General features: G+C 42.0%; 3 protein-coding genes, 1 long non-coding RNA gene and 1 pseudogene across 4 annotated transcripts in view; all 5 read left to right on the top strand.

The window, feature by feature from the left end:
* LOC113615119 (zinc finger protein 256-like) overlaps positions 1–2,799 on the top strand; it is a 3,089-nt pseudogene extending 290 nt beyond the window's left edge.
* A 5,598-nt stretch (positions 2,800–8,397) lies between these two features.
* On the top strand, positions 8,398–14,052 carry LOC113615117 (endogenous retrovirus group K member 13-1 Env polyprotein). The gene is made up of 2 exons (XM_027097186.1): positions 8,398–12,431; positions 12,889–14,052. The coding sequence occupies exon 2, from the start codon at positions 12,946–12,948 to the stop codon at positions 13,885–13,887; it is 942 nt and encodes a 313-aa protein (XP_026952987.1). The 5' UTR covers positions 8,398–12,431; positions 12,889–12,945; the 3' UTR covers positions 13,888–14,052.
* A 2,682-nt stretch (positions 14,053–16,734) lies between these two features.
* Positions 16,735–26,824, top strand: LOC113615123 (zinc finger protein 256-like). Its single transcript, XM_027097191.1, has 3 exons — positions 16,735–16,991; positions 18,250–18,376; positions 24,645–26,824. Exons 1-3 carry the CDS (start codon positions 16,959–16,961, stop codon positions 26,705–26,707), a joined length of 2,223 nt encoding a protein of 740 aa, XP_026952992.1. The 5' UTR covers positions 16,735–16,958; the 3' UTR covers positions 26,708–26,824.
* A 17,449-nt stretch (positions 26,825–44,273) lies between these two features.
* LOC113615132 (uncharacterized) lies at positions 44,274–48,740 on the top strand. Its single transcript, XR_003430918.1, has 3 exons — positions 44,274–44,565; positions 45,202–45,240; positions 48,709–48,740. It is a non-coding gene; the product is annotated as an uncharacterized LOC113615132 (long non-coding RNA).
* A 13,374-nt stretch (positions 48,741–62,114) lies between these two features.
* LOC113615260 (zinc finger protein 211-like) overlaps positions 62,115–71,904 on the top strand; it is a 29,271-nt gene continuing 19,481 nt past the window's right edge. Inside the window, exon 1 of the mRNA XM_027097486.1 lies at positions 62,115–62,364. The gene's annotated coding sequence lies outside the window, so the exon portion shown is untranslated. The remainder of the gene's footprint in view (positions 62,365–71,904) is intronic.

Consider the following 71,904-nt stretch of genomic DNA (forward strand, 5'->3'; position numbering starts at 1 on the left):
GTCACATCATCCGGATTTTCAGACTTGTTTTGATAGGTAAAGACCTTAACTTAGGTTGGTTACAAGATCACTGGCTAGGTGGGGTGTGGCAGTTTGGGCTGTCAGAAGGGACCAGCCATGTAGTGGCTCTGCAGCTGTCAGCTGAGGTCAGGGACACCAAAAATTATAGGGATTCTCAATAGCCAAGTCTGCAATGTGAACTCACATGTACCTTGCCCTGGTGAACCTGGAAGGTGTGACATCAGTACTGTGTTCAGATCATACCAGGAATGTTTCTCATTTAACCAGTATGTTTTTGCCCACACCACAGCCCATATGTACTTCCCTTCCCCACTGTTAAGCCTGTGCTGACTAGTCAGTTTTACTTCACTGTGATATCTACTCTGACTTCCAGCCCAGAGACAAGACCCATGTCTCTGGACTTCAAATCTCAGCCATTACTCTCATATCTCCTCCTCTCCTGCTCTGCAGCTTTGGTCAGCATGTGCTATGAGGTGTCCACACATCCTTAAATTGGCCTTGAACAGCAGCTATTCTACTGCAGTTGGTTTCTGCTGGGTTTGGACATATGCTTCTACACAGTGTCACGTCACTAGCAGAATAGGTCCTGCAGGAATCCTCTGGCATATGAACAAGTTCTAGAATATGCCTCTCTACTTGGTGCTGCACCCTATCCTAATGTCCTTCCCCTGGTGTAGTGTATCATTCTTTTGCCTTAGAGGCACATTCATGCCTACTATCCACTTCCCCAGTGGAATTACAAATCTCCTTTCTGGAAAAGCATCCTGTAGACCCTTTCCTAGACGTGACACATTACCTTTATGATGATGTTGCCCCCTCCCTATGAAGTCAACATGTTTATTTGCGTGTGTTTCACCATCATTTATTTGCATTCATGTTGCTGCTGTGGAGCAAAGGATGCAGAAGCACCCTTTCAACAAAGCATTTCTATAAACATGTCATAGGCCAGGACTCCTAAGGCACCTTTGTTTTCCCAGAAGAACTACTCCAGTGAGACGTGTAGTCTGGTCTTGAGAAGTATTTTTCACTTGGCTGAGCGTGAAGAAACACAACACAGACAGAAAGTGTTCAGGTGTAGAATATGTATGAAACGGTTTCATTTTAGTGCAAACCTAAAACAGCAGAAGCAGCACATGGCAGAGAAATCCTTCAGTAATGCTGTAGTCAGGGCCTTGTTTGTGAAAAGCTGCAAATGCCATGTGTCAAGGAAGCCCTTTACCTGTGAGGAAGTAGGGAAAGATTTTCTGGCCACCTTGGGACATCTCCAGCAACAGATCACTCACACCAGGGAGAAGCCAAACAAGATTGCCCAGCCGTGAGACAACTTTACAAAGCAGAGAAAGTCATTACAGCTGGGGAGAATTCAAGAAAGCCTTCAGCCCGAAACATGCACTTGTTCAGAACCAGGGTGTCCACCCTGGAAGACATTGTTTTGTGTGCAGTGAATGTGGGAAGACATTCAGGTACAAATCCTCATTTGTTGTGCACCAGAGAGTGCATACTGGAGAAAGGCTTCATGTGTGTCGTGAATGTGGAAAATCTTTCAGGCAAACCTCAACCCTCAATCTGCATCGAAGAATTCGTACTGCGGCAAGGGAGTAGAAGTGCAGCAAATGTGGGAAATCCTTTAACCAAAACTTTGTCCTTATTTATCCCTGGAGAAGTCACATTGGAGAAAATTGTTACTTGTGCAGTGAATGTGCACAGTCTTTGAGCCGCAGATCCATCATAGTTCGAGAACGGACATTTCACACTGGAGAAAGGTGTTATGAGTATACTCAATGTGGGATATCTTTTAGACGAAAATTTTACCTCATTGTACACTGGAGAGTTCACACAGGAGAAAGACCTTATGATTGCAGTGAGTGTGGGAACTCTTTTACTAATAGCTTGGTGCTCGTTCTTCACCAGCGGGTACATAAAGGGGAAAGGCCTTTTGCTTGCAGTGAATGTGGGAAATCTTTTACCAGTAGCTCGATACTCATTCTCCACCGGAGAGTTCACACAGGAAAAAGGCCTTATGAGTGCAGTGAGTGTTGGAAATCCTTTAGTCATCAATCTTACCTCACTCAACACTGGAAGATTCATAGTGGAAAAAGGCCTTATGAATGCATTGAATGTGGGAAATCTTTTATGTCTCACCATGGCCTCCATTATCATCAGAGAGTTCACACTGGATCAAGGCCTTATGAATGTAGTGAATGTGGGAAGTCTTTTACCTTTCACTCTGGCCTTCATTATCATCAGAGAGTTCACACAGGAGAAAGGCCTTATGAGTGCAGTGAGTGCAGAAAATGTTTTACCTCTGGCTCTGCCCTGTGTTATTATCAGAAGACTCATGCTGGAGATAGGCCTTATGAGTGCACTGTATGTGGGAAATGTTTTTACTCTTGTTCCACCCTCCATTATCATCACAGAATTCACACAGGAGAAAGGCCTTATGTATGCAGTCAATGTGGGAAATCTTTTTTCTCTAGTTCCAACGTCAGTAATCATCAGAGAATTCACACAGGAGAAAGGCCTTATGTGTGCAGTGAATGTGGGAAATCCTTTATCCAAAGGTGCTCCCTTCTTAAACACCAGAGAGTTCACACGGGAGAAAGGCCTTATGTGTGCAGTGAATGTGGGAAATCCTTCCCCCAAAGATGTCACTTTCTTATACACCAGAGAGTTCACACTGGAGAAAGGCCTTACAAGTGCAGTGAATGTGGGAAATCCTTTTCCACTAGTTACAACCTCAGTAATCATCAGAGAATTCACACAGGAGAAAGGCCTTAATGGAGACATGTACTTTACAGTTTCAGATTAATCTGCCAGGAGAATTTACTTAGTTCTAAGTAAACTTGATGAATGGCACCCCTCCACCAGCCTCTTTTTTTCAGCATTTACTAAGAGTTTATAATTATATGTATGTTTCTCAAAGAGCTGAGAGCTAATCCATTGAAATGTAGTCATCAGGATTAATTAGGCCTCTTTCTCTCAGTCTTTTTGGTGTCTCTCAGTCTCTTTGGATAGGATAGAATCCCAGTTTTCATAATTACTGCCTATCAAATACAGCTGCACTAATCTTGTTTACATTTCCCAACACTTTATAAGGTTTCAGTTCTGTGACTACTGAACTCCCATCTTCCGTTTTCTCATTCTCCCTTTATTTAAAAATTCTTCCTTTATTTAAAAATTTATATACACACATATATATATATATATATCTCACAGGGTTTTTTGTTTTGTTTTTTGGTTGTTTTTTCATTTTTTTTTGCCTGTGCCACACTGCATGCTGGATCTTAGTTCCCCAACCAGGGATTGAACCTATGCCCCCTGCAGTGGAAGCGTGGATTCCTGACTACAGGGCCACCAGGGAAGTCCCTCTCAATCTCCGTTTAAAACACCTGATCACCTCTGCAGAAATTACCATGGAGTTCAACTCTTTCCTGCTGTCAGTAGTTACTGAATAAAACGTGTTTTTCCATTGTTGTTTTTATCATTTCAACTAACATCTGGTTGTGTTTATCTTTGACACCATCAGTCTCAGAAGGGAACAAAGAAACATGCTATTTTAGTATAGTACAGTGGCTGCGTTGTTCAAAGTTGAAGCATGTATGTGAATCGTCTCCAGAGTCTTGAACTATTGGGAGTAGCATAAATGCAGAATTTTATCTCATTGTATTACCAAACCCAGGTTTGGCTGCTCACGGCTGAAAAGCCAATAATGGAGAAGGAAGTGTCAGGAGGGAAAGATGTTTTAATCAGAAAATCTGGTAGTCCGGAGAGAAGGTGGACTCATGACCCGAGACCAACTCTGAAAATTCTGGTCAGCCATGACAGTTTTGTTTTGTTTTTTGGCCACACGTTGCAGCATGTGGGATTTTATTTCATGAGCTGGGGTCGAATCCATGCCCACTGCAGTGAAAGCCTGAAGTCTTGATCACTGGACTGCCAGGGAATTCCCAGCCATGATAGTTTTTAAAAGGAAAAAGGGGAAAGAATCTCAGTGAATCGTCAAAGCAGGAGGTTAGTTTCTGCAAATTTTCCATTGCATTCAGTCTGGCTGACTTCGGATGTTACCCCTGTGGGATCTGCCTGCAGAATTGCTTAGGGATCTGTCAAGGGTAGAGAGCTAGTCATTCTTTACTTAATTCTTTTTAATCTAGGAAAACAATGAACAGGTCAGGCAAGGTATGGTGTGCATTCAGGAGAGCATAAGTCAGGAATTAGTTTAAATTGTTTACTGATCTCATTCCTTTAATTAGGTTCTTTCAAGGTGAGGGGGGACAGAAATGGGCAAATAGGAACAGGGCCAAAGAGCAGCTTTCAATTGACGTGATTATTATTTCCTTTGTGATTGCAGGGACTTTTCTACAGTTGGGAATTTGTATTGTCTGTGTTAGCATTCTCCGTAAAAACAGAAGCAGTAGGATATAGAGATACAGTTCCATATCTGCGAGTTCTGCATCCCAGGATTCAGCCAACCCCAGATGCAGAACCCCGACATCCAGAGAGCCAACTGTGCTGGGCCATCTTATGTAAGGTAATTGAGCATCTGAGGATTCTGATATCCAAGTGATGGAGGCTGGAACCAGGTCCCTGTGGATACATCCCCTGAGAGATGACTATGTTAAGAGGACATTTATTATAGGAATTGGTTATGGAGGCTGAGAAGTCCCACAACCTGCTGTATGCAAACTGGAGAACCAGAAAAACTGCTGGTATCATTTAGTGCAAGACCGAAGGCCTGAGAACCAAGGGCCTGCTGGTGTAAATCCCAGTGTGCAAAGGGTCAAGATCCATGAGATCTCATGTCTGAGGGCAGGGGAAGATGGGCTAGTTCTGCACAGACACTAATGGTGAGTCCAACACATTCACCATGACAGCCTTACCGTAGACTTTCCCATGAGACCAGAGTGCTGCTCTCATCCAGATGAGACAAGCACCATAAGCACTGGCTCATTCTGATGACTATGTGTGTCTCCTTTTCCTTGCTGTCTTCTATTTTGTTCTTTTGGATAACTTTGATGATAAACCCACACCATGGTCTGACGAACACCTGTGCACTGGTGTCTTCAGGCTTCTGGCAATTCATCTGCTTCCTGCTCTTTGACAGTGACACACAAGTTTCTCAGTTCTGTTTTGTCTGTTGGGCAAGGAGAACAGAGGTTCCAAGTGTAGTCTCTGGGTTATAAGTTCATTCTAGAAGATCTCAATATTTACATAATCAACTTTTTATATTTGTAGGCTCACATTTTATGCTGTTTACCCAACTGGGACATTTTGATTCAAAATTGAATAACGATGATGATAACTGCTTCATACTGCATATAGTGTATAGAAACATGAATGGTATTAATAACTATTTTAACATAATTATTTAAATTGTATAGTGTTATTCACTAGAGGTTCAAAGAATTTTATAATATATATAGGAATGTTCAGGGTAGAAAACCACTGCTGATTTGAAATTTATGTTGACGCCTAGAAGATTTAATTTACAAAGCATTGTAGGAAAAAATATGTTTCAATGGAGAGAAAAAGACTTGAGAATACTCTGAGTTGGAAAGGTACATGTGGAGTTCAAAGAACAGAAGGAAGATCTTCTGTTTAGGGTATTGTGTGATGGGGACAGTGGGTAGCAAAGAAGCAGAGAAAGTAGGTATCTGAGGTTATCTCGAGGATTAGAATGAACACAGTTTTTTGTTGGGGAGACGATGGCTTTGTGAGGGATTAGTCAAGTAGGATAAATAATCATAATTGTTTAAGATAAAAGGTGCTAAGTATTGAAATGAATTTATTTTATTAAACTATATTTTAACACCTTTTAATGTTTGTTTCAGTTGGGAGCTTTCTATTTGTTTTAAAAAGTTAGTAGTGATTATGCATTTATGGAATTTAGAGTATTCAATGGGCAGCTTCTGGAAGTTATGTTTTCTTTTTTTTTTTTTGCGTTACGCTGACCTCTCACTGTTGTGGCCTCTCCCATTGCGGAGCACAGGCTCCGTACGCGCAGGCTCAGTGGTCATGGCTCACAGGCCCAGCCACTCCACGGCATGTGGGATCTTCCTGGACCGGGGCACGAACCCGCATCCCCTGCATTGGCAGGTGGACTCTCAACCACTGCACCACCAGGGAAGCCCTGGAAGTTATGTTTTTACAAAAGTCACTTCTAGAAATTACTGTGAGCCATTAGCACGTGCAGGATACTTTCAAATAGTTGAATTCTCTTTGCCTGTTTATCTCACAGCTTTAGTAACTCTATTGCCTTTTATTACCACTAACAGTTATATTAACTTAGTAATATACATATGTTAAAGTCCTAACGCCTAAGTGACTGTATTTGTAGACAGGACCTTTAGGGAGGTAATTAAGGTTAAACGAGGTCATAAGGGTGGGGCCCTAATTCATTAGTACTGGTTTCCTCATAGGAGGAGTAGACACTAGGTGTATGCCCACAGGGACAAATAAGGCCATTTGAGGACCCAGTGAGAAGATGGCCTTCCCAAGCCAAGGAGAGAGGCCTCAGGAGATACCAAACCTGTTGACACATTCCTCTCGGACTCCCAGCCTCCAGAAGTGTGAGAAAATAAATTTCTATTGTTTAAGCCAATCCTTGTATGGTACTTTGTTATGGCAGTTCTAACAGATTAACACAAACATCATTAATGTGTTCTCTTTCCCAAATAAATAGTGAGGCACAACATGCAAAGAGACAGCAGAGACAATTGGTATAATTCTAAAAATGGTACAAAACTATAAATTAGCTTTGGGAGGGAAGGGAATTTAATATGGAGTTTCCTATTTTGCTTCCACTTGTGCTGCAAACCAAAACTTAGCTCCAATTTGCAAAGTCCCCAAAGAAGCCCAGTAGTGAGAGTCAGACTTTAAAACTCAGAATCACTCTTATTTCCTGCAGTGTGTTGTGGGTTACAGCTGTAATGGAGTAACAGGGTCTGACTTACCCTCTTGTTGTCATCAACTGTAAAACTACAAAATACAAGAGAATCCAACACATTCACAGCAACAGCGTTTTCCCTAGACTTTCCCATGAGACCAAAGCACCATTCTCTGGGAAAAAAGCCGTGTTCACCATTCTCATCCTGGTGAATATGCTGTCTCCTTTTACCCTGTTCTCTTCTATTTTATCTTTTTGGATAAGTCTGATTATGAACCCACAACATGGTCTAATGAACACCTCTGCAAAGGTATTTTCAGGCTTACCAAGATCCATCCTTTTGTTATCTTTGGTAGTGACACTCAGCTTTCTGTTTTGCTTTGCCTTCTGGGCAAGGAGAACAAATATTCTAAGTGTAGCTCCTGGGCTATAAATTCTCTCTAGAACACCCTACCATTTATTTAATCAACTTTATATATTTGTAGGCTCACAATTTATATCATTTCATCTTTCAGAATATTTAGATTTGAAATCGAGTAACAGTGACAATAACTGCTTCATATTACATGTAGAGTATAAAAACAGCAAAGATACTCATAATTATTCAAAACCAATTTTCTAAAATGATATACTGTTATTCACCACAGGTCCAGGGAATTTTATGGTAATATAGAGAATATTCAAGATTTAAGAGTGTAGGTTATAACAGCACTTTAAACGTTAAACTATGTTGACACTTAAAAGATTTATTTGAATTTACAAAGCATAGTGGGGAAAATAGATGTTTCATTTGGAGAGAAAAAAACCTGGGAATACTCTGAGTTGTAAAGTCTCATATGGAATTTATGACTGAAGGAAGATCAATGTGTTTTTGTTATAGTGTGTGATGGGAAGAGTGATGAGAAAAGAAGCAGAGGAAGCAGGTGAAGGCTTCTTTTGCCAGGTATCAGAGGATATCTCAGTGATCAGAATGATCTGAACTTTTTGTAGGGAAGATGATGAGTTTGTGAGGGATTAGTCAGGTGGGATAATAATCAGTGTTATATATGATAACAAGTGTAAGTATTCAAGTGAATTTATTAAACTATATTTTTGCATCATTTAATATTTGTTTTAATTGAAAGTTTGTGTTTGTTTGAAATAGTTCTTAGAAGTGATGAATTTATGAGCGTCCCTTGTGGTGCAGTGGTTAAGAATCCACCTGCCAATGCAGGGGACACAGGTTCAAGCCTTGGCCCAGGAAGATCCCACATGCCTCAGAGCAACTAAGCCCATTTGCCACAACTACTTAGCCTGCGCTCTAGAGCTTGCAAACCACAACTACTGAAGCCCACGTGCCACAACTACTGAAGCCTGTGCACCTAGAGCCCATGTTGCACAACAAGAGAAGCTAGTGCAATGAGAAGACTGAGCACTGCAATGAAGAGTAGCTGCTGCTCGCCACAACCAGAGAAAAGCCTGCACACAGCAACGAAGACCCAATGCAGCCAAAAATAAAATAAAATAAAATAAGTAAATTTTAAAAAATAAGTGATGCATTTATGGTATTTAATAGGCATATTTTGGAAATTATGCTTTTATAAAGGCAATTTCAGAAATTACTGTGATCTATTGGCAATTGGAAGATACTTTTAAAAGTTGAATATTCTTTTCCTCTTTATTACCCAGCTTTAGTAAACCACTTGCCTTTTATTACCACTAACATATATTAACAGAATGCTTTTCATAGGTTGAAACCCTAACCTACAATGGGATTGTAGTTGGACATAGGTCATTTATAGAGGTAATTAAGGATAAGTGAGATCATAAGAGTGTGGCTGTATCCCATTAAGACTGGTTTCCTTCTGTTGACAAAAACTCAATTAACAATCAAGTTAAGAAGAAAAAAGTGAATTTTATTCAAGCCAAACTGAGGATTATCACCCAGGAGACAGACTCCCAGAATCTCTGAGATCTGTTCTGCCTTTTAGAAGTTGAAGGCACAATTATTTACATTTTTCAGACAAAGGATTGTACAAAAAAATGACATACTGACATTTTACATAAAGTTCATAGGCCAAGTAAGCATGTACAAAGCGAGCAGTGAGTCACCATGACCCCCAACAGAGTTTGGAAAGAATGCTAATCTTTTAAGAAGTTCCATTGCTAACATCAGAAGAAAGGGGAAAAAAATTGATCTTTACATTCAAGAAAGCATTCCCATCTTTGAGGAGGACTAGTTAGTGTGTGCAGTGGAATAACTGAGGACGTGGAAAGGAGACGTGACCCATGAGCCCCCGCCCCCCAGCAAACTGGGGGCTGGCGAATAAGCCAGAACTGTAAACAGTCCTGAATGCTTTGAGTTCCCCCCCCCCACCGGCAAATCGGGGGCCTTCGAATAAGCATTGAGTGCTTCGGGCACTGATCCATGCGATGTTCTCAGTATAATCAGAATAGTGGGAACACAAGGCAATGTCCTTGTGCTGCTTTTACGCTCAAGGACGAAGCACGGCATGTTTTCAAGAAAGCCCATTATTGCTTGTATAATCAATAAAAACATATGTTGCTGCTTTGGTATTTCTGGAATGTTAAGAAAACAAGTCTTAAAATGTAAACATAGGTAATGCTTAAATAAAAGCTACCACAGCAGGACAGATGGCGCTGTTTTGCCTGAGCGAGCGGCAGCCCTCTACTGCTGTGCTTCGGCACAATTCATCTCGTGTGATGAGTTTACTTTCGGCCCTGTCATAAGAAAAACTACAACATTTGGCGCCCGAACAGGGACCTGAATGTAAGTAATCGCGTGATCGCAGGACCGAAGGGGAAATTGGTCCGCTCAAGAGTAAGCGAAACCTTCGGGAGCAGTAGAGTAACTGTAATGGGGAATTCCCACTCAGTAGACTTTCAATACATTAGACTCCTGAAACAGTTATTACGGAGTTCAGGAGTGAAAGTGAAACCAGAATCTTTTGATGAATTGTTTGCGCTGGTTCGTAAACATTGTTACTGGTTTCAACCTACTGGTCATAACCAGTTAAATTTAAAAGTTTGGAAACAGGTTATGCGAGCCTTAAGAAGAGCTCATCAGCATGGAGACCCTATATCTGTCCGTGTTTGATCTCTTTGTAAATTAATTTCCCTTGTCCTGGAACCATTACAATCTGAAACTGAAAGTGAAAATGGGGCGCGCCCTCAGCGTCCGAATTCTGCTCCCTATCATTCTGCTTTTCGTAAGTCTCCTATAGAGGACCTTCCTCCGCCTCCTCCTCCCCTTGTGTCTGAGACAGGAGAGGATTTTTCAGGTTCCAGTGATGAAGGGGCTTTTTCTGATGGTGATAAAGATCGGGAGCAAGCTAGCAAACAAAATGAGATGCCACTTTCTCAACAGAATGAGATTTCTGATATACTTTCAAAGTTGAAAAATTTGATGACTGAATTGGAAGAAAATAAAAACAATGCTGCCACCCCTTCATATCAGGAGCCATGTCCTACTATTCCTTCAGCTCCTCCTTTAGAATTAGTAGCTTATCCTGTTGGAGCCTCTCGTCAGTTTCGCTTTCCTCTAAAACCTGAATCTAATAGACTATTGTTGGAAGAAGAGATGAATAAGGAAGAAAAGCAATATTCTGAATCATTTTTTGCTTTCCCTATTGTTAGACAAGCTATGCCTGCTAATGATCAATTTCCGAATGGATATGTAAGTGTTGAGTATAACCATCATGATATAAAATTTTTTAAATGCTAAAAGAAGCCATTAATGCGTATGGGATGCATTCTAATTATGTTCAAGGACTTTTGTCTGGGTATGCTACCGAAAACATGTTAATTCCTCATGATTGGGAAGCGATTGCCAAAACTGTTCTTGAACGTGGACAATATATGCAGTTTAAAACTTGGTGGAGAGAGGACGCTGAAAACATGACAAGGTCTAATACAGCCCATAATTCTCCAGAGCCACTTTTAGATGAATTAATAGCAGCAGGCGCATTTAGTGATCTACAAGCTCAAGCTCAATTTGATGATTTACGAATCATTCAAATATGTATGTGTTGTTTACGAGCATGGTTACGAGTGGAACCTCCTGGAAAAACAGCACAATCTTTTACTAAGTTAATGCAAGGGCCTGGTGAGCCTTACACTGATTTCTTGTCCAGACTGCGTGCAGCCATTCAAAGAGCTGTAGCACAAATAGAGGTGCAAGATTTATTATTACAATCTTTGGCCTTTGAGTATGCAAATCCTGAATGCCAGAAGGCATTGCGACCTTTACGGGCTGTAAACGCTCCACTTGAGGAGTATATAAAATCTTGCCATGATATTGGATCTCCTACTTATCATGCCAATTTACTTGCAGCTGCTATAAATGAATAATTACAGACTCTCAGTATGTGGAATTTACAGTTAAAAATATTGAGACCGCTTTTATCCCAAATGATGGATCAGAACTGCACTCTTTATTTTTGCAAATACAACATATAATTAGACTACGTACTGCACCACTTTATATTACTCATATTCGTGCTCATACTCATTAACCCGGCCCATTGGTAGATGGAAATGATTTTATTGATACTTTAGTGGGTACCGTAGAGTTAGCTACAGCAGAACATCACAGATATCATACTAATGCCAGAGGATTGAAAAATAAATTTAATCTTACATGGAAACAAGCAAAAACTATTCTCCGTACATGCCCGCAATGTGCTGCCATTAATCAACCTTGTTTGAATATTGAAGTTAACCCTAAAGGCTTATCTGCTAATGCTATCTGGCAAATGGATGTAACTCAATATCCTGGTTTTGGAAAGTTAAAATATATTCATCATTCTGTATATACCTACTCTCATTTTTCATGGGCACCTCCATTATCTTCTGAAAAAGGTGATGCTGTAATAACTCATTTATGAGAAGCTTTTACTGTTATGGGAGTTCCCGACAGCATAAAAACTGATAATGCTTCTGCATATCACTCTCAAAAATGTCAGACTTTTTTTGCCACACATAATATACGGCATGTTACAGGTATCCCAGGAAATAGTATGGGACAAGCCGTTATTGAACGACAAAACAGCACTTTGAAAGAAATGTTTATAAAACAAAAAGGGGGAGATGAGGTACAAAGTCCTAGGAAAAGAATACATATTGCTTTATTTATTCTTAATTTTTTCAATCATGGAGAAGATGGTTTTAGTGCAGCTGACAGACATTGGACAAAAATAAGTACACAAGAACTTAGACAGCCTGTTTCTATATTAAATGAAAATACTAACACTTGGAAACCTGCCGAGGTTCTTCGTTGGGGCCGGGGATATGCTTTTGTTTCTGAAGGAGCTGAATCTTTTTGGGTGCGGGCTAAAAAGATAAAGCTTCGGGATGGCAACTAAGCGTAGCTTTGATGTGACGGGAATGACGAAGGGATTTGCGGAGATGGATTTGAGCAAGAGAGCATTCCGTGTGCCATTGGATCGAACAAAGAGGGCGTCTCCATTGACCTGGGGGCAAGTGAAAAAGTTTGCAGGCACTGCTGAAAATCTTGTCATTTCACAGGGTAAACCCCTCACTAGCACCAATCTTTTTGTGGCTATGTTGGCAATGTTGTCTGCACAGGTAATAAGCATATCAGCCAATGAGATAAATTGTACTAACCATACTTATTGGACTTATATTCCCAACCCTCCTCTTAATATGGGGGTTACCTGGTGGGATGCCCCAATTCTTGTATATGTAAATGAGTCTGGATGGTTGTCTGGTCCTTTTGATGATAGAGGCCCTTTGAAGCCGGAAGAAGGAAGGATAATAGAGAATTACACGGTGGGTGTTAATGGACCTCCTATTTGTATGTGAAAGGGAGATCATTGCCTTAAAATGAATTATCAGGCATGGTTAAGTGTTGTCAAAAATGAAAACAGATATCATGGGTTATATCTTTTGAGTGCTTATAGTTTTAAAAGTTCTAATTCCACTCTTAATGAGAATGTTTCCACACCTTACTTGCCTCATGCCAGGTGCCTCTTGTGGATCGATTATCGGATTGGGTCCATTGGACTCGATGCCGAGGAGAAATGGCTCGGGTTCTTGTTAATACTTCTTGGGGAAGCGTCATTGATTGGAGACATTTTGGCTCCGCCAGAGGAAAAAGGGGTCTGAAGAATTTACACTGGCATAGAGAGGATAACACTATTTATAGCAATACTATTAATGATACCATAGTATGGCATGCTGGAGGGTTTTCTCCAGGTCCTCATTTAAATGGATATCCTATACAAAAGGACTTGTGGAAGCTTATGACAGCTTTGAAAAAGATTAATGCCTGGGTAGGACATATGGTTAACAAATCTGAAAATCATAGTTTGACTTTTCATAAAAATGTTACTTGGTATACTCGTAGTTGTGTGAAATTACCTTATATATTGTTAAAGGGACCAGCTGTATGGAATGAGACTCAAGGTATTATAATGTGTAAAAATTGCTCTCTGTATACCTGCATTAACTCTAGTATATCTTTTAACATATCTACTGAAAGTTTGTATATCTTACGAGCTCGGACAGGTCTTTGGCTTCCTGTCAATCTTGGAAGGGAATGGCAAGAATCTCTTCCTATGGCTGTTTTGCAATATTTAGCTGATGCATTAAAAAGAAGTAAAAGATTTGTAGGAATGTTGATTGCAGCTGTCATGGGTATTATAGCCATAACAGCTACTACTGCAGTAGCTGGAGTTGCTTTAGAACAATCTATTCAGACTGTTGATTATATAACTGATTGGCATAAAAATTCTGAAATGCTTTGGTCCTCTCAACGACAAATTGATTCGGAAATCCATTCGGAAATAGCAGACTTACAAGCTGTGGTTATGTTGGGAGACCAACTTGTAAATTTACAAAGACAAATGAAGCTACGTTGTGACTGGAATCAAAGTGCCTTTTGTGTCACTTCGGTTCCATATAATCAGTCTGCATTCCCCGGGGCAAAAATAAAAAGGCATTTATTACATCACAAAAATTGACAGAAGAAATTGTGAATTTACAAGGGAAAATTCAACAAACTTTTCAGAAGAGATTACAACGACTTAATTCACAAGAAGTATGGACTGGAATTATACAAGGACTTAATAATCTAAATCCCAAGTCTAAATTACATGCTTTATTTGGTTCTACTGCAGGATTGCTAATGCTCATTATAATAATAATCATATGTTTAATTGTAGTCCGAGGACGAGTGAAAGCTACCCGCCATGCAACATCGCAACAAGCTGCCGTGTTCTCCTTGATGTTGCACAAGCTGCAAAACAAAAAGGGGGAAATGTAGTGGAATAACTGAGGACATGGAAAGGAGACGTGACCCATGAACCCCCACCCCCCACCCCCAGCAAACTGGGGGCTGGCGAATAAGCCAGAACTTCAAGCAGTCCTGATTGCTTTGAGCCCCACCCCCGGCAAGCCGGGGGCATATGAATAAGCCAGAACTGTAAACAGTCCTGAATGCTTTGAGCCCCCCCTCCCCGGTAAACCGGGGGCCTGCGAATAAGCATTGAGTGCTTTGGGCACTGATCCATGCGATGTCCTCAGTATAATCATAATGGTGGGAACACAAGGCAATGTCCTTGTGCTGCTTTTGCGCACAAGGACGAAGCACGGCATGTTTTCAAGAAAGCCCAATATCACTTGTATAATCAATAAAAACATATGTTGCTGCTTTGGTATTTCTGGAATGTTAAGAAAACAAGCCTTAAAATGTAAACATAGATAATGCTTAAATAAAAGCTACCACAGCAGGACAGATGGCGCTGTTTTGCCTGAGCGAGCGGCAGCCCTCTACTGCTGTGCTTCGGCACAATTCATCTCGTGTGATGAGTTTACTTTCGGTCCTGTCATAAGAAAAACTACAACAGTGTGTAATGCAGATGCACACTGCACATTAAGGAGGCAGGGAGGCCAAAACAGAAAATTTTATGTTTAAATTTTCTTGTCCTTCCTTAAAATGTAAATTTTATTTCATCACTTATAAGAAGAGGGATAGACACCAGGAGTATGATCACAGGGAGAAAAGGCCATGTGAGGACACAGCACGAAGTGGACTACCCAAAGGCCAAAACAGAGGCCTCAGGAAAAATTAAAACTGTTGACACCTTCCTCTTAGACTTCCAGCATCCAGAGCTGCGAGAAAATAAATTTCTGTTATTTAAGCCACCCAGTCCAAACTGTTACTGAACCAGTTTCATGTGACCTACGCACAACAAGCCAAACGCTGAGACACTGTGGTTTGCAGCAGAGAAACTGTTTATTCACAAGGGAGCCAAGCAAGGAAAAGGAAGGGCAAATCTCAAATTCATCTCCCCAAAGGCAAGGGGCTAGGAATATTTATGGGATAAAGCTTGGCAGGGGTGAGGGTGGGGATTGAAGATACGGAAAAGGTGCAATAATTGTTATTCTGCACAAGTAAAAGTAAGCTACAGACTTCTTCATGAGATAAATGTTCAGAAAATGGCAGGCTTAGCATGTTCTGAGGGTGGGCTTTTGGCCCTCTGACATCAAAAACCATCTAGCTGGGGACTTCCCTTGTGGCACAGTGGTTAAGAATCCGCCTGCTAAAGCAGGGGCACTGGTTTGAGCCCTGGTGTGGGGAGATCCCACATGCAGCGGAGCAACTAGGCCTGTGTGCCACAACTACTGCCTGCACTCTAGAGTCTGTGAGCCGCAACTACTGAGCCCATATGCCACAACTACTGAAGCCCATGCACCTAGAGCCCAAGCTCTGCAACAAGAGAAGCCATGGCAATGAGGAGCCCGCGCACCGCATCGAAGAGTAGCCCCTGCTCTGCTCGCAGCAACTAGAGAAAGCACGTATGCAGCAACGAAGACCCAACACAGCCAAAAATAAATAAATTAATTAACTAAAAAAGAAAGTCACCTAGCCAACACTTGCATATACCCAGTTGGAGAGTCAGTGGTCTTAGCAGTTTTAACCAACTTGAGCTCAAACTGGACACAGGTGACCCCAATTTCCTAAAAAGCAACTTGGCAAAGATCTTATTGTTTAGGCTATTTGATGCTTGGGAGTACGTGCACGTTTTTGTAAAAGCAAAGTGAGGTTGATCAGTGAAGGCAGGTTACAATTTATTTTTTATTAATAGCTTATGACTACCCTCGGTTTCAATAGTATTCAAATGTTATGGCAACCCTAGCAGACTAACACAATTCTCATTCAATATTTTCTTGTCACCAAATAAATAAATGAGCTCAACACCCAAAAAAATATAGTTAGGCCTAACTATATTTACAACACCACTCCTGCCATCACAGTAAAATCGGCCATGAGAAGATTGAAGGAATTGAAGGACCAGTAGAAACAGCACCAGTTGAAACGCTGCTACCCTTTAATAAATGGGTTAATTTTTGTAACAAAATTTAAATATGTGTGTGTGTGTGTGTGTGTGTGTGTGTGTGTATGTAGTTAGGGGACACAATAGTTAACAATTCTAAAAAGGCCACAAAATTAAAAATTAGCTTTTATACAATTTAGGACATTTAGTTTGGCAGTTCCTATTTTACTTCCACTTCTGTTAATCCTGTTGATTTTTGTTTCCACTTCTGAAAATGACAGATAATACAAGCAAGGGAGCCGTTTTTTATGGGAACCAGCAGAGGCTGAGCTCCTGCTGGTCCGCCTGCTTCAGGGGGCTGCAAAACTAACGCTCGGGTTGAACAGTATCAACTCGCTTCGCTGCGGTCCCCAGAAGGCCCCTGGCCGAGAGGCCGCAGTTACAAACCCACGACCAATCAGGGTGAGGAGTTCCCGCGCGTGCGCATCGTGTCGGGGCGGGACTTCCGGCGACCTCCTTTCGGCGGTCATTTTCGCTTCCTCCTGGTCGGTTCGGCCTCGGAGTGTTGTGTCAGGTTCTAGGTGACGGGACCGAGAAAGTCCGAGGGGAGGGTCTGTCCCCGCTACTCAGGGGTGCGTCTGAGGCTCGGCGACGCAGCACGGGCTGCCCTGCGCCAGACCCGGGAAAGTGACCACCGTGCCCGCGTCTCACCTCCTCTGTCGCAGCTCCCGGCCCCGCTCCGCCCAGGGAGTCCGATGGCGGTGGCGGCCCTGAGGGACCCGCCTGAGGTAAACACTCGTCCTCCGGCCCCTCACCGCCCTCACTGCACTAAACACTAAAGCCCCGAGTGCGGGACGCCTGCTCATGTGCCCGCAGCCCAGGTGGCGATGTCCAGGACGGTGAGGCGGCCTTGGGTGGGGCGTGGGCGAGGGTGACAGGCGGAGGGACCGGCAGGTGCAAAGGCTTGGAAGTCGGACTGAGCCAGGAGGATTCGGGAAACCTGGGGTGCATCTTATGACTGCAGTAAAGAGAGTGTGAGGTGGAATCACGCCTAGACCGGCAGAGAGAGAGGTTGTTCCTTTATTCTGAGGGACCTGGGAGTCACAGAGGGCTATGAACGGACGAGGAACAGTGTATGTGAGGGCTTTAAAAGTTTTCAAAGAGCTGCTCAGAGAAGAGAACGAACGGATTGGAATGGGGGTGACAAAGAGAGTCCTCCTCCAAGGTCACAGGATCTGATGAGAGGCAGCATTGGTTAGTCAGTCAGCCCGAGGTCACTAGGTTCCAGGGCTGGGTGGGGATACAAGGGAGTCCTGCACACATGGAGCCCAGCCATGGTTGCCTTCCTTTTTCGCCCAGGTTCTGAAGGTTGAAGAGGCACTTATGGAACCTATGTAAGGCAGGAGAGGGTGTCCCAGTCCCTCACTGGTTCTGGGTGGCTAATACTGAAACAGAGATCAGAAGCAAGGCAGGCAGGGCTTTCCCTGGCTATGGGCTCCCTCAGAGAACTGGGATTGTACCAGATCATATTTGATTTTGTTAAGCACTCTGTGGATGCCACGTTCCAAGTACCTGGGTGAGTCCAGAGAGGTGCCTGTGATGTGGGGCAGGGAGGTGGTAGAGCTGTGGGAGTGCAACTGTGAGGTCTGAAGATGTGAAAGAGGTTTGGTCAACTGAATGACGTGCACATCAAGGGGAAGTGTGAGCTGAGGGCCCACAGGACCTGGTGTTGGGGATTAAGGGTAAAGATGAGCCCATGTTTTGCTGTGTCTTGGAGGCACAATGTGGGAGACCTCAGGGGAATTACTTCGGGGGAGGGATGGGGCCCTGTAGGCCAGGCCCAGCGTTTAGATGGCGTTTATCCCCCCGGCCACCGCCTTTTGTGGCTGAGGGTTGAACACAGTGAGGAGAGATCAGGCATCATTGGCACGAGGCCTGACGTGGGGAGCTCTGATGGAGGATGACCATGGAATACATGTGTGAGGAGATGAATTGTGGGTCCTCAGAGAGAGAATGTTTATGTTTCATCTATCTCATTCATGACAGGTTGGTGTGACCTTTGAGGACATTGCCCTGTACTTCTCCTGGGAGGAATGGAAGCTCCTTGATGAGGCTCAGAGACGCCTGTACCATGATGTGATGCTGGAGAACTTTGCACTTATATCTTCACTGGGTAAGAGCCTCACCCTCCCCAGTGACCTGGGCTAGGCTCTGTATCCTTCCTCACCCTCTCTTCTCCAAGGTGTACTCTGTCCTTCTCACATATGGACCTTGGGCACTGTTTGTTTCCCCAGCTTTCTGGGTAGTTGCTGTGATAGGTAGGGCTGGGTTGTTTGCACTGCCCTCTTCTCTCCCCATAGCCCCAATACAGTCTGTACTTAACCCTCGTAGGGATGGATTTGAGGTCAGCAGTCTTGCAGTTAGGCTAATACTTGCCCTTTCCCTGGTCAGGTGGTGTATCCACGTCCATGGCACTTCTGTGTCCCAGGTTTTGTTCCTTTTTAACATCTGACATTTCGTTCTGCCTCCATATGCCAGGAATTGAAGGTATTGTCATGACCATTACTTACTTGGACCATGGGCTATTTTCCAAGGCTGTCCTTCATGGTTTTACTTGTAGTGTTTAGATCTCTTTTCTTTTCTCCAGCTTATTGGGGTATAATTGACAAATAATACTGTATGTATTTAAAGTGTACAGGGAGTTCCCTTGTGGTCTAGTGGTTAGGATTCAGCACTTTCACTGCCGTGGCCTGGCTTCAGTTCCTGGTAGGAGAACTGAGATCCCACAAGCCGCGCGTTGTGGCCAAAGAATAAAAAAAAAGGTAAAACGTAAAAGTAAGTACACAGTGTCATGATTATATATATACACACACACATTGTGAAATGATTACTACAATCAAGTTAATTAACACATCCAGTACCTCACATATTATATTTACATTTCCTGTGTGTGTGAGAACCCTTAAGATCTACTTTCTTAGCACATTTGAAGTATACCATACAGCATTATTAAGTATAGGCTCCATGCTGTATTAGATCCTCAGAGCTTTTTCATCTTATAACTGACCAACATCTCCCCATTTCCCCTAGACCTGAGCCCCTGGCCTTCTACTCTTTGTTGCTATGGGTTCAACTTTTTTTTTTTTTTCAAGATTCCATATATAAGTTTTAGCATACAGTATTTATCTTTCTCTGGCTTATTTCACTTTGCATTATGCCCTCCAGGTTCATCAGTGTTGTCACAAATGCATGATTTCCCTTTTTATGGCTGAATAATACCCCACTGCATATAAATACCAGGCTTTATTTACCCACTCATCTGTAGACAGGTACAGGCATATTGCAGATTTTGTTCCAGACCACCACAGTAAAGTGAGTATCACAATAAAGCAAGTCACACAGACTTTTGGTTTCCCAGTGCATATGAATGTTATATTTACATTGTACAGTAGCCTGTTAGTGTGCAGTAGCCTTATGTCTAAATAAACAACGTGTATAACTTAGTTAAAAAATACTTTATTGCTAAAATAATGTTAACCATCATCTGAGTTGTATCTTTTTGTTGATGGAGGTTCCTGCCTTGATTTTGACTAATCAAGGTGCTGACTGATCAAGTTACTGAAGGCTTCGGTGGCTTTGGTAATTTCTTTAAATAATATAACAATGAAGGTTGCCACACTGATGGACTCTTCTTTCATGAATGACTTCTCTGTAGCTTGCGATGCTGTTTGATAGCATTTTAAAACACAGTAGAACTTCTTTCAAAATTGGAGTCAATCTTCTCAAACCCTACTGTTGTTGCTTTATGAACTAAGTTTATGTAATATTTTAAAGCATTTGTCATCATTTCAACAACCTGCACAACATCTTCACCAGGAGTACATTCCATCTCAAGAAACCACTTTCTTTTCTCACCCATAAGAAACAATTCTTCATCTGTTAAATTTTTCTCCTGAGATTACAGCAATTCAGTGATCTTCCAGCTCTACTTCTAATTCTCTTGCTTTTTCCACAACATCTGCAGTTACTTCCTCCACTGAAGTCCTGAACCCCTCAAAGTCATCCAGAGAGTTGGAATCAAGTTTTTCCCAACTCCTGTTAATGTTGATATTTTGACCTCTTCCCATGATTCACAGCTGTTCTTAATGGCATCTAGATTGGTGAATCCTTTCCAGGAGGTTTTCAATGTACTTTGCCCCGATCCATTAGAGGAATTACTATCTATGGCAGCTGTAGCCTTATGAAATGTATTTCTTAAGACTTGACAGTGTAAACTACTTGATCCATGGGCTACAGAATGGATGTTGTAGTAGTAGACATGAAAACAACATTAATTTTATATATCTCCATCAGAGCTCTTGGGTGACCAGCTGCATTGTCAGTGAGCAGTAATATTTTGAAAACAATCTTTTTTCAGAGCAGTAGGTCTCAACAGTAGTCTTAAAATATTCAGTAAACCATGTTATGAGGAGACGTGCTGACATCCAGGCTTTGTTGTTCCATTTATAAAATATATGCAGAGTAGATTTAGCAGAATTGTTAAGGGCCTAAGATTTTCAGAATGATAAATGAGCACTGGCTTCAACTTCTAGTCACCAGCCTCATTACCCCTAATAAGAGAATCAGCCTGTCCTTTGAAGCTTTGAAGCCAGGCATTGACTTCTCCTCTCTAACTGTGAAAGTCCTAGATGTCATCTTCTTCCAACATAAGACTGTTTCATCTACATTAAAAATGTTTAGTGTAGCCACGTTCATTAATTATCTTAGCTAGATCATCTGGATAACTTTGGTATAGCTTCTACATCGGCACTTGCTGCTTCACTGTGTGCTTTTTTTTCACCTTGTACTTTTATTTTCTGGAGACGGCGTCTTTCCTTAAATCTCATGAACCAACCTACAGTAGCTTCAGACTTTTTTTTTTTTTGGCAGCTTCTCACCTCTCTCAGCCATCACAGAATTGGAGAGAGTTAGGGCCTGACTCCCGATTAGGCTTTGGCTTAAGGGAATGTGTGGCTGGCTTGATGTTGAATACAGATCACTAAAACTTTCTCCATATCAACAATAAGGCTCTTTTGCTTTCTTATTTGTGTGTTCACTAGAGTACCACTTTTAATTTACTTCAAGAACTTTTCCTTTGTATTTATTGATACAACTTGGTTAATACTGTTTGGTCCAAGAAGCCTGTCTTTCAGCCTATCTTGGCTTTTGACTTGCCTTCCTCACTAAGCTTAATCATTTCCAGCTTTTGATTTAAAGTGAAAGATGTGTGATCCTTCCTTTTACTTGAGCACTTAGAGGCTATTGTAGGGTTATTAATTAGCTTCACTTCAATATTGTTACATCTCAGGTAAGAGGGAGGCTTGGGAACAGGGAGAGAGATGGATTGGCCAGTTGGTAGAGCAGCCAGAACACGTATAATGTTTATCTATTAAGTTTCCTGTCTTATATGGATACAGTTTGTGGCACCCCAAAACAAAGATCACTGATCACAGATCACCATAACAAATGTAATAATAATGAAAAAGTTTCAAATATCTCAAAAAATACCAAAATGTGATGCACAGACACAAAGTGAGCAAATGCTGTTAGAAAACTGGTGCAAATAGGCTTGCTTGACACAGGGTTACTGGAAACCTTCAATTTGTAAAAAATTGTGTTATCTTTGAAGCAGAATAAAACAAGGTATGGCTGTACTTAGGTTGTTTCTAAACCTGGGCTATTGTGAATAATGCTGACATGAACATGGGGGTGCAAATACCTCTTTGAGATATGGATTTTGTTTTCTCTGGATATACACATAGAATTGGGATTTTTGGACCATATAGTAGTTCTTTTTTCAATTTTTAAGAAATTCCATACAGTTTTCCCTAATGGCTGTACCAATTTACAGTCCTACCAACAATGTAGAAGGCTTTCCTTTTCTTCACATCCTCGCGAACACCTATCTCTTGTCTTTTTTTTTTTTTTTTTTTTTGCGGTACGCGGGCCTCTCACTGTTGTGGCCTCTCCCATTGTGGAGCACAGGCTCTGGACGAACAGGCTCAGTGGCCACGGTTCACGGGCCCAGCCACTCCGTGGCACGTGGGATCCTCCCGGACCAGGGCACGAACCCGTGTCCCCTGCATCGGCAGGTGGACTCTGAACCACTGCGCCACCAGGGAAGCCCATCTCTTGTCTTTTTGATAGTAGTATTCCAAACAGGTGTGAGGTGATACCTCATTGTGGTTTGGATTTGCATTTCCCTGATGTTAGTGATGTTGAGCACCTTTTCATGTACCTGATGACCATTTGTATGTCTTTGGATAAATATCTATTCAGGTCCTTTGCCCATTTTTAATTGGATTCTTTTGTTTTTTATTGTTGAATTGTATGAGTTCTTATATTTTCTAGATATTAACCCCTTATCAGATAAACCCTTTACAAGTATTTTCTCCTTTTCCTTAGGTTGTGTTTTCATTTTGTTTCCCTTGTTGTTCAGGTTTTTGGCTTGATATACTCCCACTTGTTTATTTTTACTTTCATTGCTTGTGCTATTGGTGTCATCCAAAAAAATCATTGCCAACACCAGTGTAAAGGAGATTTTTCTCTGCGTTTTCTCCTAAATGTTTTACAATTTTAGTCTTACATTTAAATTTTTTAATCCAATTCAAGTTAATTTTTGTGAATGGTGTAAGATAAGGGTCTAGTTTTCTTTTTTTTTTTGTATGTGGATATCCAGTGTTCCCATCACCAATTATGGAGGAGACTGTCCTTTATCCATTGTGTGTTCTTGAGGTGCCTATCAAAGATGAGTTATATAAGTGTGCCTTTATTTCTGGGCTCTCTATTCTGTTCCATTGGTCTATGTGTCTGTTTTTATACCAGTGTCATCATGTGCTAATTACCATAGCTTTGTAATATTTTGAAATCAGGAAGTGTGATGCCTCTAGCTTTGTCCTTCTTTCTCAAGATTGCTTTGACTATTTGGGAGTTTTTGTGCTGCCATACAAATTTTAGGATTGTTTACTCTATTTCTTTGGAAAATGTCATTGGACTTTTGATATGGATTGTTTTCAGTCTGTAAGTTGCTCTTGGTAAAATTAACAGTATTCTTCCAATTTAAGAACACTGGATGATGTCTTTCCATTTATTTGTGTTTTCTTCAGTTTTTTCCATCGTTGTCTTATAGTTTTCAGAACACAGATATTTCATTGTTAGTTTATAGAAATGCAACTGCTTTTTGCAGATTGATTTTGTATCCTGCAGCTTTACTGATATTGTTTAATGGTTCTAACAGATTTGGGTGGGAGGAGTCCCTGTGGTTTTCTATATAAGAGCATATCTTCTGCAAACACAGACAGTTTTACTTATTTTGTGATTTTGATGACTTTTTTTTTTCTTTCTGATAACTATGTGTTCTGGCTAGGCCTTCCAGAACTGTGTTGAATAGAAATGTGGACAGTGGGCATTTTTGGCTTGTTCTGGATTTCAGAGGAAAGGCTTTTAGTTTTTAAACTTTGAGTATAATATTAGTGTGGGCTTATTGTGTATGGGTTTATCGTATTGAGATACATTCCTTCTATACCTAATTTGTTGAGAGTTTTTAACATGAAACTATCCTCAATTTGTTTAGTGCTTTTTCTGCATTTTTTGAGACATTCATATGATTTTTATCCTTCATTCTGTTAATATGGTAAGTCATGTTTTTTGACTTGTATATGAGGAACTATCCTTGCATCCCAGGGATAAATCATACTTGATAATGATAATAATGTAAGATTCTTCTTCTGCAGTAAAAACACCAAGTCTTAACCACTGGATGACTGCCAGGGAGTTACCTAAATTTTTTTTTTTATTATTCAATAGTGTAAGATTCTTGAACGTGTTGTTGAGTATTTATTAGGAATTTCTCATTCTATGGTCACCAAGGAGTTTGGCCCGTAATTTTCCTTTCTTGTAGTTTGCATATCTTGCTTTTGTATCAGGGTAATGCTAGCCTCAGAAATTGAGTTTTGAAATGTTTCTTCTTAAGTGTTTTGGAAGAGTTGAGGAAGGATTGACATTAATTCTTCTTAAAATCTTTGGTAGAATTCACCAGTGAATCTATCTCATCCTGGACTTTTCTTTGTTGGGAGATTTTTTTTTTATTAATGATTCAGGTTCCTTACTTGTTGTTGGTCTATTCATATTTTTTATTTCTTCATGACTCATTGTTGGTAGGTTGTCTGTTTCAAAGAATTTATCCGTTTCTTCTAGTTTATCCAGTTTGTTGGTATTTAGTTGTTCATAGTAGTTTCTTATGACCTTTTTATAAGTAGCCACTTCCCCAATGGAATTTCAAATCTCTTGTGTGGAACAGCATCCCACTGACTCATTCTTAGATGTGACACATCCATTTATGATGATGTTGCCTCCTTCCTATAAAGTTAACATGTACTTCACCAGCATTTATTTGCATTCAGGTTGCTGCTGTGGAGCAGAGGATGCAGAAGCACCCTTTCAACAAAGCATTTCTATAAGCATGTCACAGGCCAGGACTCACAGGGAAGGCTCATTTTCCCAGAAGAGCCACCCCTGTAAGAAGTGTAGTCTGATCTTGAGAGGTGTTTTTCACTTGGCTGAGCATGAAGAAACACAACACAGCCAGAAAGTGTTCGGGTGTAGAATATGTATGAAACGATTTCATTTTAGTGCAAACCTCCAGAAACACCAGAAACAGCATATGGCAGAGAAATCCTTCAGAAATGCTGTAGTCAGGGCCTTGTTTGTGAAAAGCTGCAAATGCCATGTGTCAAGGAAGCCCTTTACCTGTGAGGAAGTAGGGAAAGATTTTCTGGCCACCTTGGGACATCTCCAGCAACAGATCACTCACACCAGGGAGAAGCCAAACAAGATTGCCCAGCGTGAGGCAACTTTACAAAGCAGAGAAAGTCATTACAGCTGGGGAGAATTCAAGAAAGCCTTCAGCCCGAAACATGCACTTGTTCAGAACCAGGGTGTCCACCCTGGAAGACATTGTTTTGTGTGCAGTGAATGTGGGAAGACATTCAGGTACAAATCCTCATTTGTTGTGCACCAGAGAGTGCATACTGGAGAAAGGCTTCGTGTGTGTCGTGAATGTGGAAAATCTTTCAGGCGAACCTCAACCCTCAATCTGCATCGAAGAATTCATACTGCGGCAAGGCAGTACAAGTGCAGCAAATGTGGGAAATCCTTTAACCAAAACTTTGTCCTTATTTATCCCTGGAGGAGACACATTGGAGAAAATTGTTACTTGTGCAGTGAATGTGCACAGTTTCCTAGCTGTAGATCCATCCTAATTCGACAACGGACAATTCACACTGGAGAAAGGCGTTATGAGTGTACTCAATGTGGGATATCTTTTAGACGAAAATTTTACCTCATCGTACACTGGAGGGTTCACACAGGAGAAAGGCCTTACGATTGCAGTGAGTGTGGGAACTCTTTTACTAATAGCTCGGTGCTCGTCCTACACCAGCGGGTACATAAAGGGGAAAGGCCTTTTGCTTGCAGTGAATGTGGGAAATCTTTTACCAATAGCTCGATACTCATTCTCCACCGGAGAGTTCACACAGGAAAAAGGCCTTATGAGTGCAGTGAGTGTTGGAAATCCTTTAGTCATCAGTCTTACCTCACTCAACACTGGAAGGTTCATAGTGGAAAAAGGCCTTATGAATGCATTGAATGTGGGAAATCTTTTATGTCTCGCCGTGGCCTCCATTATCATCAGAGAGTTCACACTGGATCAAGGCCTTATGAATGTAGTGAATGTGGGAAGTCTTTTACCTCTCACTCTGGCCTTCGTTATCATCAGAGAGTTCACACAGGAGAAAGGCCTTATGAGTGCAGTGAGTGTGGAAAATGTTTTACCTCCAGCTCTGCCCTGTGTTATCATCAGAAGACTCATGCTGGAGATAGGCCTTATGAGTGCACTGTATGTGGGAAATGTTTTTCCTCTGGTTCCACCCTCAGTAATCATCAGAGAGTTCACACTGGAGAAAGGCCTTATGTATGCAGTCAATGTGGGAAATCTTTTTTCTCTAGTTCCAACCTCAGTAATCATCAGAGAATTCACACAGGAGAAAGGCCTTATGTGTGCAGTGAATGTGGGAAATCCTTTATCCAAAGGTGCTCCCTTCTTAAACACCAGAGAGTTCACACGGGAGAAAGGCCTTATGTGTGCAGTGAATGTGGGAAATCCTTCACCCAAAGATGTCACTTTCTTATACACCAGAGAGTTCACACTGGAGAAAGGCCTTACAAGTGCAGTGAATGTGGGAAATCCTTTTCCACTAGTTACAACCTCAGTAATCATCAGAGAATTCACACAGGAGAAAGGCCTTATTTGTGCAGTGAATGTGGGAAATCGTTTATCCAAAGATCTTACCTTCTTATACACCAGAGAGTTCACACAGGAGAAAGGCCTTATAAGTGTAATGAATGTGGGAAATCTTTTACCACTAGGAGGAACCTTCGTTATCATCAGGGAGTTCACACTGGATAAAGGCCTTATAAGTGCAGTGAATGTGGGAAGTCTTATATCTATAGTTCCATCCTCCAGGATCATCAGAGAATTCATGTAATCAAAAGGTCTTATGGGGGCTTCCCTGGTGGCTCAGTGGTTAAGAATCCACCTGCCAATGCAGGGGACATGGGTTCAAACCCTGGTCTGGGAAGATCCCACATGCCGTGAAGCAACTAAGCCTGTGCATCACAACTCTTGAGCCTGTGTCTAGAGCCCAGGAGCCACAACTACTGAAGCCCAGATGCCTAGAGCCCGTGCTCCACAACGAAGAGTAGCCCCCACTCGCTCCAACTAGAGAAAGCCCACACCCAGCAACAAAGACCCAACTCAGCCATAAATTTAAATAAAAGAATAATAAATAAATATTTTTTAAAAGGTCTTATGAATGCACTGTATATGGAAAATCGTTTAGAGCAAATTCTTATCTCACTGAAAACTGTAGAGTTCACAATACAGCAAAGCCTTTATGCATGCAGTGAATGTGATAAATCTTTTTCATCTAGGTCCAGACTTTGTTATCATCAGAGTGTTACGATCAGAACAGGGTCAAGGCTTTATGAGTGCAGTGAATGTGAGAAATCTTTTATCCAAAGATGTCACCTAATACACCAGAGAGTTCACACAGGAGAAAGACTTTATCAGTGTAGTGACTGTGAGAAATCTTTTACTACTAGGTGTGGCCTATGTGATTATCTGAGAGTTCACACTGGAGAAAAGCCTTATGAGTGCAGTGAATGTGGGAAATCTTTTTCATCTAGGTCTGGTTTCCATTAACATCAGAGTTCACACAGGATCAAGGCCAAATGAGTGTAGTGAATGTGGGAAATCTTTTATTTGTAGTTCCATTCTCCATGAACATCAGAGAATTCACACTAACAAAAGGCCTTATGAATGCACTGAAAGTGGGGAGTCCTTTAGAGTAAATTCTTATCTCATTGAACACTGTAGAGGTCATACTGGAGAAAAGACTTATAAATGCAGTGAATATGGGAAGTCCTTTTCGTCTAGGTCCGGCCTCCATTATCATCAGAGCGTTCACACAAGATTGAGGCCATATGAGGGTAGTGAACATGGGAAATCTTTTCCCCAGAGCTCTACAGTCCTTCACCATCAGTGTTCACAGAGGTGAAAGGCCTCAAGTGTCTGGTGAATGTGGGTAAATCCTTTACCTCTAGTTCCACCCTTTATTCATATCAGAGAGTTCACAGGAAAAGCCCTATTTGTGCCAAGAATTTGGGAAATCCTTTCCTAAAGAACTTTCTTGGGGCTTCCCTGGTAGTGCAGTGGTTGAGAGTCCACCTGCCATGCAGGGGACACGGGTTCATACCCCAGTCAGGGAAGATCCCACATGCCATGGAGATGCTAGGCCCGTGAGCCATGGCCACTGAGCTTATGCGTCCGGAGCCTGTGTTCCACAACGGGAGAGGCCACAACAGTGAGAGGCCCGTGTACCGCAAAAAAAAAAAAAAAAAATTTCCTCATTATACATGGTAGAATTTACACTGGAGAAAGGCCTTGAACATGCAAAGAAATGTGCAATTTTCTAGTTCAGGGTAATGACGTTGGGAGAAACTGAGGAGCCACCCATCTGAATTCAATCTCATATGTCCAGTTGTCCACAGGGGGAGATACCCCTTAAGTTTCAGTTACATGGGAAGCATGTGTGGCTATATTGCACTTTGTAATCTGTCCAGGGCTTTTCCCAGATTTATGTCACTGCCCATTTCTGTGGCCATTTTACCCCTATCACCTGGCAGGTCCACACCATGGACATCAGTCACCAGCCCAGTGTGCTCAGGGAAACTGACCTCTGTTCTTCCAAGTGTTGGAGCAAACCAGGAATAATAGCCCAGTCCCTTCGGGGTTGGTGTTCCCCTCTCTCTGACTACGTGTACAAAAGCCTGAAGGAATGTTTGCCCCGAGAACGTCATATGAATTCAGCTGACAATGTGCAGAGAAGGACAACATTTTCCAGGGACATGTTCTCAAATGCTCAGTTTTTCCGTCTAGCAAGTCACCAACCCAAACTGTGTGCCACACATTGTTTTGGTTTGTATAATATAGATGCCTTACTGTTTAAGGCCTACTTTGTTTTTGGAGTTCTTTGTACTGCTAGAGGTTTTTTATAAGGAGATTTGGGCTCCACAGGCATGGGCCTCAGGGAGGATAGTATCATGGCAAAAATTGGCTTGCCATTTTTGGTCAAATTTGCATTGGTGCCGGTGAAGTTGTAGGAGAGAGGGCAGGGCTTTTTGGTCCTCATTTGAAGCCTGGATGCTGTGAGTTTTAGGAGACTCAGACATTACCCTCAAGAGGAGTAAGATGTGACAATCTCAAGTTCTTGGAACAGCATGAATTTTTTCCCCTGTTCACAGGGGATATCACGAGAGATGTCAGCACTGTTGATAGGAATCTCCTCCCTTGGTTTTGCAAAGAGCATGTGCCCTGATGTCCAAAATTCCATGGGTGACAGTCACTGGTTGTAAGACTATAGGGGTCAGGTTTCTAATACAGAAACTGGGTTAGTAGGGAGCAGAGGGGACAGCAGCCAGCTCATTGGAATGTGCCTCTTCTAAAAGTGCATCCACGGATGTCTTTGTGATGATGACCGATGTGCAGGATCAGCGTGTACACAAATCTCAGAACCTTCAGGCATGTTTATCTTGTGTAGCTGAGGTCATTGTCAGAGAAGACAATTGGAAAGTTTTGTGGATTTTTGTAACCTCCCTGCAATGTTCGCCTCAAGGCCGTTGCTGCACAGGCAGAAAAAAGAAAAGTAGAGGAAAGTAGTCCAGGGATGTGGCTCTTGTGAGCCAACCAACATTCCTGTTGACTGAAGTGGAAATATCCTTTATTACTCGCCAGTGTTTGCTGCCACTGAGGCAAGACTGACACCCAGAGGGCGTGACAAAAAGATGGTGGAGTCATTATAGGGCTGTCAAATCTATTTTCCAAAAAAGTGGGGCAAACAGATTTTGTTTATCTTAAAGTGTTTTTTTTAAAGTTTTATTTAGGTGTAATTTACATGTAGTAAAGTACACATATTTAAAGTGAAGTATTTGGTAAATATTGATATACACATAATACCTGTGAAAACATCATCACAGTCATGGTAATGACCATATCTGTCACCATGTATTTGCCTGATGTCCTTTTGCAGTCTCTGTGTCCCTGCCCTTTTCAGCCCTCCAAGCCCCCATTGATTTATTTTCCATTATAATAGATACCTTTATGTTTTCTATAATTTATATGATGGAATCCTTAAATGTTTACTCTCTTTTTTCTGGTTTCTTTTATATTTTATGATTATTTTGTTATATGATGTTATATTTGTTATACAGATGTTATGTAAGTAGTTCATCCCTCCCTTTTATGTTCTTTTGTGGTTCAGTACTCTTATCTTTAGATATACTGCTATTTATCCATTCACTTGTTTATGTACATTTTGGGTATTTCCAGAGTTTGACTGTAGAAAATAAACTGGTGCAAACATTTGTGTACAGTTCTTAATATGGATATTTGTTTCATTTATCTTTTGTTCAAAAAATTAGATTGCAGTGTCTGAATCATGAGGTAGGTGACTATTTAGCTTTTGAAGAAACTAACAAATTCTGACTAAATATTTGTGTTTTTTACATTTTTACCAGCACTGTATGAGGGTTCCATTTTCTCCATATCCTAGCGAATACTTATTTGGTCAGTCGTTTTTAATTTTAACCCTTTTAATAAGTTTGTTACTCTGTCTCACTGTTGTTTTCATTGTATTTCCATAAGAATTCATGATTAGCATTTTTTCAGATGTTTGATCCCTTTTGTCGTTTGCTCTCTTTTGTAAAATATCCATTTTTATCTTCTATTTTATGAACTTTTGCTATATTCTTTCTTTTTTTTTAACAAGTAGGACATTGAAACAACAAAGATGTGTATTGGAGTGTCATCCATTTTCACTTGTTGAATAATGTGACTGTTTTATGGAAGAAATGCTTTCAGTACTGGAAGGGCATGCCCTGAGTTTTTTCAGTTTTTTTGTTATGCACGGTGTAATGGACACATGTTACCATACACTTTTAAGATTAATTTGCCCTGGGAATTCCCTGATGGTCTAGTGGTTAGGACTCTGCTAGGGCCTGGGTTCAATCCCTGGTCAGGGAACTAAGATCCCACAAGCCACTCAGTGCAGCCAAAGGGAAAAGAAGAAAAAGATTAATCTACCCTAATATGTTGTCCATCACTTTGTGAAGTCCAGACAGTGAATAATGACCTTGCTTTGTAGTGTTTGTCCATTTTCCTGCTCCATTATGGGGGTTGGTAGGTTGGAGCAGGACTCTTAGATAGACTAAATGACATCAGGATGAACAGTACGTTCTTTGAGTCTCCAAAGCCCGATATGGAGGGAGCTAGGAGGGCAGGGATCAGACTCTCCAAGCCTGGGTCAGGCAACCTGGGTTTGTAGCCCAGATGTTGGATTCACATCCTGGATCCTGTTGCCTTGACTCACAGATAAATGAGTCACTTACCTTCTCTCCTCCCCCAACCCTCTGTAAACAGGGATAAGGAGCGTCTTGTCGCCTGGCCTTTAGATGAGCTGCAGAGCCAAGGCTCCCATTCCCCGTGAGGTGGGTATGCCTGTGGTGACACACCGAGCCCAGCCACCCTGCGCTCCTCCTGACTAGCGGCCCGAGCTGATGCCGTGGTGCCACCCTCAGGAGGCCAGTGCTGCAGGGCACTGAGGCCTCGCGTGGGTTTCCCACCAGAGAATCTTTAGGTGACTTGTTGGAACTCCTTCAGGTTCAGTTCCTGACGGATGTACAGGCAGTGATGGTATTTAACTTGTTCTTTGTGAGGAGCAATAAAAGGAAGAGACTGGCACTTCCCTGGAGGTCCAGTGGTTAAGACTCCGTGCTTCCACTGTAGGGTGCACGGGTTTGATCTCTGGTCAGGGAACTAAGATCCCACCTGCAGTGCGATGCGGCCAAAAAAAAAAAGAGACCAAACAAAGAGGCAGACAACTCAATATAGGTAGGTGGCAGTTTTAATGGGCAAGGGAACTTATGAGGCTTGTCTTGGGTCTTGTCTTGGCTACAAGTTGTGTGGCTTTCCCCATACACCCACCAAATCTTTCTTTTTATTCTTCCTTTCCTTCCTTCCTCCCTTCCTTTTCTTTCATGCATGCTGTGCCAGGTCTTAGTTGTGGCATGCGGGATCTAGTTCCCTGACCAGGGATCAAACCCGACCCCGTGCATTGGGAACGCAGAGTCTTAGCCACTGGACCACCAGGGAAGTCCCCACTCACCAAATCTTAAAAGTTAGTATGGACGCCCTAACTGGATTCAGCCACATACACTGTCTAGATAGTCTCAACACCACATTTCTGTCTGAAGGCTGTATCCTTGGAGCAGCTTCTAGAAGTGGAGAAGACAAGTGAATGCACATTCCAAGGACAGCAGAGTGACTGAGGGGCCTCCAGTTGCCCAGGTCCAGCCTGGGGATCACCCAGCAGTCACGTCTTCTCAATGACCTCCTCCGACACTACCCACCACCCCGTGACCGGCTCTGCAATCTCCCAAGCTCCCCTCTTCCGCAGCTTGCCCACATCCGTCGGCCATGGCTTTCTGTTGCATGGAGGTGGCTCATTTGGCAGATACCTGGCTGTGCTGAAGGCAGATACCTAAGCAGCAGTAGAGGCACAGGCAAGAAGAAACAGACTGACAGTGTTTCCAAACTCAGTGTCATGTTTTTCCACCAAGAACTCGTGAAAGTTGGCCTCTGTCATCGTGTGACTTCAATATGATGTTAACGGTGCATGCGCCTCTGTAGTTTCTGTAGTTAACGGTGCACACGCCTCCTTGAGTGGTAGTAATAACGTCCACGGCCTTCCTACTTTGGAGGACAGCTTTTCTGTTTAGAGATATTTGAGTTTTCAATAAAGACAGGCTTTGTTGGCTGTCATTTGAGGCTGCCTGGGTGGATTTTCTAAGAGCTGCTATGTGTGCTTTAACACCCTCCAGGCCGATGGAGGCGGATCACACCAGTGGGAAACAGAATGTACCCACCTAGAATTGTGGAGAAGGAGGTTGGCAACTGTTCCTGTGGGGTGGATTCTTCCCTGTGCCCAGGGAAAACCCAGGGTACAGCAACCTGCCACCCAGGTGGAAGCCATGGCCAAAGATTAGTGCCACACAACCATCAGGTCCCATTTAGGGCCACCCAGTGAATACTTGGCCAGTGCAACAAGTCAGTGACAAACTAGTTGCTGTACTTCAATATGATGGAGTGACTGCACAGTTCCAGTGATATCCATCCCCTATCCCTGGCCTCATTATGTTGGTTCTGTTTAGATTTTTCTGTTCCAGCATAGGGCTGTCTGGGTGCTCAGATGTCCATAACCTGGGGTAAGTCACATAAACCCCTCCTATTCTGCACACAGCCACCCATGGCTCTAATAATGTGTTGTTGTTGTTTTAAATGATACTTGCAGTCGGTTTGACAGGCTGCCTGTGTAGTTTGACAGAAAAAGAATACTCTTACCCATTGTTATCCGTCGTGTATGCCAAAGTCCAGGTCTCTGGATCAGTATTGATAATGTCAGATTGTTGACCTGAAACAAATAGACTGTCAGATATTTCTTCAATAAAGATGGGATTAGAGACTTCCCTGGTGGTCCAGTGGTTAAGAATCCGCCTACCAATGCAAGGGACACAGGTTCGATCCTGGTCGGGGAACTAAGATCCCACATGCCACGGGGCAACAAAGCCCGCGCACTCTGAAGCCCCCCCACGCCACAATTAGAGAAGCCCTCATGCTGCAGTGAAGATCCTGCATGCCACAACTGAGACCTGACGCAGCCAAATAAATAAATTAAAAAAAATAAAGATGGGCTTATTTGGGATCAGCAGAGAGTTACAAATCAGGGTCCATAACTATGGCAAGGCACATGCTATTTCCTGCATGGCAAGGGCAGGGGAACACTTTTTTAAAAAAATTATTTCATTTATTTTTGGCTGCATTGTGTCTTTGTTGCTTTGTTGCACATTGTGTGTGGGCTTTCTCTAGTTGCGGCGAGCGGGGGTTACTCTTTATTGCAGTGCGCGGGCTTCTCATTGCAGTGGCTTCTCTTGTTGTGGAGCACGGGCTCTAGGCACACAGGCTTCAGTGGTTGTGGCACCTGGGCTCAGTAGTTGTGGCTTGCGGGCTCTAGAGTGCAGGCTCAGTAGTTGTGGCGCACGGGCTTAGTAGCTCCGCAGCATGTGGGATCTTCTTGGCCAGGGCTCAAACCCGTGTCCCCTGCATTGGCAGGCGGATTCTTAGCCATTGAGCCACGAGGGTAGCCCCGGAACACTTTTATAGACAGGAAAAGGGTGTTGGGAGGGCTGTAGTAAACAAAGAGTCCATGGCATTTCATTGGCTGAGTTTTTACCAGGAGAGGAGTCTTTCTTCTTCCTGTTAGACATTGCAGGGCATGACAGCTCCCCTTTCTGGTCTCCAAACTGTTTAATTAAGGCTTCCGTTTATTGTTTTACATTTACCTGTTTTTTTATAAGTTAATTTTTTTATTGGAGTATAGCTGCTTTATAATGTTGTGTTCATTTCTGCTGTATAGCAAAGTGAATCAGCCATACATATACATATAACCACTCTGTTCTAGACTCCATTCCCATATAGGTCATTATAGAGCACCAAATAGAGTTCCCTGTGCTATACAGTAGGTTCTTATTAGTTAACTTTTATATGTAGTAGTGTGTACACATCAATCCCAATTTCCCAGTTTATCCTCCCCCACCAGCCCTTTCCCCTTTGGTAACCATAAGTTTGTTTTCTACATCTGTGACTCAATTTCTATTTTGTAAATAGGTTCATTTGTACCATTTTCTTAGATCCCACATATAAGTGACATCATATGATATTTTTCTTTCTCTGTCTGACTTACTGCACTCAGTATGACAATCTCTAGTTCCATCCATGTTGCTTCAAATGGCATTTTTTTTCATTCTTTTTTATGGCTGAGTAATATTCCATGGTATATATGTACCACATCTTCTTTATCCATCACCTGTTAGTGATTTAATCTGCTGCTTTAATACTCCATTTTTCCTTTCTACCAACCCTGCTGCTTGCGGGTTACAAGGGAGATAGAACCTCCACTCAATGTCAAGTTCTTTTGCTCAGTCTTGCACATCACGACCTTTGAGATGTGACCCCTGATCACCATCTGTTGGATTAGAATATTCATGCATGTGACTCAGCCCCTCCAATTCCCTGCTAGTGGGCAACTGGTTTCCCTGGCACCAGGAGGCAGCTTGGGTTAAACCCGACACAGTGTCCACACAAACCAAGGTGTATTTAGAACCTTCACTCGCACGGAAGAGGCCAGTGTTATCATTTGCCAGCCACTCCCTTGTCGGCAACTCCATAGACGACCCCAGGCTCCTTTGACAGTTGCCTTGGACGTTGTTTAGAACACTCTGAGAAAGCCCTTCCTTTTTCCTTTCTGTTTCCTCCTGGTTGTCAAGAGAAAGCCTCTGTGTGATGCTGAGTCTCTTATGCCCCCACCCCCGTTACTAATTTCCCTTTTCAGCAGAGGGAGCAGGCCTAACAAGACCCGTGAGCTCCCTGAGATGGTGGAGCATTATTTTAATTTCATGAGTGTGTTCATGGTGAACTTCATTTGTGAGAAGTCAGGCTTGTTTCCCTAATTAACAGAGAAGCAAATATGCTTCTTAGAATACAATCTAAAAAAAAAAGAAAAAGAATACAATCTATTTAAGACGGTGTACATCAGTTTAAAGAGAATAAAATTAGTAACGATTATCACAGCTAAGGTCTCCTTTTCCTTTCAGCTGTCATACTGTAAACAATGACCTTTCTGTGATCTATTTAATACCACATTAATGCTTTTTGGTGGTGATTTCACTCTTGAAAATGGCGCTTAAGTGTAGTGTTTATGTGCTGTGTGGTGTTCCTAACCTAAGCACAAGGCTGTGATGTGCCTTAGAAAGAAAATAAGTGTTAGATCAGCTTTGTTGAGTCATGAGTTACAGAACTGTTGGCTGTGAGTTCAGTGTTCATATGACAACAATACATAACAAGGTGTCTTTGGATAGGAACACGCATGAAACAATGTTATATATTGATCAGTTGGCAAACAAGCTGTGACCCAAGGTTCTTGGGAACCCAAATCTGTATTTCCTCTAAAAGCAATGGTTTTCGATGCAGAAATCAGTAGTGCAAGCTCTTAATTAGTGCAACGAAAAGACTGCTTTTGAGAACATAACTTCCGTGAATAATGGTGGTTTTATAAAACATAGCTACCATTATAACGAGAAGTAACTGCTTTTTCTTTGGCCTCACCACCTGGCATGCGGGATCTTAGTTCCCCGACTAGCAATCGAACCTGCCCCCCCCCGCAGTGAAAACATGGAGTCCTAACCACTGGACCACCAGGGAAGTCCCTGACTGCACTTTAATACTGTTTTTTTTTTTCTTGGCCACACTGCTCAGGTGGTGGGAACCTTAGTTCCCTGACCAGGGATTGAACCTGGGGCCACAGCAGTGAAATCGTGGAGTCCTAACCACTGGACTGCCAAGAGATTCCTGCTAATACACTTATTTTTAAAGCACAGGTGATTCTCACCATTTCTTATTCCTAATCATTATATTGTGTTTTACCATTATGTATGTTCCTGAGGTTTTGACTACCGAATCAGGGAACAAAATACCAAGTTGTGCTTCTGCACATCTCTTTCCAATTCCATGTTGTGTGATGTTGTGACAGCTTGAGATGGGCCCTGGAGGGAGTATTTACATGAGGAATATTGACAAACACTACCAACCCGGGCTTGTTCTATTGATGTTTAGACTTTAGAAAGTGATGAACAATATGTTAATAGAGCAGATTACACTAAAGTGTACGGTGTCTATGGCTGTTACATTATGAATAGCACAAAACATTGAGGATATAGTCTTCAGTTCTCAAAAACAATTGTTATTAAAAAAAATTGTTATAGAATTGTGCCCCATGGCCCAATATATAGTTGAAGCTTTAACCCTAATCCAACTGTATCTGGAGTTAGGGCATTCAAAGAAGTAATTAAGGTTAAATGAGATCATTAGGGTGGGGCTCTAACACAACATAATTACCGTTTTTATAATGAAAGGGAAAGACACTAGGGAGGCAGTCACACAGAGAAAAGCCACGTAAGGACACAGCAAGATGGTGGCCATCTGCAAGCCAAGGAGAGAGGCCTCAGGAGAAACCATCCTCTGTGGCGCCTTGAACTCCATCTTCTAGCTTCCAGACGCAGATCTAGTTTCCTCTGTGTGTAGATGCACAGAGAGAGCGCTCTCTGCTGTCTCTCCCTCTTCTTATAAGGACACTAGTCCTGTCAGATCAGGACTTATTTACCCTGAACTACCTCCTTAAAAGCCCTATCGCCAAATATAGTCAAATTGGGCATTAGGCCTTCAAATAAGAATGGTGGCAGGGGAGAGGAGAGAGATAATTCAGTCTATAACACAGTACAGTACTAAGGTAAAGGCCTTTACCCCATGTGAACATTCTGATGTCTTAGGGGGAATTCCCTGGCCGTCGGTTGTTAGGACTCTGGGCTTCCATTTTAGGGGGCACGGGTTCAATCCCTGGTCAGGGAACTAAGATCCCGCATGCCGTGTGGCACGGTTAAAAAAAAAAAATTGATGTCTTAGGAAACTGGAGTTGGAAGCAAAGGATTTGCTACAATCCCTGCACTCATAGAGCCTTTCTCCAGTGTGAACCCTAGTGTTTAAAACAGATTTAGGCTCTGTTGGGACTTCGCTGGTGGTCTAGTGGGTAAGACTCCGCACTGCCCATGCAGGGGGCCCGGGTTCGATCCCTGGTCGGGAAACTAGATCCCACATACATGCCACAACTATTTGGCACAGCCAAATAAGTAAATATTTTAATTTTTTAAAATAAATTTATTTATTGCTATATGGCTGCGTTGGATCTTTGTTGTTGTGCGTGGGCTTTCTCTAGTTGCAGTGAGCGGGGGCTGCTTTTCGTTGTGGTGTGCAGGCTTCTCATTGTGGTGGCTTCTCTTGTTGCAGAGCACGGGCTCTAGGCACACGGGCTTCAGTAGTTGTGGCATGCGGGCTCAGCAGTTTTGGCTCACCGGCTCTAGAGCACAGGCTCAGTAGTTGTGGCTCACAGGCTTAGTTGCTCCATGGCATGTGGGATCTTCCCAGACCAGGGCTCGATCCTGTGTCCCCCGCATTGGCAGGCGGATTCCTAACCACTGTGACACCAGGGAAGTCCCTAAATAAATATTTTTTTAAATAATAAAATAAAACAGATTTAGGCTGTATACACAAGAAGGGCGAATGCCTTTCATATGAATTTCAAACTTTCTGTGCCTCAGAGGGGACAGTTTGATGGTGGAAAATAGGTTCCCAGTTTTGGACAAGAATAGGTTGCTGTTCATGGGCCTCCTGGGAAAGAGGGCTGGGCTTTGTGGTTCTCTTTTGGGGCCTGGATGCCATGAGTTTTAGAAGACTCAGAGGAGGGGTCAGTGTGACAATCTCAAGTGCTTCTGGGAGCAGCATGAATTTCCCCGCTTGTTCACAGGGCCTAACAGCATTGATGAGGGGAATGTCTTCTTCAGGTCTTGCCAAAAGCCGTGTCCCCTGACGTCCAGAGTTTAACAGGTGATGTTCACTGGTTCTACGATCACAGGGTCATGGGCAACAATAATTGGTACAGCAACAGGGGAATAATAGGGAGTGAAGGAAACTGCAGCCGGTTGGATATAATGAGGAAGATGTGGGTGAAGGTTTTCAAAAGATACAAATGTCCAGTTAGAAAATAAATAATTCCTGAGTTAGTGTTACTAACTCAGCCTTGTGGCTAGAGTTAGTAACACTATATGACCCAAATATAAGACTGGAAACCAGAAAACTCCTAGAAGGGAACATAGGTGGAATACTTTGACATAAATCATAGCAATATTTTTTTTTGGATTTGCCTCCTAAAGCAAAGGAAATTTAAAATAAATAAATAAATAAACAAGTGGGGCCTAATTAAACTTAAAAACTTTTGCACAGCAAGGGAAACCATTGACAAAACAAAAAGAAAACCTACTGAATGGAAGAACATACTTGCAAATGATATGACCATTAAGGGGTTAATATCTAAAATATATAAACAGCTCATACATCCATTTCAACATCAATAAAAGCAAACAGACCGATTAAAAAATGGGCAGAGGACCTGAATATGCATTTTTCCAAAGAAGACATACAGATGGCCAGGAGGCACATGAGAAGATGCTCAACATCACTAATTATTAGACAAATACAAATCAAAACCACAATGAGGTATCACCTCACACAGGTCAGAATGGCCATCATCAAAAAGTCTATAAATAATAAAGGCTAAAGAGGGTGTGGAGAAAAGGGAACCCTCCTATACTGTTGGTGGGAATGCAAATTGGTGCACTATGGAGGTTCCTTAAAAAACTAAAAATAGCACTACCAGATGACCCAGTAATTCTACCCATGGGTATTTATCCAAAAAAAGAAGACACTCATTCAAAAAGATACATGCATCCCTTTGTTCATTGCAGCACTATTTACAATAGCCAAGATATAGAAGCAGCCTAAGTGCCCATCAACAGATGAATGGATAAAGAAGGTGTGGTGCATATGTACAATGGAATACTACTCAGCCACAAAAAAGAGTGAAATAATGCCATTTGCAACAATATGGATGGACTTAGAGGGTATTATGCCAAGACAAAGAAAGACAATATGTATGATACCACTTATATGTGGAATCTAAAATATAAAACTCAGGAATTCCATGGCAGTCTGATGGTTGGGACTTGGTGCTTTCAATGCCAGGGGACCCTTCTTCAATCCCTGGTTGGGGACTAAGACCCCACAAGCCATGTGGTGGAGCCAATAAATAAATAAATAAATAAATAAAATATAAAACTCACCCTCCTCTTGTTTTCCAGAGATAATCTCTCGTCCCCATACAGACAACATCATTGCTCTTACAGGTGAAATGATAATTGCTACCCATCAAGGCAGTGATTGTGGAATCCAAAACCTTAACCTCAGTATTCAGACATCCACTTTCCATATCTGCACATATGTTATCACTGCAGCTACCATCCTGGCAGCAAATGTAAATTTGGGAAGTGACCACTTTTCCCAGGTAAGTATCACATTCTTAGAAGGATAGATCTTATCTCAGAAAATTAAATAATAAATGCTGTATCGAAAAACAATTCAGATTTTTGGATTTGGAACATAAATACTGACAAAGAGAGGCAGAAGGGATGTATTCTGAGGGTCCCGGAGACATGGCCCCACCTCATCCATTTGCTTTAGGGCTGCCTAGTATCTCTCCTCCATGTTTCCTCTCATAACCTGTCTGTACTTTTCTACCTCTTTTCACTGACTAAACACTGAACCTCATAACATCTATTTATAATAGCTTAATTCCACATGAAGTGAAGAGCAAGACTGTTTTACTTGTAATTTTTTGTGGACAAGCAGTGTCTTTTTAGTAATAGTTGGCTGTGCATATTTTAGTCTTTTGGGTGGATGATTTTCAAATGGATCCTTAGGAGAATTTTAGTAACATGTCTGAAGAATGCAAGAGCAAAAACTTCCTGCCCCATTTTGTGAAAGGAAGAATACACCTAAACATGTGAACAAAAGAATGTAAGTTAAAATAGTAAGGTAAGCAGGGATGTAAAGAATCTCTAAATGTTACCATGTATGAAAACATATTTTATATGTGCATAGTATCTTCATTACTATTAATATTATGCTCCCTTCTCTCTAAAAAGATTTCTGGTGACCCTGAATCAATGTAGATTTTTAATGTGTCATCTAGAAATCATGAGATGACTTATTCTAACAAATTTTATTATGATCACTCTCACTCCCTAATGGGTATCTTCCTAATCCTTCTTGTGGAAATCGAAATTTTCTCGAGTCCCTTAGAAAATAAAGACAAATGTCCTAAGGAATCTGTTGTAGCCAATGAATTAATTTGTTTTATGCATCTCGACTGCAATTTTTTTTATCTCCTAGGGATAATAAGGACAATATTCACTCAGATTAGACCAAATACACAAAGCAACTAATTTCAGGCCTTGAACGGTGGATAGCATAGGGTTGTAACCTTGAGGGCTGTAATGAGACTTCAGGTGCAGAGAGCCAGTGAATCCTAACTTTCTCCTCCAGCAGAGGCATCCTCATCACTGGCCTCAGAGGCTGAGTCTCCACTCCTTCCTCCAGCGTTTGATACCCTCTGTGGCACCTGAACAGTGCCAACTCCAATGTCAGGACAACCTCAGAGACCAGTCCAGGACAGAACACAGCCAGGATGATAGGGCTTTTGTTGCTGCCTCCTGGACTTCATGGTGGGCTAGAAGGCCAAATGCAGCCCCGACTTGCATGACCAGATGGATCTGGATCCCAGGTCTTGGGACAGCTTCCTTATGCCCTGGACTTAATACCAACAATATCTTGTACTGGGATTTGGCCTGGGGGACCTGGAATGCTGAAGAACTGGCCTAGGATGGTGCCAGGTGCCTCAACAGAGTTTCCCATAGCCTAGAAGAGGGACCTTGCAGGGAGCAAGGGGAGATCAGTTCTGGCCTGATTCCTGCCCTCCTGTAGCAGCCATGGAACATGCAGACAATGAAATGCAAAATAGGCAATTTGAAGTCTACTAAGTGTGGCAACAAGGAGGCATAAAGTGTGAAATGAGGAAGTAGGCTTAGGATGTCTGAGATATATTACTAAGTGAGAAAAGGAAAGTACAGATCTGTATACAAAATACGTATGACTTTATTTTTCCTGAGCCAACAACTTTTATAGGAAAATATCTGAACACAGACCCACACAGAATGACACACATAAATGCAGACACAATTCTAAAAGGATAATACTATAGTGCAAACCTCAGCTATTCCATTTAGTTTTGCAATCATCTTTACTCTGAATGTCCTCTTTAACTCTTCCTCCAACTGGGATTTGGTCAATTTGGTTTTCAAGAATGAAGAAGGATCACAATTTGGAGACAGACTCTTCAGAGTGACCATTCTTGTCGGGTACTGAGCTTAATTCCATGTCTTCTCAGACATCACTGCTAAAACACCTCGGAGATCTTAACTTTTTTCACCATTCATGGATGTTTCACCAGAACTATTTCTGCTACCATCTTTGAATCACTACTTAATTGTTATTAATAGCTTTCTATAATTTGCATTTTACAGCTGCTTTTCTGAGATAATTTCAATTCCACGTGGAGGTCAGTCCCAGTAATGACTAGAAAAATCATCATTATTTTCCAGCAAAAAGATGAAATCATCTGTTTAAGATACTCCCAATATTTCAATTGTTAAACAAAAGTCAGCTGAGTAAATTTGAAGATCTAATTGGCTTTATTAGGTGATTCATGTATTGGGTAGCATTCTATCTAGCAACTAGAAGGATGCTCTAAGGGGCTGCACAAAATGGAAGGTTTTTATAGGCAGAAGTGGAGTGGGGCAAGGATGTTGCCAAAAAGAAAAGGATTATTTTAAGGCTGAAACATCTTTGGTGGGGAAAGGAATGGCACAGGTTTTGTCATGCTCATTGCCTCTTCTTCCTCAGGGAGAAGATAGAGAGGGCACACAGATTACCTCATTGGTGCTGGCCAAGAAATTCCAAACTGGTTGATTATGATTACATTTTTCAGAAAGGTTGAAACTGCAATTAGGTTAGGTATTAAGTCTAGTTTTGGAATTATGGTCTTTAGCACAAGTGATGTCATTTTGGGCCTGTGGTTTCTCTCTTTAACAAGGTGTTGAGAGCATGTTTTGCTATATGTTCCACATTTGTTTCCTTATTCTCTGTTTGAGATTGATTTCAGATTCCTGAAGGAATTGAATATGTGTCAGGATATGGATTAAGAGGTATTCAGTAGATAAGTGTTTCATAATTGGATACAATTATTAATTATAATGGAGGAGAAATGTTTTATGCAGGAATCACTGATGGAGATCCATCTTTCCACTCCTGCTTCAGGCTGATGAACATCCCTCTTCTATCTTCCAGGTTCTGGCCCTATCTGGAGTTGTTTTTCTCTTGTCCCTGACCAAATGTACATGCACTGTCAAAAAATGAATCTAAAGCTTGAGAGTGCATACCTTTGAACTACAAAACAATAATGTTTATTAGCTTCAGCTTCCAGTGGAGTCATTTTGTTTCTTAATTACTGTATGGAATGATACATGCCTTTAGATTTGTGACCACTGAGAGCATCTCAAATGATATTTTTAGACTCTGGGAACATGCTGGGCTGCTTCACTGAGTCTGAAATAATGTCTCCAAATGAAACTGAGTCCCCCTCAAACGGAGTTCCCTTACAAAGTTTATGATTAATTTCTCTATCCAAAACGTTATTCCCTTTCTTATCCCCTATAACCTCAATCCTGGGCTAACTGAACACTAATCAACCAGAATCAGATGACTAAAATTGCTGTTGTCAATAACATCACCTAGGCACTAAAAATGCTCTTATAGATATCATTAACATACAAACTCAGGTTGTTTATCTAGAGCAAGATTAGCTAACAGACCCCGGAGCCATGGATCACGTGGCCAGAGAATTATAAACCAGAGACATCCTGATTCCCATATCCACGATTAAGAAGTGTCACAGCGCTTCCCTTGTGGCGCAGTGGTTGAGAGTCCGCCTGCCGATGCAGGGGACATGGGTTCATGCCCTGGTCCGGGAGGATCCCACATGCCGCGGAGCGGCTGGGCCCGTGAGCCATGGCCGCTGGGCCTGCGCGTCCGGAGCCTGTGCTCCGCAACGGGAGAGGCCACAACAGTGAGAGGCCCGCGTACCACAAAAAAAAAAAAAGAAGTGTCACAAGATAATTAATCCTGGCCTCTTCTTCTTCCCCTTTAAAAAATATCCCTAACTCAGAGGCTTCCCTGGTGGTCCAGTGGTAAAGACTGTGCGCTTCCAATGCAGGTGCGCTAAAAATGCAGGGGGTGCAAGTTCGATCCCTGGTGGGGGAAGTAAAATCCCACATGCCGGGTGGCATGGCCAAAAGAAACCCCAAACAAACAAAAACACCACCCCTAACTCAAAGACCGCATGGGAGTGGATCTGAGATCTGTCTTCCACTCCATTCCTTGGTGCCCTGCAGTAAATGCTGTTCTTTCCTTAACCACAACCAGGTGGCAGTAGATTGGCTTTGTGAAGCCAGCAGACTAAGTTTCGTTTGGTAACACAAACAGCAGCACTCCCACAGATTTTAGTATGGTCCTTTTGTGAAGAACAAAATCTGTCCTTAGAACTGGAGCCACTGTTTTCCTGTTTTCCAGCACCGCTCATTGTGGAGTTCAGCCTTTTTTTCCTGAAAAGCCTGGTAGGTTCGTGCATCTATGTGAACTACATTACCCAGAATGCTCAACGGAAAAGGGCAGTATGAGTAACCAATGAGTTCTCAGGAAATAGGCAGTTTCCGTTTGAGGCGCAACTTGTAGGGGCGGGACCTCCGGCCTCCTCCTCAAGGTGACCATTTTACTGCCCATTTTAACTGCTATGGGTCGGTTCCGGAGCTCCGTGTTAGAAACGGGGTGACGGAACCGGGAAGGTCCGAGTAGAGGCATAGTCCCCATTGCACAGAGGCGGGTCTGAGGCTCGGCGACGCCGCCCGTGGGCCCCGCACCAGGCCCGGGAGAGGGTCCGCCGTGCCCTGGTCCCACTTCTCCCGCGGCTCCCGGCGCCGCTCCGCTCACAGAGTCCGATGGCGGCGGCGGCGGCGGCGCTTAGGCACCAGCCTCAGGTAAACGGTAGTCCTTCGGGCCCTCACCCCATCAGGCACTAAAGCCCCGAATGCTGGGCACCTGCCCATGTGCCCGCAGGCCAGGCCGCGGTGTCCAGGACGGTGAGGCTGTTATGGGTGGGGCTCTGTTTCCGACAGTGTGATGGCGCGTGGGAGAGGGTGACAGGCGGAGGGACCCGCAGGTGCAAAGGCTTGGAGGTCGGATTGAGCCGGGAGGATTCGGGAAACCTGGGGTCCATCTGATGTCTGCAGGACACAAAGAAGGTGAAGCGGGGTCATACCCGGACTGTCAGGCTGAGGGTTGTATCTTCATTGTGAGGACCTAAGAAGGCATGGAGAATTTTGAACAAAAGGGGAACAGGATTTACATTAGCGTTTTAAATGTTTCCCAAGGCCCTTCAAAGGAAAAACAGATTTGAGGGGAGTGATGAGGACATGGAGGCACTAGGAGGTTGAATCATTGTTCAAGGCCATACTGCTGGTAAAGGGTGATACAGAGCACCGAGTAACAGGGGTCAGACGACCAACCTGAAGTCGTCTGGCTCCAAGGCCAGACAAGGAAGAATACAGGGTGGCATGAGCTTCAACGTTTCTAACCCACAGTTACATTCTTATAAGGCCTGTCTCTTCCCACAGAGTCCGAAGGCTGCAGAAGTACTTATGGAAACAAAACAGGTATGGTAGTGGTGTCCTAGTACCTTACTGGCTCCAACCCTCACTCGGATGCTTTCTGGTTTGTGGTGTCCTGGGACTCTTATGTGCCATTTTCCCAGTCCTTGGGTCTGGGGACCCTAGAGAAACCCCAAGCCCAGGGTTCTAAGTCTATATCAGGGGTGATATGGAGGTGTTCCCATTTCTGGCGACTAGTGTAAACTAGTGTGGAAGGTTAACCCAGGAGCTGCTACCAGGTTATGCAAATACTTAGTCTTAAAACTGAGCTGGGAGTGTTAAGGAACCACAGGTCTCCCTTTCTGGTATGAACAAAGGAAAGGAATATAGGATGACTGCCTGAGAAATGGGGCATCTATTTTGGAGGTATTGGGAGGTTTGGATCAGAGGAGGGAGGTGATATTACCAAGGTCTAAAAAGGCTCCATCTGACTGTAAAGTGGAGAACAGACTGTGGGAGTGAGGGAGGAGCAAGGTGGAGGCTACTGAGGGTTAATGGGCCAGGGCTGTGGTTTAGGAGATGTGGTTGGAGTCTGGATGCATGTTCTAAAAAGGGGCAACTAGGTTTTATAGTATGGATGATGAGAGAGTGAAACAGAGAACTCAGGGATAACCCCAGGGTGTTTGGTCTTGGCAGCTGTAGGGATGGAAGCTCCAACTGAGATGAGGAAGTTGGTAGTAGGAGTAATAATCACTGGGGGTATCAGGAGCTTTGTTTTAACCATGTTAAGAGTCTGAGGTATTTCAGAGACCAGTAAGTGGGGGCATCAGATTGTCAGCTGGACTCACAAGTTGGGAAATCAAAAGAGGGGTTCAAATTGGAGACATTCAAAAAGTGGTAGGTACTATGTGGACCCAACTAAGTGACCTGTGGTCACAGGAGGTATAATCTTCATGTTACGGTCCTAAAGCTGTTCAGGAAGCAGGAAGTGGAGGATAGAGGCTGACTACTTATTCTCTTGCTTGAGTACCTGAGTGATGGTTTTGGGTTTCTTAAGTGCAATTGAGGGAGGTATGTGGCCATAAAGGTAGGGTGTATCAGACATGAGAGCCTGTCAAGTGGCCAAGGCTTCCAAGAGAAGAGTAGATATGAGATGGATGTCAAGGCATAGGAGTGCTTGAGGCAAGATGACATGCAGACCAGAGCTATTTCTTATTCACCACATTATGGACTCACCAAGATTCTGTGAGGACTTTGCTGGGGCCTGGAATGTTTCAATTAGCCTGGTGGATATGGTCAGGGCAAGTATGGTCATTTGTGTTAGTTAATAGGACTGGGGTTGTTGGTGAGTGGGACTGGGCTTTGAATGAGGGTTAGATGGACAGAGAAGGCTGTCATAGCTGAGGGACAGCAAGAGCAGCACAGAAATGCAAGAGGGCCATGGGCATCCAACGTCGACAGGTGGTTCTATGTGGCTTAGTCTTAGGCAAGGAATAGCCATACAGGGAGGGAGGCCTTCATAGAGGGATTAGATGTTTCCACCCCCAGTGGGAGCCATGGGAGGTCTAAGCTAATATTGAATCTTGTTTGAATTTGCCAGGCAACTCTGGGTGCTTTCTGCAAAGTTGTATTTTTAAGGCCTAAAATAAAGGCCCATTATCACGCGCTGCCTTGACATCTAATAAAACCTAGAGTGGCTCAAATGGCCTGAGTGTAAGTTCCCCTCTCGAATTGGTGATCTTGGATAGGGTCTCCCATTTTATCAAGGGGGCTAGAGCAGTTCCTTCTCTTAAGAAAAATTCAACTCACATTGGCGGAAATTCCCTGATGGTACAGTGGTTAGGACTCAGCACTCTCACTGCCGGGGCATGGGTTCGATCCTTGGCTGGGGACCTAAGATCCTGCAAGCTGTGTGGCAGGCCCCCCAAAAAAGAAAGATCAAATTAGCTTTATTCAACAATTCATGCTTTGGGTAGCATCCCATCTGGCCAACAGAAAGGAGCTCCACTGAACTGTAGAAAAGGAAAGGTTTTTAAATGTGGAAAGGGTATGGAAAAGGGAAATTATTAGCAAAGAATGCATTGTCTCAGGCAAGGTTGCCCTCCAGTGGGGAACGAAAGGGGTCTATTGGGTGGATTACCTCACTAGTTCTGACCAGGAAATTCCAGGCTGATTAGTTAAAGGTTACTTTCCTGGAGGTTGAAACCGCAGTTAGGTTAGGTATTGAATATTAAGTCTTGGTTTGCTTATGTGGGGTTTAGCACAGTGACTCTGTTTTCACCTTCCATCTCCTTTTTAACATTGCTAATCTTTTTTGAAGTGGGTTTCAGTTCTCTACTGGCCTGCAGAGTTATTCAGACAAGCCATTTGCATCATCCTCTAGGAAACAGGTTGTACCCCGACCTCTTGATCCTAAAAAACTTCCACAGCACAACCCCTGGTGGGGTTTTTTCTTTATTCCAGTGTACAACATTCATGTGGCCCTGTATGGTATGTGATGTCCTCCTCTCCCAGGCTATATCTCTAATTAATAAACTGTTGTTGATCTCATCTGTCCAGTGTCAGGTGTCATATCTTCTGCATCGCCATAACCCTAGGATAGGAATTCCAGTGGGGTAAAGAGGAGGTGATTAAAACAAAAATAACATATAGAGAGGCCAGGGAGATGCCTGTGCTCTGGGGCAGTGAGGCATGGTGGCCATGGGCATGTGGCTGTGGTGTTGAGGGATGTGCAAGTCATGTGTACTTGGAGAGGGAGTGTGTCTGATGGCCCCGGGGCTCTGGTGTTGAGACTTCTGTGTCTTTGGTTGTATTGGGAATAGCTTGACAGGAGTGGGTGGATGCATCTTCCCCAGGCCCACAGCTTAGACACCTGTTTCTCCATCTGCCACTTGTTGCTGATTGTTGGACTTCATGACCAGTGAGCCCATAAGGAGAAAACAGCACAAGTTGCACCAGGGCCTGGTTTGTCCCCTGAGTTGGGGGGCTTGGGAGAAGGATGGGCATGGGGTAGATGTGTATGGGATGCATTGTGGGTACTCAGAGAAAAGTTGTTTATGGTTTTATCTGTTCACCACCATGAAAAGGCACTGTGACCTTTGAAGATGTGGTTGTGTACTTCTCCTGAGAGGAGTGGAGTCTCCTTTATGAGGTTCAGAGACACCTGTACTGTGATGTGATGCTGGAGAACCTTAAACTTAAAACCTCCCTGGGTAAGGTCCTCACACCCACCTCTGTACTGTGAGGTATTCCCTGCTCTCTCTTTTTTTCCTAGAGCCTGATCTGCCCTTCCTACATCAGAACCACAGAAACTGCTTCCTTCCACAAGTCCTTAAGTAGGTGCTGTGGTTGGTTGGGATAAGGTGTGTGCACTGCCCTCTTCTCTCCTTGAAAAGCCGCAACACCTTCCCTGCAGCCTCACAAAGAATGATTCAGGGTCAGGCATCTACTGGTCACTATAATTGATCCTTTTTTTTTTTTTTTTGCGGTATGCCGGCCTCTCACTATTGTGGCCTCTCCCGTTGAGAAGCACAGGCTCCGGACGCGCAGGCCCAGCGGCCATGGCTCACAGGCCCAGCTGCTCTGTGGCATGTGGGATCTTCCCGGACCGGGGCACCAACCCGTGTCCCCTGCATCGGCAGGCGGACTCTCAACAACTGCGCCACCAGGGAAGCCCAATAGATCCTATTTTGCTTGCCTTCTCCCTGGCCTGGTAACTGTCCAGATCTAAGACACCCCTGTACCCCAGATCCTATTTCTTTCCTCTAGCTGACATTTCCTCATGCCTGCTTATGTCAGGAATTGCCATCACTGACGTGGTTACTAATTACGTGGACCATTATCTTTTCTTGCAAGACTCTCCAAAGTTTTCTGTAATAATTTTCTTTCCTGTGGCCTGTTGTGTGCTGAGTTGTTCTGGCCTAGTACTGGCTGCACTTTTGTAATGTCTTTAAATACTTGCATCACGTGGTTGCCATGTATATTTGCTCATCTTGGGAGTAGGTTAGAGAGCCTTCAGTGGTTCACAAATGGCTATTAATCCAGCCACAACAAGATGGGTCAGGAGGCTGCTGGTTTTGAGTGGCACCTTGGGGAGGGCATGACATCAGGGCTGTGTTCAAATTATAGGAGAAACTCAACTGTGTTTGATTAGTATTTTGTGCCAGTTCTAGTGACCACACCTCATTTCTGGTGTTCCTTCCCCATTCTTGACACTTCGCTGACTTGTCAACTCTACTTGTCACTTCTACTTTTACCTCCCATGCAGGAGTAATCCTCATCTCTCTGGACTGTTACCTGCTTTTCTTACTGCTCCGTCTGCAGTGTTCTCCAACATTGACTTTTACATATTGTGTCATGGATGAGGTGTGCATATATCTTTAAATAGTCCTTGAACACAGGCTACTCTATTGCAGTTGGATATTCTTGGTCCTGGACTTACCCTTCTATTTAGTGGTCATGTGTCACCAGCAAATAAGAGCCTGCTGGAAGTTATTTGCAGAGAAACCAGTTGTAGGCCCTGCTCTCCTCCAGATATCCCATACCACAGTTGTATCCTTCACCTTGTGAGACCTTCCCCATTCTGTGCTCTTTATTCCCTAGTACAGCAAAGTAGCCTGATCCTCAACATACATCACCTCCCTTGTCCTGCAAACAATCCCATGGACTTGTCCTGAGTTTGTTAAACACACTCTTGTGTTCTGGTGGCCCCCTCCAGCCACATACTGTGTTATCTACCATCATCTACAAGAATGCATTATAAAAATATACATGGCTCTGCAGTGTGAAGAGGTAACATGAGGTTTGCAGAAGGCAGCTGGAAGAGCAGAAGACAGAAATACAACTGCCGTATAAATTTTAGGTTTCATAACTATCAAAACACATGTCCCTTCTTCTGGGTTCCACTAAATAATATGAAGTACAAAGAGAGAGAAAATGACATCTAAGACCTGTCTTGACTTCAGCTCAGTAACATTTCCTCTTCATTTTGCCAGGAGTAAATCCATATGGAGAAGATTCCAAGTCTGGGAAGCCACTCTAGATGGCTCATCATTCTCCTGTGTTCCCTTTTCATGGAAGTTTAGTACAAGGTCACTGCATACATTTAGTAAATTATCTGTGGCCAGGTATGTTCTTGGATCTGAAAGATAGAGAACAAACACATGGGGGAAAGCCAAAGAGAGTAATATAGCAAACAAAGGAGAGAGAAGTGGGAGAGAGAGGAAATGAGCTATGAATTATGGTAGAAATCACACATAAATGTCAGGAAGTGGCACAATTCTGAAAATGAGAGACTGTTAGAGTTATATATATGGTTTTTGAACATGGAAAGCATTAATGTATAATATTTTTCATCAATTACTTCCTCAAGGTGTAGAGAATGAGAAGCAGTTCATTAGCAAGAATAGGGAGGAAGCTATATAGAGTGAAACTACAATCTATATTCATGAAAATCCAGATTCTTAGACAGATGGGACAGTATAATGTCTTCAACAACGAAAATTAAGAACTGATATAACTGCAACTCAGGAACTGAAGGAAAGTACATTTTCTAACACAATTGAAGTGAGATGGACTTCAAAGGAGGATAATCAAAATAGAATTCTAATAGAGGTTTATTTTGCTAAGCCAACAAACTCTCCCTGGGCCATGATATTAGGAGAATTGATAGGAGCAGTGTTTGGAAGCAGTGTGAATTCACAAAGAGAAGAAAGTTCATTCAAAAACAGCAGTAATAGGAACGACCTGACACTGCTGTGTTCCATGATGGGGTGTTACTCTCTGAATCCCAGTCCATGTGGGCTGTAAACCTGGCACTCCCCCTTCCATCAGAACATCTGAGGTTCTTTTACTGTACAGAAGACATGGCAGGGCTATGCACTGGGGATCTCAATGTATGTGACTAGAATCCTCTTGCACCTTCTTTCTAGAATCATGAGCTTATATTCTAAAACTCTTCTTAGATTCAGCATACACTTGGATGACAATATTGCACCTTCCTGTCCATGAACATGGAATGTCTCTCCATTTATTTAGTTTTTCTTTGATATCTTTCATCAGAATTTTATAGTTTTTCCCAAATAGCTCTTGTATATGTTTTGTTAGGTTTATACCTGAGTATTTCATTTTGGAGAGGTGCCAATGTAAATGGTAATGTATTTTTAACTTCAAATTCCATTCATTCATTGCTGGTGTATAGGAACAACCTTGCTATAATTGCTTAATGGATTGAGGATTTGTGTTGTTTTTGATTCAGATTTTATACATAGACATTTGTATCATTTGTTTACAGAGACAGTTTTATTTCTACCTTCCCAATCTGTATACGTTTCTATTTTATTTTCTTGTCTTACTGAATTAGCTAGGACTTCCAGGACAATGCTGAAAAGCAGTGGGTAGCAGGACATACTTGCCTTGTTCCTGATCTTAGTGGGGAAGTTTTGAGCTCTTCACAAGTAATTATTATGTTAGCTGTTACATTTTTGTAGATTTTCTTCATCAAATTGAGAAAGTTCCCCTCTATTCCTAGTTTGCTGAGAGATTTTATCATAAATCATTGTTGGATTTTCTCAAATGTTTTTTCTGCATCTATTGATATGATACTGTGATTTTTCTTCTCTTAGCCTATTGATGTGATGGATTACATTAATTTGTATTTGACTGCTAAACCAGCTTGCATATCTAGGATAATCCCACTTGGTTGTGGTGTATAATTCTTTTTGCACATTGTTGGATTTGCTTCTGTGCTTATGAGAGATATTGGTCTGTAGTTTTCTTGTAATGTTATTGTCTGGTTTTGGTATTAGAGTAATGCTAGCCTCATAGAATGAGTTAGGAAGTATTTCCTCGGCACATTTCATCTGGAAGAGATTGTAGATAATTGTATAATATCTTCCTTAAATATTTGGTAGAATTCACCAGTGAACCCATCTGGGCCTGGTGCTTTCTGCTTTTGAAGTTTATTAATTATTGATTCAAAGTCTTCAGTAGAAAGTAAGAATAGACAATCTGAATAGGCCTTTTTATTTTATTTTTTATTTATTTTTCTCTTTTGGCTGCATCACACAGCATGTAGGATCTTAGTTCCCCAACCAGGGATTGAACCTGTGCCCCTGCATTGGGAACACAGAGTCTTAACCACTGGACCACCAGGGAAGTCCCCAGCCTATATCTTTTAAATAAGTTAATAAATGCCAAAAAAAGTATTTGAGAAAATCCAACACCCATGCTCTCCTGTTTTCAATTTCATTAGTTTCTACTCTAATTTTTATTATTTCTTTTTCTGCTTTAGATTTAATTTGGATTTCTTTTTAAAGTTTTCTAGGATGGAAGTTTAGACTAATGATTTTGTATTTTCCTTTTATGCTGTAAATTTTCCTCTAAGCACTGCTTTCACTGCAACCTACAAGTTTTGACAAGTTGTGTTTTCATTTAGTTCCAAATAGTTTGAAATTTCTCCTTGATGCATGTGTTATTTAAAAGTATTTTTTTAAATCTCCATGTATTTTGGGATTTTCCAGCTATCTTTTTCTTTTTGATTTCTACTTGAATTCCATTGTGGTCTGAGAGCAGACATTGTATGATTTCTATTCCTTCACTCCTGACTGCTGGAGCTGTCCATTTCTGGTAGACGGGTGTTGAAGTCTCCCAAATATAATAGTGGATTCATTTATTTCTTTTCATCTGGAACTCTAGGTCCGCTTTCACACTCACAAAGCAGAATTTATCTCCTTCTCATAGTTTCCATCTGACTTCCTCTATATTCAAGCCGCAACAGGAGATTGTCAGTTGCAGTCTTTCTTCTTACACTTCAGATCTGCCTGACTTCCACTTCTGTCTTAGCCAGAACAAGTTCTCTACTTTTAAGAGTGCATGTGATTACATTAGGCCAACCTGAGTAATCTCTATTTTAAAGTCAAACGATTAGCAACTTTAATTACATCTGTAAAGTTCTTTTACCATGTAACATAACATATTCATGGGAGTAACCCCAGGAGTCAAAGTTCACAGCCATCAAAACTCTGCCAACCACAGTCTCTTTTCCTAATTCACCTTTGGGTTTTATAGCAGATTTCATTCTTTACCTTCTCAATAGTAAGTCTGACATTATTTTATTTATATAAATCTACTCATAATTTATCCACACAACTCAGCCATGAGATAAATATCCACATATAACTGCAACCACCATTGTATGGCACAACTTGACTTTAACTCCAGGTTTCCCATGTTCAACACAATGTGATTAAGCAGCAGTTTGCTTGTAAGTACATCTGATGATCTCTGCTTTTCTTGTTTTGAAATTAAATGTATCATTTTGAGTAAGGTCTTTATTTTGCTTATTTATTTTCATTTTATAGACTAATCTTTTGCTCTTCTCATGATATTAACCTGGGGGCTCACTCTCTGGGTCTGTGAAGAATTGATACTGATGCTGCCTGTGTGTTTAGGTCTTACTCTTGCCCCTCATGACATGGACCTCATTAGGAAGAGACCTAGCACATAAGCCTAATATCTACCAATGTTCTACACGATGAATACTTAGGCAATGATGATGATGACACAAAAAAGTCTCCTACAGTTCTTGCTGTACAGTTATTAGATTTTCACACAGACACACATACATACACAACAGCTAGGTTTATTAACTGTACAGCATGATAGTTATTTACTATTCATTAAGTGGAAGTGGATTGTCATAAAGGTCTTCATTCCTGATGTCTTCATGTTGAGTAGGGTGAGGAGGCCGAGGAAGAGGAGGGATCAGTCTTGCTGTCTTGGAGTGGCAGAGGTGATAGAGGGGGAGGAGGTGGAAGGGGAGGCTGGAGAAGCAGGCACACTCAGTGGAACTTCACAGAAATACATCATTTCTGTCTGACAAATATTGTATGATTTATCATTTCAATTTACATGAGGTCCTGGGAGTCATCAGAAAGTAGAATTGTGGTTGCCAACATCTAAGGATATGAGGAAATAGGAAGTTATTGTTTCATGGGTACAGAGTTTCAGTTTGGAATGATGTAAGAATTCTGGAGATGGATAGTCTTGATGGTCGCGAAGCAATGTTAATGTACTTTCTGCCACCAAATTGTATATTCAAAATCGTTAAAATGGTGCATTTTTCATTATGTATATTTTACCATAATAAAAAATGTAAAAATAATAATTACTCAAAGATGACTTTCTAAAATGTGTGTGTTATTTACTAATGAAGTTCAGGGATTTCCTGATAATACCATTTAGGAAATTTTCAGTGTTTTGGAGTTCTAAGTTTGGAAGTGTTGTGGAAACATAATTATAAATAAAATGTCCTGTTAACCCAGAAAACCTCTGCACATAAGTAGAAGAGAAAGAAAACATTTTTTTCTGTTGAATAAGCATTAAAGCAAAATGTGATGTGCATTACAGGCAATCTAGTAAGGAGACTATGAAGTAAGTAAGAAATCTCACCCTTTTATATAGCCAGGCAATATAATCCGTTACATAGGTGTTTTTGAGATAAATGAGAACTAGTTCTCAAGTTAGAGGATTTTTGACAGTACCAGTTTTCATATAGTTCATGATAAATTTACCATGTAATTGGGGTGGCCACTGGCATCTGCTAAGTGTCTTTATCTAAAAGAAATATAAATTTCTTTTACCTTTATGACAGGAGGTAGTTTTATAAATTAGACCCAGGCACCTGCTGAAGTTAGGCTCCTACTCTTCCACAAAAACAGAAACATAAGGGTACTGTCTTCCGTGATGGTTGAATTTCAAAGAGCTGTCTCTCAGGTCCTGGAGAAAAAGATTCCCAGATTGTAAAACTGACAAAAGGCATATATAGCCTTTAAAAATATTTTCTTATATAATAATGGGCAAAGGAAGAAAAAACAAGTATTTTCAAGTAAATGCCCTAAGAGAAAGTAGATGCGGTGATGAAACTCTCCTTTTTAGCCTCAGCGGATTTATTTTTCTTTTATAAATTTGTATTTACCGTTACAAAACTCACTGCTAATTTGAACTTTAAGCTGATCCCCAAAAGATTTATTTGCATTTTCTTTTTATTAAAATTTATTTTTTAAAATTTGGGTGTGCATTGGGTCTTTGTTGCTGCATGTGGGCTTTTTCTAGTTGCGGCGAGCAGGGGCTCTAGGGAGCGGCCTTCAGTAGTTGTGGCTCGCGGGCTCTAGAGCGCAGGCTCAGTAGTTGTGACACACAGGCTTAGTGGCTCCGCGGCATGTGGGATCTTCCAGGACCAGGGCTCGAACCTGTGTCCCCTGCATTGGCAGGTGGATTCTTAACCACTGTGACACCGCCACAGGGGAAACACCTATTTGAATTTTCTAAGCATATTAGTTGGATGAAGTTCCTTTCAAATACAGAGGAAAAAGTCCTAGGGATATGCGGGCTTCTGGAGGCTTTTTTTTTTTTTGCGGTACGCGGGCCTCTCACTGTTGTGGCCTCTCTCGTTGCGGAGCACAGGCTCCGGACGCGCAGGCTCAGAGGCCATGGCTCACAGGCCCAGCCGCTCCGCGGCATGTGGGATCTTCCCAGACTGGGGCACGAACCCGTGTCCCTTGCATCGGCAGTAGAGGCTTTTGAAGACTGGAAGAACTGAAGCAAATTCAAGAATTGTGTGTGTCCCCATGTAACCCATTTTCTTTATTTTTGAAACTGCTACCTGGCCAAATGCTCAGTACTGAGAACTACAGTAGTAGTTGTAGTGGGTGAAAGGTGAGAAATTTTTCAGAGGAGACATAATGGGTCACTTGAGTGTTTATTTATGTAGGAGAAATGATAAGATTCGTTAAAAAATTCAATTAAAATAAATTATTTTTTAAAGATTGTATTTTTTAACCATTTAACTTTAGTTTTAAGTACTAAATGAATATTTTTAATGAAATATAAGTAATTTTTAGCAAAATTTTACAGCCATTAGCACCTAAGAGCAACTTTCAAAGACCTACATTTTCATGTAGTCTTTATTGTCCATATTTAATAATCATTTGTTTTTTATTATGACTAACTTATAAACAATACTTGGTAATTGAAAAATAGTCTTACCTGTGGCTAAATGTGTAATTCTGCAGTTCTGTGGTGTCTGCTTTACTTCAAATTGATTGGAAAATTGTTTTAATCTTTTTATGTTTAATCATGTAAAATGCTTTTTAATGTGTGCAGATATGAAGCACATAACTTGTCTAAATATTATTTCAATCTAGAATATTTAGGTGATGTGCTTGTTATTAATGATAAATTTTGCTGAAATAAGTTATATTTATTACCACTAATAAAGCATCATAGTAACATTACCTCCCAGAATGAGTTTTTCTTTTCAACATTAGTTTATATTCCTGTAGTAAATTAAGACGCTGCATGGATTTTTTTTCAATATTTTAATTTGACGGTTTCCTATTATTTACAGACTCAAAATTTTTAGTAATCGCTCAGTGACTCATTAGATGGTCTCTTGAATGTGGTGCCATTACCTTGAAATGTTGAGTCTTTTTATTCTTTTCACCAATAAATGTTGACTTTGAAATCTGTCCTAATTTAAGATCCTCAAAATTATCTGTTGTTCCCTTACCACATTTTTCAAAAGCATAAATATTATGTGAACTTTTTTTATGCCTATTATAGTGCAGTGATCTGTGAGGGGCCTTATCCTCTCCTGTTCCCACAACTTTACATGGTATTTACAGTGAGAAACTTGTGGTCACTTAAATATATGCGAATTAAAAAATCAATGTCAAAACTCATTACTGCAGAGACTGAATATCATCTTTGGTAGTGATTCATTCTTCAAAATTGTTTTATGATTCTATATCTTAATAGATGTAAAAGACATCTGAAGAAAATAAAGCAATTTCCTTCACTCTTTGATCTGAACACACTCAATACTTCAGTATAGGAATGAACACAGCTCATAGTGCTTCTAACTCTCCATTCTCTGTTCTTTGCAATCCTTGCACGTGTTTCTTCTTACACTATCTGTCAGTGGGTTCTACATTAGCAACAAAATGAAAATTAAAAACGTTCACCTTCAGAGGATATGACTAGCGTCCTGATCAGTGTCACTTGGGAAATCTCTCATAACTGTAAGCTTATTATTACATAATGATAAGGAAATTGGGTTTGGAGATGTATATTTTATGATGCGTCTGTTAGAATCCAAAACCTAACTCCAATTTGTAAAAGTGTTTAATAAAGTCCTACACTGAGTTTTAGTTTTTGAAACCCTCAGAACCACTTTGGGTTTTTTCAAGTGTGTTGTAGGTTCTGGTTGTGATACAGTAACAGACTGACTCACACTCCTACCATAAACGACTATAAAAGTGGCAAAATACGCGGAGTTCCTGCTTTGAGGAGTGGGATGGCACAAAGCACGGGGCTGTGAGCTTGAGGGAAGGATGGCACAGTGGGTGAGGTCGCATCCTCCCATCCTCCTGCCAGGGCACTTTCTAAACCTGCACGGGGAAATGGAGCCCAGAAAGCAGAGGTGGAGGGACCAGAGCTCAGAGCCCAGGGCTGCAGAGGCAGCTGGAAATTCCGTGGCTGCATCTTTTCAGGGGGCCCTACCCAGGCAGAGGTGTTCTGAAACCTCAGACCGGACCTCCCAGGGGCAGAGACCCTTGTTCTTGAATCAGAGGTCAGGTATGGACAGGTGCCACCAGTCACTGCATCCCAGCTTCCCCCTCCAGAGGCAATGTCCTCACCTCTGGCTCAAAAGCTGAGGCCCCACTTCCTCCTACTCCAGAAGCTGATTCCCCACCTGTGGCACCTAAGCAATGCTAGCCCCTCTCTTGCACACGTGTCCATGCCATCTCAGGGGCCTGCCCTCTGGTCAGGGGGTGGCCTCTTGGACTCCACATTTGTAACCTCAGCTGGACCTGACTCCTGGGACATAATTATCAGCCTCTAGACCTTCAGGCCATCACTACTTGGTCTGGTTTTTCTGCCCATAGGGAACATCATTGGGATTGGACTGGCACTTGAGGACTCTGGTCACCTCTGAAGAATTTTCTTTGGCCTTGGAGAAGGGCCCATACAGGGACTGAGGAGCGAGAGTAGCCATGAGCCATGAGCTCACAGCAGCTGGCCAGCCATGGTACATGCAGAAGAAAAAATGCAAGGCAGTCTTAAAAAGGAGGTAGTTTTAGGTCTATAAGGTTTTGAGAGAAGGAAGTATCAGAAAGTATTGGGTGTAAAATGAGAAAGTAGCTTTACATTACATTAGTTCCAGATGTACAGCATAGCGATTCAGGGGGACTTCTGTTATTGCAAGAAACACAGTGACCTTGTCCACAGAAACTTCAATGGTGCAATGGAATATTCTTGAAAATGTATCAGAATCACCCGGAAGATTATTAAAACACAGATTCTAGAGACTGACCCACAAAATGTCTGCTGCACTAGGTTGGGTTTTGAAATGAAAATGAGCGTTTCATGGTGAAGGTCCAGGGATCAGACTTGAAAACCAGGGCTTGTTGAAAAATTACGCTTCCTGGTTCCAGGACTGAATCCACCAGAGAGGAAGTCTGCAGACGCCCACAGGCGGAGCCAAGTTTTCTCACACATCCCCTGAGTGTCTTTGCAGTGAGCAAGTCTGGCTAATGGCCAACTTGGCTAAAGTCCTAGCCAGGCCCTCCACTGCCAAGGAGCCCTGTGAGGCTCCACCCACCAAAGCTATCTAGCCACGTGCTTATTCTGGCTAGAATTTATTCCCAAAATTCCCATATAGTTCTTCCTCATCTCCTTCACGTTTTTGCGCAGTGATTACTCAGCTCTGTAATCTGCATACCACACTCTACCTCTAAGTACATTTATCTTATGTTCTTTCCATTATGCCTCCTACACTGAACATACTATATGACTTAACATTTCTGCTTTCATGATTCCTGTGTCCTCCTGAATATAATATAACCCCTAGAAGGGCAGGAGTCTTTGTCGCTTTTGTATCCCAATGTCTCCCACGCATCTACAATAAGTTCTTGAAACCAAATATTTACTCATTGATCATTTGCCAGAACAGTGACTAAACAAGACACTTTGGCTTCAGCTTCCCTGTGTATTTTTGCAATTCCATGTACTCTCAATGTCCCCTTTAACTTTTCCTGAACGCTTATATTGCATAATGACTTCAAGCATGAAGAGGAATCACATTTTGGAGACAGTGTTCAGAGAGATTGTTCTAGTCACATGTTCAGCTTAATTGTACCTCTTCTCAGACATCACTGCTAAAACTTCTCTAAGATTTTCACCTTTTTACCATACACTGATACTTTCTTTGAGACGTTTCTGACACAATCTCTGAATCACTACATAGTCATTAATAGCTTTCTATAATTTGAATTTTATAACTTTTTCCCAGATAATATCAATTCCTCATGCAGAACAGTCTCTGTAATCACAGGGGAAATGATAACCACTTCCCAACAATGATATGAGATCATGGTTTAAGTTACCCCGTTCATTTTGGGGTTCAGAACATCTTTTTCATACATGCTCTACCTGTGAACACCGCACCCATTGTCCCATATCAATACAGCATATCTTTCATTGTTCTATTTTTGAGATTGATGTCAGATTCCCAAAAAGAAGTTAACTATCAAGCTATCCAAAAATTTACTAAATGGATAAAAATATTGCTTACTAAATTGGGCACAATAATTTACTATGCTGTTAGAAGTATTTTCTGAAGTGACTACAGAGATCCACCTGTTTACTCCTGCTTTGAGTAGCCCAGCATCCCTATACTGTCTTTCCTGTCATGGACCATCTGGAGTGTTTTTTCTCTTCTCCTTGACCAAACATACAGAGACTGTTAAAACTGAGTCTAACACTTCATAGTGTATAGATTTAATTCCCACATGGTAATGTTTATTTTTCATTATTAATTTATTTTTATTGAAGTATAATTGTTTTAAAATATTAGTTAGTTCCAGGTGTACAACATAGTGATTCAATATTTTTATAGGGACTTCCCTGGGGCGCAGTGGTTAAGAATCCGCCTGCCAATGCAGGGGACGTGGGTTCAAGACCTGGTCCGGGAAGATCCCACATGCCGTGGAGCAACTAAGCTCGGGTGCAACAACTACTGAGCCTGCACGTTAGAGCCCGCGAGCCATAACTAATGAAGCCCATGCGCCTAGAACCCGTGCTCTGTAATAAGAGAAGCCACTGCAATGAGAAGCCAGCGCACCGCAATGAAGAGTAGCCCCCACTCTCCGCAACTAGAGGAAGCCTTCACGCAGCAACAAAGACCCAATGCAGCCAAATATAAATAATTAAAATTAAAAAAATATATATATTTATAGATTATACTCCATTTAAAGTTATTAAAAACAGTGGCTATACTTCCCTGTGCTATACAATGTATCCTTGTTGCTTATCTATTTTATACATAGTGAAACTGAGAAGGACCCTGTTGGGCCTTCCCTGGGACAGACACCCCCAATCCCCATGTCTCCTGACTTTCCCCCCACCCCTCCTCCAGTCTTGCTGCACAGCTTGTGGGATCTTATTTCCCCCGACCAAGGATTGGACCTGGGTCCTCAGCAGTGAGAGCGTGGAGTCCTAATCCCTTGACTGCCAAGGAATTCCCGACCTGACTCTTGTTAATAGAAAAGTTTTAGCCTCCTAGGCCTTTCCCGAATTCCAAAAAGCAAAATGAGAGAAGTGAGAAAATGCAGAAACAAAGGAAAGCAGTCAAGCAAGACAAAATAATAATAGTTTAGCCATAAAACAAAGCCAAGGACCTTTAGTTCCTCCTCAAGGGCTATAGATAATATCTTGAGCCATATCCTTGAATTGTTTTGCAGAAACTAAAACCACCACCAGGTGGAAGAAGTTAACTGCGTGCTGACAACCAGCACATAGACTCCAGACCAGTTGGAGCCAGAAAACTGATAATTGAGATTCCGAAAATATCACCATTACCTCATTATTAACCAGAGAATTGTGCACAAGCTGATCACACATCCTGCCACCCTCCCTCCTCACACTGTCTTTAAAAACCCTTCTTTGAAAGCCATTGGGGAGTTCAGGTCTCTTGAGCATGAGCTGCCTGTTCTCCTTGCTGGTGCCTGCAATAAGCCCTGTACTTTCCTTCACCACAACCGAGTGTCAATGGATTGGCTTTGCTATGCATCAGGTGAACAGCCGAAATTTGGTTTGGTAGCAATAGCAGTTTGTGTCTCTTAATCCCATACCCCTATTTTGCCCATCCCCCATGAAATGTTTATTAGCTTCTGCTACCAGTGGACACATTTTGTGTCTGAATGACTAGGAATGATATGTGCATTTGGATCTCTGTCCTGTGGGAGCTTCTGTAACAATATGTTTAGTCTCAGGGAGCATGATGAAGTTCACAGGGTCTGAACTAATACATCAACCTTGGCTGAACGTCTGCAGGCAACACAACATCCCCCAGAAACCCTGAGATCTACCCCTTAAGAATGGACAAGTCCCTGGGTCTTCCCTGGTGGCACAGTGGTTAAGAATCCACCTGCCAATGCAGGGACCATGGGATTGATCCCTGGTCTGGGAAGATCCCACATGCTGCGGAGCTACTAAGCCCATGCACCACAACTATTGAACCTGCACTCTAGAGCCCGTGCTCGGCAGCAAGAGAAGCCACCACAATGAAAAGCCCGCACACCCAAAGGAAGACCCAAAGCAGCCAAAAATAAAAATAAATAAATAAATTTATTTTTTTAAAAAAAAGGACAAGCGCCTTCTAAGTCCTTTGGTCCGCTGACTCCATTTCCCAGAGCCCCTCAGGGGTCTAAGATTGTCAGTAGTCCACGCGCGGGTTACCCCAAGTGTATGAACTACAGTACCCAGAATGCTCTGCGTCGACCAGCCGCCTTGTTGAGCCAATGAAGGCTCAGAACAGAGGCGTTTCCGTAAGGGTTGCCTAGCGTGGGCCGGGACTTCCGGCGTCCTCCTCCGGGCGGTCATTTTGGCTGCTCGGGTGTGTTCATACGGACAGAAGTTCTGGAGCGTTTAGTGGAGCTGACGGGACAGGACCGAGAAAGCGACGGGGCAGTCGTTGTTCCCGCTGCACAAAGGCGAGTCTGAGGCTCGGCCGCGGCGCCGCCCGAGATGATCCGCACCAGGGCCGGTTTAAGAACCGCCGGCCCGCTCCTGGCCCCGCTCCGCCCACAGGCCTGGATGGCTGCGGCCGCTCGGAGGGACCCGCCTCAGGTAAACCCTCGTCCTCGGGCCCTCACACCACCAGACACTAAAGCTCCAAATGCTCTCGTCCCTGCAGCCCAGGCCCCGGTGTCCAGGACGGTGAGGCGCTAGTATATGGACTCCTGTTTCTGACAGTGGTCAACACCTCAGCTTTCCTGTTTAATTTTACTATCGGGGGTGTGATTAGATATGGGAGAGGGTTACAGGCACAGGAACCGGCATGTACAAAGGCTTGGAGTTGCGATTGAGCCGTGAGGATTCGGAAAACCTGGGCTCCATTGTGCCTGGCGAGAAACAAAGTTTGAGGCGGAGTCGCGCCTGGAATAGCAGGCTGAGGCCTCTGCCTATATTCTCAGAACTCTGAGCGCTGCGGAAAATTTTAAACCAAGGGGGTTACAGACTACATTAGGATTTTAAAAGTTTCCCAAAGGCTGTTCAACGGAGGAACAGACTGAAGGAGGAGGATGAAGTATTAGGGCACCAGGAGGTTGGATCTTCGTTCAAGCACACAGAGCTAGTAAGGTGAGACACTGAGGCACGGAGGTTAGGTATCCAGCCCTAGTTCACCAGGCTCAAGGGCCAGGCGTGGGCACACAGGGGCCTGAACCCACTGAAACCTGACATGGTTATATTCATTCATCTGTAATCTGTCTCTTAAAACATGGCTGTAGAAGCGCTTATGGGACCTATACCGGTACGTGTAGAGTGTCCCAGTCCCTTACTGATCCCTACCCCCACCCATATATTCTCTGTATTGTGGTGTCGTGGTATTCGTTAAGGACCCAAGCTCAGGCTCCCGAGTCTACGAAGGATTATAAGGAGGTATTAACATTTCTGGCACCGAATGTAGACGGATGTGGGAAGGTTATCTCAATACCAGGATGTAAAAATGTTTAGAGGTAGAGCTGAGTTGAGATCATTAAGATCTCCTTTCCATCAGGTGGGAAGAAGGAGCAGGAAGACAAGATTCAGGACTGGAATGGCTGCCTAAGAAGTTGAGTATCGGGCTTCCCTGGTGGAGCAGTGGTTGGGAATCTGCCTGCCAATGCAGGGGACATGGATTCGAGCCCTGGTCTGGGAAGATCCCACATGCCGCGGAGCAACTAGGCCTGTGAGCCACAACCTACTGAGCCTGCGCGTCTGGAGCCTGTGCTCTGCAACAGAAGAGGCCGCAACAGTGAGAGGCCCGCGCACCGCGATGAAGAGTGGCCCCCGCTCGCCGTAACTGGAGAAAGCCCTCGCACAGAAACGAAGACCCAACACAGCCAAAAACAAATTAATTAATTAATTAATTTAAAAAAAAATAAAAGAAGTTGAGTATTCTGGAGGTGACAGGAAGTTTGGATCAGAGGAGGGGAATGATCTTACCTAGGTTTTTTAAAAATAAATTTATTCATTTATTTATTTTTAGCTGCATTGGGTCTTCGTTGTTACGTGTGGGCTTTCTCTGGATGTGGCGAGCGGTGGTTACTCTTCATTGTGGTGTGCAGGCTTCTCATTGCGGTGGCTTCTCTTTGTTGCGGAGCATGGGGTCTAGGCACGTGGGCTCAGTAGTTGTGGCTCGTGGGCTCTAGAGCGCAGGCTCAGTAGTTGTGGCTCACGGGGTTTAGTTGCTCCGCAGCATGTGGGATCTTCCCGGACCAGGGCTCGAACCCATGTCCCCTGCATTGGCAGGGGGATTCTTAACCACTGCGCCACCAGGGAATTCCCTTACCTAGGTCTTAACAGGCTGCATATGGCTGCATAGTGGAGAACAGATTGTGAGACTGAGGGAAGAAGAAGGAAAATCAGGGTGGAGGCTATTATATTAGGCCACTTGAGGGTTCATGGAACAGAGTGGTAGCTTAGAAGTGGCTGGATTCTGAATGTGTTTTTATTAAGGATTAACTAGATTTCTTAATGTGGAAGGAAAGTGTCTTGTTCTTCTTGGGTTGCTATAACAAAATACCGTAAGCTAGATGACATATAAACACCAGGAGTTTATTTCACACAGTTTTGGAGGCTAGAAGTCCAAGATCAGGATGCCTGCATGGTCAGGTTCAGATGAGGGCCTGCTTCCTTGTTCATAGACACCATCTTCTCACTGTGTCCTTACATGGTGGAGAACAGAGAGAGGAGCAAGCTCTCTTGTGACATTTATAAGGGTGCTAATTCCATTCACGTGGGGCCTGCCTTCATGACCTCATCTAATCCTAATTTCCTCTCAAAGGCTCCAGCTCCTAATACCATGAGATTGGGAGGTTTTGTGTCAACTATGAATTTTGGGGGACATAAACATTCAGTTTTCTAATAGTGAGAGAGTGAAACAGAGGATTCAGAGATGAATCCAAGTGGGATTTTTTCCCTGAAGTATTATATAATTGACTTCTATTAGTTTCAGTTGTACAGCATAGTAATTAGATATTTTTGTACATTACAAAATGATGACCATGATAATTCTTGTTGCTGTCACCATTCAAAGTTATTACAGTATTATTGACTATGTTCCCTACTCTGTACACTACATCCCTGTGACTTATTTTGTACATGGAAGTTTGTTTTGCTGTTACCATGAGGTTTTGATATAGCAGTCTATATATATATATATATATAGTTTTAAGTTGCTGGTCTCTTAATGTCAAATGCATTTCCAATATCCTGCATTTGTACTTTCTGCTTCTCATGATTGCTGGTTTTGATATCATATTTGTGTGTGGATGATTTCCTATTTTGACTGTATGTTTACCTTTACCGGTGAGCTTTCCCATTTGTAATTTTCTTGTTTCTAGTCCTGGCCTTTTCTTCTAGAGAAGTTCCTTTAGCATTTGTTGTAAAACTGTGTTTGGTGGTGCTGAATTCTCTTAGCTTTTGCTTGTGTGTAAAGCTTTTGACTTCTCCGTTGAATCTGAACGAGAGCCTTGCTGGGTAGAATATTCTTGGTTGTAGGTTTTTCCCTTTTCCGGCCTGCAGAGTTTCTGCTGGAAAATCAGCTGATAACCTTATGTGGATTCCCTTGTATGTTATTTGTTGCTTTTCCCTTGTTGCTTTTTATTTTTTTGGCTGCAGCTTGCAGGATCTTAGTTCCCCAACCAGGGATTGAACCTGGGCCACAACCATGAAAGAGCTGAGTCCTAACCATTGGACCACCAGGGAATTCCCAAGTTCTGTATATTTTAGTGATGTATTTATGATTATATATGCTCTCAAAAGATGCTGAATTGTACATTAGAAAGAGTACATTTTGCAGTATGTACTACAGGAAATTAAGACAAAGGTCAGAGAGTTATTATTATTATTTTAAATAGGGTTGTCATGAAAGGACTCTAATGAAGACATTAGGCCGGTAACTTGAAAGGATTGTGCAGCAAGCCATGTGGCTATTTGAGAACAAAGAAATTCAGGCAGAGAGATCTGAAATTATAAATCTCTCTGGTGTTTGCTTAGGTAACATCAAAGTAGTCCCATTTGGTTTTGTTAAAAAACAGAATTCAGCCAAGTAAATTTTAAAGATCTTATTTGCTTAATTCAGTAATTCATGAATTGGGCAGCATCCCATCTAACGAATAGAAAGGAACTCTGAAGAGCTATGAGAAAGTTATACTATAAAAGAGCTTATTGTTTGTGGTAAGGTTATCTTTCTTTAGGCGACAGCAGGCAGGGGTCTATCAGGCAGATTACCTCACTAGTGCTGACCAGGTTAATTCCAGATTGACTGATTTAAGATTCGGTTTCTAGGGGAGGCTGAAACTGTAATTAAGTTAGGTGTTAAGTCTTGGTTTGGTGAGTGAAGTTCAGTTCAAGTGACTCCATTTTGGACCAGTTTTCTCTTTTTTAAAACAATTTAAAATTTTTTATTTTATTTTTAATATTTATTTGGTTGTGCTGGGTCTTAGTCATGGCAGGCAGCCTCCTTAGTTGTGGCTCACCAGCTCCTTAATTGCGGTATGTGGGCTCCTTAGTTGTGGCAGGCGGGCTCCCTAGTTGCAACTCAGGGGCTCCTTAGTTGCAGCCATGGGCTTCTTAGCTGCAGCATGTGGGCTCCTTAGTTGTGGCATGCAAACTCTTAGTTGCAGCATGCATGTGGGACCTAGTTCCCTGACCAGGGATCGAACCCAGACCCCCTGCATTGGGAGCATGTAGTCTTAACCACTGTGCCACCAGGGAAGTCCCTTTAATTTTTATTTTATATTGGGGTATAGTTGATTAACAATGTTGTGTTAATTTCAGGTGTACAGCGAAGTGGCTGAGTTATACATACACATGTATCCATTCTTTTTCAGATTCTTTTCCCATATAGATTATTATAGAATATTGAGTAGAGTTCCCTGTGCTATATAATAGGTCCTTGTTGGTTATTTATTTTAAATATAGTAGTGTGTATATGTTAATCCCAAACTCCTAATTTATCCCTCTCCCCCTGCCCCCACCTTTCCCCTTTGGTAACCGTAAGTTTGTTTTCAAAGTCTGTTTCTGTTTTGTAAATAAGTTCATTTGTATCATCTTTTTAGATTCCACATTTCAGTGATATTGTATGATATTTGTCTTTCTCTGTCTGACTTCACTTAGTATGATAATCTCTGGGTCCATCCATGTTGCTGTAAATGGCATTATTTTGTTCTTTTTTATGGCTGAGTAATATTCCATTATATATTTACCACATTTTCTTTTTTTTTTTTTTTTTTCTTTCTGTATCCATTCCTCTGTTGTGGACATTTAGGTTGCTTCCATGTCTTGGCTATTGTAAACAGTGCTGCAGTGAACATTGGGGTGCATGCATACATGTATCTTTTCTTCCTTCCTCCCTCCCTCCCTTCCTTCCTTTCTTCCTGCCTTCCTCGGCTTTCGTGATCTCACTTCCCCCACCAGGAATTGAACCCTTGCCACAGCAGGAATCCTAACAACTAGGCCGCCAGGGAACTCCCCTGCATGTATCTTCTCGAATTATGGTTTTCTCCAGATATATGTCCAGGAGTGGGTTTTTAAACAATTTTAAGGAGAATACGTTTTGTGAAACAGAAGTAGTCTTCTCAAATTTACAATAGTTTGATTTGACATCCATAATGCTAGGGCTTTGGGGGATCTTTCTTTTTTCTTTATACACAACCACACTTCAATTTTAGATGGATGCAGTATCATCTCCATGGTATATCATAAGCTGTTTGCAGCAGATGTCATAATTCCTATTTATATTTCTAACTGAAACTCTCCTTATACCACAACCACCAATTAGGGGAGTAGAATTGCATCCTACCCCAGTGACTGTTGGCACAGTTTCACTTACTGCCTGGAGCATATGCTGGCTTAAAGAGAGTAGACTTTCAGAATCACCATCTCGGGTCTCAGACACATTCTCTGCTCTTTAGAGATGTCAGGTCCTGGGTTCGACCATCACTGTTCTAAGATTTCAGTGTTCCCATTGACTAAAAAGACTCCATATGGAGATTTCCTTTTTAGCCTTACCACCTTCACTTAGTTGGGGAACATTTGGAAAATCTAGGACATCTTCCCCTGAACTGTCTTAATAATTATAAATATTTCAGTACTTTCAGGGAAAAGAGCTCAGTCATTATAGATCTGTCATTTAAAACTTCCCAAACCCTGCTCACAGATTTCACTTGAACTCCTGTGCACATATGTTGTCCCCTGGACCAGCAGCATTTTTCCATCTCCTGTTATTTTCCTCTCCAGATTGCAGTTCTTGGCTCAACATGTTTATTAAACTTTTGGCAAGACCAGTACATCTTAATTGTTAGTTCATTAAGTTCCCCAGTATTACTCCCCTCTATCTTGATATTCTGCCCCTGCCACCCTCAGAAAGAAAAAAGAAATCACCATTTGAAAACACTTTCTGCCTCCTAACCTAAAACAAATCATTTAACTCTAATGCCAGCTAGGGACGATGCCCCCATGTCTTAACTTCTCTGTGGACTTGTTCTTTATCAAATCTCATGACTGGTGACCTGTTTATTACTGCTCTCTCTCTCAGTCTCTTTTTAAACTAACATTATAAACACTTATACCTTTTAAAAATAGTTTTTTCTGGGACTTCACTGGTGGCACAGTGGTTAAGACTCTGCTCCCAGTGCAGGGGCCCAGGTTCAATCCCTGGCCAGGGAGCTAGATCCCATAGATTTGCTCAGCTAATGCAATGCTCAGATGCTAACTTTTAAAAAAAAGTTGAGTAAAAGCAGAAAATTAAACCTCAAAATAAAATTTCAGAATTAACATTGAGCAATTAATTCTTAATAATGGAAGTGAAATAATTCACCCACATGCATGCCGCAAATAAGAGTTCACATGTCACAACTGGGGAGCCCGCCTGCTGCAACTAAGACCCAGCACAACCAAATGAATGAATGAATGAATAATTTAAAAAAATAAAAATCGTTTTTTCTCTCTTAGTGATCCAGTACATTTCCTGTTCTACTGTCTCTTTCACCTTTTACAACTGAACTTTTAAAGAGCATTTTTTTTCTCTCTTCCAATTACCTCAGCTATGTAGCTGTACTCACTCAGGTTTGGTTTATTGCCTCACAGCTGCATCGTCATTAACAAACTCCTACGTCCAATGGTAACTTCTAAGATTTTGTTTAAATGTCCTCTCAGAAGCTTTTGCCACAATTGACATTTTTATTCTTAATTTGAATTTGTTGGGTCCTCTTTTTCTCCCATCCCTTTAATATGGGACTGCCCAAGAGCTCAGTCATGTCTAAATTCTCAATCTTCACTCACATTCTATTGTGATTTCATACAGTGTCATGACTGTAAATAGCACTATAAGCCCCAAACTTGCAAGTGTACATGTCCATAACATACCTTACTTTGAAACTCCACAGTTATCTGTATAATAGACCTTTTCTTGGGATTCTAGTAGACATCACGAACTCAACATGTTAAAAAAAAATTTATCCTGAGCTTTTTTCCAATCCTTCCTGTTCATAGCTTTCCCTATCTCAGTTGGTGCCAATTCCGTTCTTCCATTTGCTGAGGCAGGCCAAAAATCTAGATATCATCCTTGATGCATTCTTTTTATGACACTCCATATGCAGTCATAAGAAATCCTATTGGCTCTGCTCTCAAAATTTATCCAGAGTTTGACTACTTTCCATAACCACTTCTGCTACCAGCCTGGTCAGAACTAACATCCTTTCTTACCTGGATTTCTTCAATAGTAGTCTCTATGCTCCCACCCTTATTCTTCTGCAGTCTTTTCTCAGCTTACCAGGCAACATGGCCTTTCAGCGGATGAGATAGAAAATGTCAGTCTTTTGGTCAAAATTCTGTAATGACTACCATTTTCCTAAGAGAAAATTCAAAATCCTTACCAGGACCCTTTGGAGCTTCATGTTCCTTTCTGACCTCTCTCTCTGTTTTGTTTGTTTATTTGTTTTTGTTGTTCTTGTTGTTTTGGCTGTACCGCACTGCTTGCGGGATCTCAGTTCCCTGACCAGGGATTGAATCCAGGCCCCCTGAAGTGGAAGTGTGGAGTCCTACCCACTGAACAACCAGGGATTTCCCACTGACCTCATCTCTTAAACTTTCTGCCTCACTCAACTGGTTTCATGTACATGGGCACCTGAGTTTGCCTGGGACACGACATGACCCTGGCTGTTTCTTTTGCTTGGATCATATGCTCAAAATATTCACATGGATTATTCCTTCACCTCTTCAAGTGTTGTCTGAAATATCCAACTGTCAATGAGATCTTCCCTTACTAACATTTAATATTGCATCTCTTCCACTAATTGGGCTCCTTTTTTCTCCTAAGGTACCTTTATCTTATTACATATTGTATATTTTATTTTTTTAAAGTACTTTTTTAAAAATATATTTTATTTAATTTAGTTTGGCTGTGCTGGGTCTTAGTTGCGGCATACAGGATCTTTGTTGAGGCATGCAGACTTCTTAGTTGTGGCATGCAGATTCTTAGTTGCACGTGCAGGCAGGATCTAGTTCCCCAACCAGGGATCAAACCCGAGCCCCCTGCATTGGGAGTATGGAGTCTTACCCACTGCACCACCATGGAAGTCCCTGTTTATTTTAATTATTATCAAATGTCCACCTTTCTTAGCTATCTTGGTTCTCTAATTATGAGTCTAATTTCCTGACATAGCTCACCTACTGAGAATAATGTGACATAATTTAGGTGCTTAACACATATTTATTGAGGCAGCGAATATGGGTTTGACCCCCTTCTTCATATTCATTTCTAAGACTCTGGCAGTTTTTACTTAAGTGGTTTTTTCTTTTCCTCTCCCTTCCAGGCTATAATTTTGCAAGGTTTTCCAAAATGAAAACTGAATAATATTTAGGGGAAAAACTCCTCAGATTGGCCTTAAACAGAGCCAGACCTTTTGCACAGATTCCTTCTCTCACTACTCAGACCTCACCTGTCATTTTCACCTGATCTTTTCAGGCATGTCATATTTGGTGGTACCCAGCATTATGTCTTATTTCAGAACAATTTGCACATGCTTCTAATATTTAACCATGATAATACTTTTTGAAAACCTGTAATTTTGGAAGGAAAAAAAGTTGTACATGAGGTGCCATACTGCATATTTATCCATGAATGATATCAGATATTGAGACAGTTTTGGTATATTGGAAGTCCGTAAGCTTCTCCTAATAATAGATATATATTTGCCTGCAAGGTGTTTTAATTGAAACTCTATTAAAAGTTGTTATTTTTGATGTCTGAATTTTTTTAAAAAATTATTTTATATTAGAATATAGTTGATTAACAATGTTGTGTTAGTTTCAGGTATACAGCAAAGTGATTCAGTTATACATATACATGTATCTATTCTTTTTCAAATTCTTTTCCCATTTAGGTTGTTACAGAATATTGAGCAGAGTTCTCTGTGCTATATAGTAGATCCTTGTTGGTTATCTATTTTAAATATAGTAGTATGTATATGTCAATCCCAAACACCCAGTTTATCACCACCACCACCACCACCCTGGCCACCTTTCCCCTTTAGTAACCATAAGTTAGTTTTCTTAATAGGTGAGTCTGTTTTCTATTTTGTAAGTAAGTTCATTTGTATCTTTTTTTTTTCTTAGATTCTGCACATGAGTGATATCCTATGATATTTGTCTTTCTCTCTCTGACTAACTTCACTTAGTATGGTAATCTCAAGGTCCATCTGCGTTCTGAAATGGCATTGTTTCATTCTTTTTAATGGCTGAGTAGTATTCTATTGTATATATGTACCACATCTTCTTTATCCATTCCTCTATCAATGGGCATTTAGGTTGCTTCCATGTCTTGGCTGTTGTAAACAGTGCTGCAATGAACATTGGGGTGCATGTATCCTTTCAAACCATGCTTTGCTTCAAATATATGCCCAGGAGTGGAATTGCTGGATCATATGATAACTCTATTTTTAGTTTTTTAAGGAACCTCCATACTGTTCTCCATAGTGGCTGTACCATTCTATTGGGTTGGCCAAAAATTTCATTCCGGTTTTACAGAAAAACCCTAAAGAACTTTTTGGCCAACTCAATACTTTCCCACCAACAGTGTAGGAGGGTTCAATAACAGTCTGAGTTTGATGACCTGGTGGT

Source organism: Aethalodelphis obliquidens, unplaced genomic scaffold (genome assembly GCF_003676395.1).
Source record: "Aethalodelphis obliquidens isolate GAN/ISIS:26980383/991018 unplaced genomic scaffold, ASM367639v1 scaffold113, whole genome shotgun sequence".
Classification (NCBI taxonomy): domain Eukaryota; kingdom Metazoa; phylum Chordata; class Mammalia; order Artiodactyla; family Delphinidae; genus Aethalodelphis; species Aethalodelphis obliquidens.

What these genes read in the sequence shown, in the direction of transcription:
- LOC113615117 (XM_027097186.1), top strand. Translation starts at nt 12,946, where the DNA reads ATGGCTCGGGTTCTTGTTAATACTTCTTGGGGAAGCGTCATTGATTGG.
- LOC113615123 (XM_027097191.1), top strand. Translation starts at nt 16,959, where the DNA reads ATGGCGGTGGCGGCCCTGAGGGACCCGCCTGAG. An exon ending in CCCTGAGGGACCCGCCTGAG is followed by an intron (nt 16,992 to 18,249) that starts GTAAACACTCGT and finishes CATTCATGACAG; the next exon opens with GTTGGTGTGACCTTTGAGGA. An exon ending in TGCACTTATATCTTCACTGG is followed by an intron (nt 18,377 to 24,644) that starts GTAAGAGCCTCA and finishes ATTTGCATTCAG; the next exon opens with GTTGCTGCTGTGGAGCAGAG.